Genomic DNA, 68,789 nt, shown 5'->3' on the forward strand with positions numbered 1-68,789 from the left:
AGGCAGGAGGATGGCTTGAGCCCAGGTGTTTGAGACCAGCTTGGGCAACACGGTGAAACCCTGTCTCTACGAAAAAATACAACAAAAAAAAATTATAATAAGCTGGGTGTGGTGGCATGTGCCTGTAGTCCCAGCTACTAGGGAGGCTGAGGTGGGAGGATCACCTGAGCCCAGGAAGTTGAGGCTGCAGTTAGCTGTGGTCATGCCACTGCACTCCAGCCTGGGCAATGGGAGTGACACCCTGTCTCAAAAAAAAAAAAAAAGGCATCTTCATCTCTGTATCACCATCACAAGTCTTCACACAAAAATGGTTTGGGAAGTATTTTGTTGACCTTAACTGTTCAATCATCTAGAGATGCTTATTGCACACAGCCTGTGTGCAGGGAATCGGGGACAAAGCAGACCCAATCCCTGCCCAGGGGAGCTGAGAGTCCAGCAGGGGAAATGGCAATAAACAAGCTATTGCCCAATAATGATACCAGTTGCCCCTGGGACCAGGCTGCTAAGAGAGATGACTGGATCTGGGAGGGCTTCCTGGAAGAGGTGGCTTTGATACTGACATCCAACAACAAGTGGGACTAGCCCGAGAGTGACCTGAGAGTGTGGGAGTGTGGGCAGTTCTGGCAGGCAGAACAGCCCAGGCAAAGGCCAGGAGGCTTCGCGAATTCACAGTGTTCCCGAGAAGAGCAGGATGTCAGGGCCACGGGGAGCTGAGACTCATTTGATGGCGTGGGTAGGGCCGCGTGGGTCAAGGGAAAGAGATAGAGATTACGTCCTCAGCTCAGTGGAGCCACAGCTGACCTGCGGCAGGAAGTGCCAAGCAGCAGCTTGGCCGTAGTGTTTTCTTTTACTTCCTGGGTGGCTTCAGAGACAGGAATGCAACTTTATGTTCTCATCCTTGGCCTGAGACGGAAGCCTCCGCTCTCCGGAAGTAAAGTGAGTTTCTGGGTCTCTGCTACCTCTAGTGTGATGGTTTCCGCAATATTTTGAGAATGAGTAAGAGGAGATTGGGGTGAGGACCAAAGTGGTACCTTCAGCCCCAGAGAAGAGCCTGTGAAAGCTCTAAAAGGTGCCGGGCGCGGTGGCTCAAGCCTGTAATCCCAGCACTTTGGGAGGCCGAGACGGGCGGATCACGAGGTCAGGAGATCGAGACCATCCTGGCTAACACGTTGAAACCCCGTCTCTACTAAAAAATACAAAAAACTAGCCGGGCGAGGTGGCGGGCGCCTGTAGTCCCAGCGACTCAGGAGGCTGAGGCAGGAGAATGGCGTAAACCCGGGAGGCGGAGCTTGCAGTGAGCTGAGGTCCGGCCACTGCACTCCAGCCTGGGTGACAGAGTGAGACTCCGTCTCAAAAAAAAAAAAAAAAAAAAAAAAGAAAGCTCTAAAAGGAAGTTCTGGCGAGGCGCGGTGGCTCATGCCTATAATCCCAGCACTTTGGGAGGCCGAGACGGGCAGATCACCTGAGGTCAGGAGTTCGAGACCAGCCTTGCCAACCTGGTGAAGCCCCATCTCTACTAAAAATACAAAACTCAGCCGGGTGTGGTGGTGGGCGCCTGTAGTCCCAGCTACACAGGAGGCTGAGGCAGGAGAATCACTTGAACCTGGGAGGCGGAGGTTGCAGTCAGCCGAGATTGCGTCACTGCACTCCAGCCTGGGCGACAGAGCGAGACTCCATCTCAAAAAATAAATAAGCAGCCATAAAAAAGGATGAGTTCGTGTCCTTCGTAGGGACATGGATGCAGCTGGAAACCATCATTCTCAGCAAACTATCACAAGAACAGAAAACCAAATACCGCATGTTCTCACTCATAGGTGGGAATTGAACAATGAGATCACTTGGACACAGGAAGGGGAACATCACACACCGGGGCCTATTGTTGGGGGGAGGGAGAGGGATAGCATTAGAAGATATACCTAATGCAAATGACGAGTTGATGGGTGCAGCACACCAACATGACACATGTATACATATGTAACAAACCTGCACATTGTGCACATGTACCCTAGAACTTAAAGTATAATAAAAAATAAATAAATACATACATACATACAAATTTTTTAAAAAGGAAGTTCTGGGGACATAACCCAGAACTTGCCCGAGAAACACGGGGCACATCAGTGATGCAAATACCCACATTTTTCTGCTGAGAAGAAGTCCATAAATACAATCAAAGGATAAAATATAATCACAGTGTAACTGTAAACAAAGTTGAACTCATAGATAAAATATCCTCGTTATGGCCGGGCGCGGTGGCTCAAGCCTGTAATCCCAGCACTTTGGGAGGCCGAGATGGGCGGATCACGAGGTCAGGAGATCGAGACCATCCTGGCTAACACGGTGAAACCCCGTCTCTACTAAAAATACAAAAAACTAGCCGGGCGCGGTGGCGGGCGCCTGTAGTTCCAACTACTCGGGAGGCTGAGGCAGGAGAATGGCGTGAACCCGGGAGGCGGAGCTTGCAGTGAGCTGAGATCCGGCCACTGCACTCCAGCCTGGGCGGCAGAGCGAGACTCCGTCTCAAAAAAAAAAAAATCCTCGTTATATAAGTAACATCTAGAAAGCAGTAAGAAAATGCCAACCACTTAGGCGGATATGAATCCAGAAGTCACAGAAAACGAAGGACAAATAGCTCTTAAACCCAGAAAAAGTTCCTCAGCTTCACTTGCCAAATGAAAATCAAGAGTACAGTGAGGCAGGGCCGGGCATGGTGGCTCATGCCTGTAATCTGAGCACTTTGGGAAGCCAACGTGGGAGGGTCATTTGAGCTCAGGAGTTGGAGATTAGCCTGGGCAATGTAGTGAGATCCGTCTCTATAAAACATACAAAAATTAGCCAGGCATGGTGGTGTGCACCTGTAGTCTCAGCTACTTAGAAGCCTGAAGTGGGAGGATGGCTTGAGCCCAGGAGGCAGAGGTTGCAGGGAGCCAAGACTGTGCCACTGTACTCCAGCCTGGGCAACAGAGCAAGAGCCTGTCTCAAAAAAAAAGAAAAGAAAAGAAAAATAATACAGTGAAGCTACATGATCATTTCAACAAATGAGAGAAAGATATGAAAAATTCAACACCTTTTCAGGATAATAATAAACAAAAAAACCTCTCAGCAACCTATGAATAAATGGAAATTTCCTCAAACTGATAGGCAACATCTACAAAAGGCCATAGGTAATATTCTACTTAATGGTAAAAGACTGAAGGCCGGGCACAGTGGCTCTCACCTGTAATCCCAACATTTTGGGAGGCCAAGGAGGGCGGATCACAAGGTCAAGAGTTTGAGACCAGCCTGACCAACATGGTGAAACCCGTCTCTACTAAAAATACAAAAATTAGCCAAGCATAGTGGTGTGTGCCTGTAGCCCCAGCTACTCAGGAGGCTGAGGCAGGAGAATCGCTTGAACCCAGGAGGTAGAGGTTGCAGTGAGCCGAGACAGCGCCATTGCACTCCAGCCTGGGCAGCAAAGCAAGACTCCATCTCAAAAAACAAAAACAAAAACAAAAATGGTAAGAGACTGAATAACTTCCTCCTGAGATTGAGAACAAGGATGTCCATTCTCACCACTCTATTCAACATTGTTCTGGTGATGCTAGCCACTGTAATAAGAAAAGAAAAAGCAGGCTGAGGCAGGAGAATGGCATGAACCCGGGAGGCGGAGCTTGCAGTGAGCCGAAATTGCACCACTGCACTCTAGCCTGGGCAACTGAGCGAGACTCTGTCAAAAAAAAAAAAAAAAAAAAAGAAAGAAAAGAAAAGAAAAAGCTGGGCATGGTGGCTCATGCCCGTAATCTGAGCACTTTAGGAGGCTGTGGTGGGAGGATCGCTTGACCCCAGGAGTTGGAGACCAGCCTGGGCAATATAATGAGACCTCATCTTTACAAAAAAATTTTAGAATTGCCAGGTGTGGTGGCTCACACCTGTACTCCCAGCACTTTGGGAGGCTGAGGTAGGCAGATCACTTGAGCTCAGGAGTTTGAGACCAGCTTGGCCAATATGATGAAACCCTGTTTCTACTAAAAATACAAACATTAGCCAAGCATGGTGGTACATGCTTGTAATCCCAGATACTCAGGAGGCTGAGGCATGAGAATGGCTTGAACTGGGAAGGTGGAAGTTGCAGTGAGCCAAGATCATGCCACTGTACTCCAGCCTGGGCTGGGCAACAGAGCTATACTCAGGAAAAAAAAAAAAAAAAAAAAAATGGCCGGGCACGGTGGCTCACGCCTGTAATCCCAGCACTTTGGGAGGCTGAGGTGGGAGAATCACAAGGTCAGAAGTTCGAGACCAGCCTCACCAACATGGTGAACCCCATCTCTACTAAAATTACAAAAATTAGCGGGACATGGTGATGCATGCCTGTAATCTCAGTTACTCAGGAGTCTGAGACAGGAGAATCGCTTGAACCCGGGAGGCAAAAGTTGCAGTGAGCCAAGATCGTGCCACTGCACTCCAGCCTAGGCAACAGAGGGAGACTCTGTCTCCAAAAAAAAAAAAAAAAAAAATTAAAAATTGGCAGGGTGTGATGGCTCACACCTGTCATCCCAGCTACTTGGGAGGCTGAGGATTGCTTGAGTCAGGGAGGTCAAGGCTGCAGTAAGCCATCATCACACCATTACACTCCAGTCTGGGCAACAGAGCGAGATCCTGTCTTAAAAAAAAAAATAGGCTGGGCGCAGTGGCTCAAGCCCGTAATCCCAGCACTTTGGGAGGCCTTGACGGGCGGATCACGAGGTCTGGAGATCGAGACCATCCTGGCTAACCCGGTGAAACCTCGTCTCTACTAAAAAATACAAAAACTAGCCGGACGAGGTGGTGGGCGTCTGTAGTCCCAGCTACTCAGGAGGCTGAGGCAGGAGAATGGCGTAAACCCGGGAGGCGGAGCTTGCAGTGAGCTGAGATCCGGCCACTGCACTCCAGCCTGGGTGACAGAGCGAGACTCTGTCTCAAAAAAAAAAAAAAAAAAGATGAGAAAAATAAACAAGTCAGGTGTGACTAGGCATGGTGATACATGCCTGTAGCCCTAGCTACTGGAGAAGCTGAAATGAGAGCCCACGAATTTGAAGGCAACATAGCAAGATTCTGTATAAAGCAAAACAGAACAACGTAAGTAAATAAAATTGTTGCTATTTGCAGATGATATGATTGTATATGTCAAAAACCCAAGGGAATCTATAAGACAACTACGGAAACTAATACATAAATTCAGCAAGTTAGCAGGTTTAAAAAGTCCATTGAATTCAATACAAAAGTCAATTGAATTTTTATATACTAGCAGCAAACAATTGGAACATAAAAAAATTTTGAAAAATTTCCTTTGCAGCAGCGCTGAAAAAGATAAAATACTGCGATGGTCTGAGAGTTTGTGTCTCCCCAAAATTAATACATTGAAATCCTAACCTCGAAGGCGATGGTATTCAGAAGCAGAACCTTTTAAGAGGTGATTAGATCATGAATCATAAACCTCTTGAATGGGATTCATGCCCTTATAAAAGAGGCCCCTAGGCTGGGTGTGGTAGCTCATCCCTGTAATCTCAGCGCCCTGGGAGAACTGCAGGCTGGTCTCCGACAAAGAACTTTTGTTTGAAATCAGCCTGGGCAGCGTGGCGAAACACCACCTCTACCAAAAAAACCACAAAAATTAGCTGGGCATGGTGGTGCACACCTGTAGTCCCAGACACTTGGAAGGTTGAGGCGGGAGGATCACCTGAGCCCAGGAGGTCAAGGTTGCAGTGAACCAAAATCATGCCCCTGCACTTCAGCACAGGCAACAGAGTGAGACTGTTAGAAAGAGAGAAAAAGAGAAAGAGAGGAAAGAAAAGAAAAGAAAAGAGAAGAAAACAAGTAAAAGAAAGAAAGAAAGAAAACAAGTAAAAGAGGCCCCAAGAAAGGAAGAAAGAAAGAAAGAGAGAGAAAGAGAGAAAGAAAGAAAGAAAGAAAGAAAGAAAGAAAGAAAGAAAGAAAGAAAGAAAAGAAAAGAAAAGAAAAGAAAAAGACAAAAACAAGTAAAAAAGGCCCCAAAGAGATGCCTTGACCCTTCTACCATGTGAGGGCACAGTGAGAAGCCACCATCTATGAACTAGAATGTGGGACCTCAGCAGACACTGAATGTGCTTTGATCTTGAACTTCCCAGACTCCAGAACTGTGATAAATAAATTTTTGTTGTTTGTAAATTTCTTTCTTCTTTTCTTTCTTTCTTTTTTTTTTTTTTTTTTTGAGACAGAGTCTCCCCTCCATTGCCCAGGCTGGAGTGCAGTGGCTCAATCTCGGCTCACTGCAACCTCCGCCTCCCAGGTTCCAGCAATTCTCCTGTCTCAGCCTCCTGAGTAGCTGGGACTACAGGTGCACACCACCACACCTGGCTAATTTTTTGTATTTTTAGTAGAGACGGGGTTTCACTTTGTTGGTCAGGCCGGTCTTGAACTCCTGACCTTGGGTGATCCACCCATCTCTCCAGACCTGGCCGAAACTTTTTTTTTTACAGATGGGATCTCACTATGTCGCCCAGGCTAGTCTTGAACTCCTGGCCTGAAATAATCTTCCCGTTTCAGCCTTCCGAGTCACTGGGATGACAAGTGAGAGCCACCATGCCTGGCTCATTTTTCTTATGTATCTTGTTTTTCCCGTTTCCCCCATCCTTTTCCCTTTCAACTCTCCCAGGTCTGGGATTTTTGTTTGTCCCAGTCACAGCTGTGTCCCCTGTGCCATGTGTCCACACAGTAAGTACTCAGTGAATGAATGAATGAAATGAATTCAGAGGAGGACTCTTGGGAGAGATGGGAGCAGGGATCAGGGACAATTGGAGGCAGAAGAGGACGGGGTGGAAGGTCAGGGCCTGGGCCGGGCACAGTGGCTCATTCCTGTAATTCCAGCACTTTGGGAGGTTGAGGCAGGCAGATCACTTGAGGTCAGGGGTTCCAGACCAGACTGGCCAACATAGTGAAACCCAATCTCTACTAAAAATACAAAAACTGGGCCAGGCGCGGTGGCTCACACCTGTAATCCCAGCACTTTGGGAGGCCGTAGGCGGGTGGATCACGAGGTCAGGAGATCGAGACCATCCTGGCTAACATGGTGAAACCCCATCTCTACTAAAAATACAAAAAAGTAGCCAGGTGTGGTGGCGGGCACTTGTAGTCCCAGCCACTCTGGAGGCTAAGGCAGGAGAATGGTGTGGACCTGGGAGGCAGAGCTTGCAGTGAGCGGAGATCGCGCCACTGCACTCCAGCCTAGGTGACAGAGCCGGACTCCGTCTCAAAAAAAAAAAACATAAAAAAACAAAAACTAGCCTGGTGTGGTGATGGGTACCTGTAATCCCAGGGACTCGGGATGCTGAGACATGAAAATTGCTGGAACCGGGGAGGCAGAGGTTGCAGTGAGCCGAGATCACGCCACTATACTCCAGCCTGGGTGACAGTGAGACTCTGTATTTAAAAAAAAAAAAAAAAAGTCTGGGCACTGTGGCTCACGCCTATAATCCCAGCACTTTGGGAGGCCGAGGTGGGCGGATCATCTGAGGTCAGGAGTTCGAGACCAGCCTGGCCAACATAGTGAAACCGTGTCTCTACAAAAATTAGCCGGACATGATGGTGGGTGCCTGTAATCCCAGCTACTCTGGAGGGTGAGGCAGGAGAATCGCTTGAACCCGGGAGGCAGAGGCTGTGGTGAGCCGAGATCACGCCATTGCATTCCAGCCTGGGGAACAGAGTGAGGCTCCATCTCAAAAAAAAAAAAAAAGTAAAGAAAAATAATAAAGCTTTGAAACAAACAGTCAGCACCTCACAACCCGTGCCCTTCCCCACCCTGGCATGCCCTCCCTCTGCTCCAACCCAGGCCTTGAAGGCAGAAGCACCAGGCCCCAAGGCCAGGGCTGGGTCTCGGGGATCTCCCTCTCCTCTTCCTCCTCCCCATCCTCCCTAAATTCCTTTTCCTGCCCCTCTCCTGCTGTTCTAGGATCCAATTTGTGCTCCAGGCTGCGCTCTGCCCTTTCCAGGTTCTCCTTCCACCTGCTTGTAGCCTAACTAAGGCCAGAGTGGTGAGTTCCAGCACAGAGGGAGGGACAGGGCCTCAACAGGGACAGGCTCCCCCGTCCAAACAATCATACGCCATTTAAATCTCACAACAACCCTAAAAGCTGGCGACTATTATTGGCCTCATTGTGTGGAAGGGGAAACTGAGGCCCAGAGCGGCGACGTGGCCAGCGAACCATCGGTGGGATTTGAACCTGGTTGTATATCATTCCACGGTCTCCCGCTTGGCCTCAGCTGGGCCACCGCAGACGGGACGTGGTTCTGCTGCCACCTGGTGGACATTCGCGGCAGCGCTGTTCAGATAGAGTCGCCTCTCACCTGACGTCCTTCCTGCCCAGAAGACCCCAGCCAGAGGAGGGCTGACCTGCTCCTCTGGCCTCCCTGTCCCCCATCATACCCATCAGTTTTCCGAATTTTCACAGTCTAAGTGTCCATCAGGAAGGGACTGGGTAACTAACCACCTGTGTTACAGTTGGGCTAAAGATTTTAGTGCAAAAGTTAATTTGCCCACCTTACAAGAAATACCAATCTTTTTTTTTTTTTTTGAGATAGAGTCTCACTCTATTGCCCAGGCTGGAGTGCAGTGGTGTGATCTTGGCTCACTGCAACCTCCGCCTCCCAGGCTCAAGTGATTCTCATGCCTCAGTCTCTCAAGTAGCTGGGACTACAGGCGCCCGCCACCACACCCAGCTAATTTTTGTATTTTTTTTTTTTTTTTTTTTTGAGACGGAGTCTCACTCTGTCGCCCAGGCTGGAGTGCAGTGGCGCGATCTCGGCTCACTGCAAGCTCCGCCTCCCGGGTTCACGCCATTCTCCTGCCTCAGCCTCCCGAGTAGCTGGGACTACAGGCGCCCACAACCGCGCCCGGCTAATTTTTTGTATTTTTAGTAGAGACGGGGTTTCACCGTGGTCTCGATCTCCTGACCTTGTGATCCGCCCGCCTCGGCCTCCCAAGGTGCTGGGATTACAGGCGTGAGCCACCGCGCCCGGCATTTTTGTATTTTTTAATAGAAGCGGGGTTTCACCATGTTGGCCAGGCTGATCTCAAGCTCCTGACCTCAGGTGACCCACTCACCTGGGCCTCGAAAAGACCTGGGATTACAGGTTAGAGCCACCGCACCCGCCCAAAAGAAATTCTTTAGGCTGAAAACAAGGAACCCCAGACATTTATTCCAATCCATGCGAAAATCTGAAGAACACATATAAAGGTAATGTATGTAATTTTAAAAGATTGCATAAGGCCGGGTGCTTTGGCTCACGCCTGTAATCCCAAAACTTCGGGAGGCTGAGGTAGGCGGATCAATTGAGCTCAGGAGTTTAAGACCAGCCTGGGCAACATAGAGAGACCTTGTCTCTACAAAAAATACAAAACTTGGTCGGGTGTGGTGGCTCATGCCTGTAATCCCAGCAGTTTGGGAGGCTGAGGCAGGTGGATCACGAGGTCAGGAGTTCAAGAAAAGAAATACAAAACTTAGCTGGGTTTCATGGCACACGTCCTAACTACTCGGGAGGTCTGAGGTGGGAGAATCTCTTGAGCCTGGGAGTTTGAGGCTGCAGTGAACAGAGATCTCGCCACTGCACTCCAGCCTGGGCAACAGAGTGAGATCCTGTATTAAAAAAATAAAAATAAAATCTGCCAGCTACAGTGGCTCATGCCTGTAATCCCAGTATGTTGGGAGGCCACGACGGGCAGACCACTTGAGGTCAGGAGTTCAAGACCAGCCATAGCCAACACAGAGAAACCCTGTCTCTACTAAAAATTAAAAATAAAATTAGCCAGGCATGGTGGCGCACACCTGTAATTTCAGCTACTTGGGAGGCTGAGGCAGGAGAATCATTTGATCCTGGCAGGCAGAGGTTGCAGTTAGCCAATATTGCGCCACTGCCCTCCAGCCTGGGTAGCAGAGCGAGACCCTGTCTCAAAATAAATAAAAATAAAATCTAGCATAAATGCAAATTTCTTCTATCTTTGCTTCTTAACACATTTAAAAAGCAGTTGTACAAAACTATATATTGGCCAGGCCTGGTGGCTCATGTCTGTAATCCCAGCACTTTGGGAGGCCGAGGGGGTGGTTCACCTGAGGTCAGGAATTCGAGACCAGCCTGGGCAACATGGTAAAACCTGTCTTTACTAAAAATACAAAAAATTAGCCAGGGGTGGTGGTGCACGCCTGTAGTCCCAGCTACTTGGGAGGCTGAGGCAGGAGAATTGCTTGAACCTGGGAGGTGGAGGTTGCAGTGAGCTCAAATCGCACCACTGCACTCCAGCCTGGGCGACAGTTAGACTCCATCTCAAAACAACAACAACAAAAACTATATATTAATTGTATTGTTGGGTCTATAATATAGAGAAAGGTAATATGTTTGACATTAACAGCACAAAGGAGGTGAAGGGAGCCAAGCCATACTGGAATAAGAAAATCATTGGGCTGGGCGCAGTGGCTCACGCCTGTAATCCCAACACTTTGGGAGGCCACGGCAGGTGGATTACCTGAGGTCAGGACTTCGAGACCAGCCTAACCAACATAGTGAAACCCCCGTCTCTACTAAAAATACAAAAATTAGCCGGGCGTGGTGGTGGGCACCTGTAATCCCAGCTACTCTGGAGGCTGAGGCGGGAGAATCGCTTGAACCCAGGAGGCAGAGGTTGTAGTGAGCCGAGATCTCACCACTGCACTGCAGCCTGAGGAACACAGTAAGACTCTGTCTCAAAAAAAAAAAAAAAAGTAAAGAAAACAAAATCACACCCAGTAGTGACTTGAATCCACAAAACCAGATTCAGAGAACCTGAAATGCAAAATAAGAAAATGAAAATAAAAAATTGCATACTTGCTGTCCTTTTTCTTTCTTTTTTTCTTTTTGTTTTTTTCCAAGTTGGAGTCTCGCCCTGTCTCCCAGGCTGGAGTGCAATGGCGTGATCTCGGCTCACTGCAACCTCCATCTCCCAGGTTCAAGCGATTCTCCTGCCTCATCCTCCTGAGTAGCTATGATTACAGGTGCACACCACCACGCCTGGCTGATTTTTGTATGTTTAGTAGAGACAGGGTTTCGCCATGTTGGCCAGGCTGGTCTTGAACTCCTAACCTCGTGATCCACCCACCTCGGCCTCCGAAAGTGCTGGGATTACAGGCGTGAGCCACCGCACCTACCTGGCTTTTTTTTTTTTTTTTTTTTTTTTGATACAGAGTCTTACTCTGTCGCCCAGGCTGGAGTGCAAAGGCGCGATCTCTGCTCACTGCAACCTCTGGCTCCTGAGTACAAACGATTCTCATGCCTCAGCCTCCTGCCTCTTTCCTCTTAATTTTACTTCACAGCCTTGTCATCAGGGAGTTGTTCGCGGCTGTTTCTTTTTTCATATCTGGTCTCCGTCCTCATCCCCAGGAGGGCTTCTTTCTGTCCGAGCCCCTCAAAGTGGGCGGCTAGATCTTGATCCATTCTCGCGCTCTCCGCGCGCTCTCCCCCAACCCCCGCTCCCCCAGGTTCTTTATGAACTGGAGGCAGGCAGACAGGGTTTGAATCCCACCTACTACGAAACACAAATCGGACCCCAAATAAAAACGGCATTCCAGCGCTTACTCAATATTCGTGCTGCAACATCGCTAGGAGAAAAACATATAATTTGTATTCCAGTTTTACAGATGAGAACCCTCAGGTATCTGGCTGGAGACCTCCGTAACACACTTCCCCGGAGGACGAGGCCAAGAGTGTGAAGCATCGGCATCTCATCGTAAACACCGCAGCCACCCGAGGTCCAGTTCAATGCTTAGGCATCCTGCAGGCGGCGCGCGCCGCCGCCCCTAGTTGCAGCCGGGACTGGCGGAGTGCCTACAACTCCCGGCGTGCCGCGCGCGCTGACGCTCCGTTACGGTCGTGGCGGAACAGGTGGTGCTTGCCTCGTTGCCTTCTGGGAAACGAAGTCTCGCTGTGAAGAGAGGGCGAGCTTTGAGTAGTAGGTGGATCCGTAGCCAATGAAGACGCGGGTCGCATTGAGTGCGGGACAGAGAAGCCAATGGGCGTGCGGCATTGAGAGGGCGGGTCTTCCGGTAATGAAGGCCTGGTGAACGGCTGCGCGAAAGAGGGCACTTCCTTTTGCTGGTGGCTGCGAGAGCGGAGAGGACGCCATGAAGGCTTCTGGCACAGTAAGGCGAGCGCGACGCGGCAGGGGGCCAAGAGATGGGGCACGGGCCCCATCGGGGGTCTGCAGAGGTAGCGTGGGTCGGGTTGGTGGCGCGCGCTCCTGTCGGTCCTGCTTGGCCGCGCGCCGCGTTCTCTTGTTGCAGTCAACATGGCGGCCATCGTGGGCGCCGCGTGGAGAGAGCGATGCGTGGCCTGGGCCAGCTCAGGGATCGCGGGGGCCCAAGGACTCCGGGTCTTTTTCCCGGGGGAAGGAATAAGTCGCGCAGCGTAGAGGCCCGAGCCCCGGCACCTCGTCAAGTCGCCAGGTTTCTGTTTTCTTGTCTGCAATGTGGACGTGGCGGTGGAGCAGTAGTATTTTCTTTTTCCCAGAATGGCTGTGAGAAGCAGATGAAAATTGCTGACAATGAGCCGAAACGGGGAGCGTGAGGCTTAACGCCGTGACACATACTGGATAGAACCAAACGGCGTTATGGCGCAGAGATAGGAGAACCCGGACACCCATGGAGTGGGTGTGTTATGTCCAGATCTCCAGCCTCAGTTTCCTTGCTGTTAAAGGGGCGGGCCCCATTGCCAGGGGCAAATGCCAGAGGCTACCAGGGCAGGAGAGTCTCAGAGCTGGTGGCGGGGCACAGGAAGACGAGAGGATGCCCCGGGCCCCAGATGCTTCCTGAACGTGTGGTGCCGAGGCCGGTGGGTCAGGTTCACAGTAAAAGTAGGAACTGAGTCTGCGATAATTTGTGACTATTTTTCATTGATACTAGTAAAAAGCTGACGAGTCAGTATCAGAGGTGGTTTCTTTGTGCCATATCACAGAGCCTGGACTTGACCAAAGATTCTCACCTCTGCATCTGTAAATCGGGAGCCTTCCCTGGGCCAAACGTTTGGATTGCAGTTGGGAAAACGGAGGCAGCCGCAGCTCGCATGGCGACAGTGCAGGGATCCCAGGACTGGGGAGAGACCTGAGGTCTTGTCCTAGTTCTGCCTGGAATGGGCTGTGAGATCCCATACTGGTCACTCTGCCTGTGGGCCTCAGGGTGAAAAAAGATGTTGGCTGGATGTTATTAGGTGCAGAGTGGCTGTTTGACGGGGACTGCAAAGCAGTTCAGGACTGCAGCATGAAGAAAGGAGACTGTGGGTCTAACTAAGCCTCAGCTTTCCTGGTCTGAAACCCTTAGCCCAGGCAAAGGAGAAGCAGGCAACTTAATTAATTCTCCCTGGAAACCTCTCTCTCCTCAGTTCATTTTATGGATAAAGCTGTGTTGGGGAGTGTGACCCACAGTCACCAGGAATCCACATGGAGGCCCTGGGGGTGGCCCTGCCTCCTGCTGCCCGAATCTGTGGTCATCGGTTGCAGGCAAGGGAGTGAGGTGAATCTCCACAGTTGCCGGGTGTGCTGGCCTTAACCTCAGTCCTGTTTCCTTTCAGCTACGAGAGTACAAGGTGGTGGGTCGCTGCCTGCCCACCCCCAAATGCCACACACCACCCCTCTACCGCATGCGAATCTTTGCGCCTAATCATGTCGTCGCCAAGTCCCGCTTCTGGTACTTCGTGTCTCAGTTAAAGAAGATGAAGAAATCTTCAGGGGAGATTGTCTACTGTGGGCAGGTATGGGGAGGCTGGGGCCATGTAGGTCTGGAGTGGATTTGCGCCTCATGGGGCATAATGCATCTCAAGAATTAATCAGACGTGGACCAGGCACGGTGGCTCACGCCTATAATGCCAGCACATCAGACATCAGAGCCCCGGGTCGTGTTTCTCTCTGGGTCATGGGACTGGAGCAGAGCTTATGTGCCATTTCCCTGACTAGAAAGCCAGGGATGCAGGGAGGGGGTGGGTGGCATGGTGGGATACCTTGGTTGGTGCTGTCTTCTCTGGGCCCTGTTTTATGAAGTGAGGAGAGGCGATGGCTATCCGGTCAGTGGTGGTAGCTAACTTGGCCCAGACAGGTCCCAGGAGACCTGAGTTCAGGGACTGCATCTGGGGTGGGTTGGTCTCCGTGGAGGAAGCCTGGACTTCAGGCTGTTGGCATGGAAAGTTCCCTTACCTGGCAGGCTCCCCAAGGGTTCCTGAAGGTGGATGGGGCTGGGAAACTGAGGCACAACAGTCTGGCCATAGAGTAAGCCTAGAGGCTGGGGTGTGCTTTAGAGGCCGAGGGTTCAGTGAGGATGGGGCTAGGGCGGATCTGGCTCACCTCTCCGTGTGGCCTCTCCCGGGCAGGTATTTGAGAAGTCGCCGCTGCGGGTGAAGAACTTCGGAATCTGGCTGCGCTATGACTCCCGGAGCGGCACCCACAACATGTACCGGGAATACCGGGACCTGACCACTGCGGGCGCTGTCACCCAGTGCTGTAAGCTGTGCTTCCCGCCTCTGGCTTTAGATGCTCCTTGATTCCCTCACACTGAGGCGGGGCAAATGCCAGAGGCTACCAGGGCAGGAGAGACTCAGAGCTGGGGGCGGGGCACAGGAAGACAAGAGGATAACCCGGGCCCCAGATGCCCTTTTCTGAGAGCCCTACCAGGCTCAGTTGTAAATCACATTGCATCCAGAAACTCCCATTTTGGGTCTGCACCTTGTTTGGACTGGGGTCCACTTCACCACTGTCTTCTGGGACCCACTTACAACCGAGTTCAACCCCTGCCCACTGTTGGGAGCTGGCACCTTTCCCTTGGCTCACCCGCCAGGGTTTGTGAGACTCCCACACCTCCCTGATTGCACCTAAACCCAAGAATCACTGTTTCTTATAGCGGTGGTTTAAACAGAGGTGCAAACAGCAAGCGGATCTCGTCGCCTTTGGGGGGCTGTGGCTGTGCCCCTCAAAGTGAATTTGGAGGTTCTACAACTCTAGTGGCCAGTGCCTGCTGGGACCCAGGCCTTGGGCTATCTCGCTTCCTCCCTACCACCTTCCCGTGAGCCCTGAGCCCTCAGGCAGTTGCTGTGACCAACAGGATGTGCCAGGTCATTGGGCAGGCACTGAGCAGGAGGTTTGCTGAATGCCCAGAGCCCAGGCAACACCGTTACACTGCCCCTCCTCCTTTCCACAGACCGAGACATGGGTGCCCGGCACCGCGCCCGGGCCCACTCCATTCAGATCATGAAGGTGGAGGAGATCGCGGCCAGCAAGTGCCGTCGGCCGGCTGTCAAGCAGTTCCATGTAAGTGCCCTGGGGGACTCCCCTGGAGGGAAGTACCTGCTCTGACGCAGGAGCCCAGTGGGGGGCGGCTACACCTCGGTGACCCCACAGGGATGGGGTGTTAAGAGACTTCTAACCTCCTCAACCTGCCTCCCCTCCTCACAGGACTCCAAGATCAAGTTCCCGCTGCCCCACCGGGTCCTGCGCCGTCAGCACAAGCCACGCTTCACCACCAAGAGGCCCAACACCTTCTTTTAGGTGCAGGGCTTTCGCCTGGGTATGCCCCAAATAAACTCAGGAATGCCCTGGTGCTCACCGCATGTTTTCTTTGCACACACTGCAGAGCTCAAAGGGATGCTATGAGAGGCTGGCCCAGTCACCTCCTGGGGTGCAGCTGAGCTGCTGTTTCTCTGTCCTAGGAGGGGTTTTCAGTGCAAACAAACCCTCACATTCTCCTCTCCTGGAGTGGGCCCTCCAGGAGCCCCCACCCCTGAGCGCCCTCTTGCTTGGTCAGTTCTTAGCCCTGCTCATCCCTGGGCTATTAGCTTCAGGGGTACTGTCTGTCCTGGGCCACTAAATCTGTCCCAACTCTCTTGTCAGACACAGGCCTCTGAGGCTTCCCTCCTGAGTCTGGACCAGGGAGAGTTTCCCTAGATAGTGGGATTGGGGGTCGCTCCCTGGGGATTCTCCTAAGTCCCCAAAGTTCTCAGAGTAGACACAAGAGGGCACCCAAGGGGCGCGCTCTGCTGCTTGGAGGCTGTTTTTCTCTTTCGCTGGTTGGGGGCCTCTTAGATGACACCCTAATCTTGCCCAAGGAGGTCAAGGACTCACCACAGGTACTTGTCTCCAGGAAACCGCTTCAGGCCTGGAAAATTCCAGGCATGACACTAATCCCATCCTGGCTGAGTCCGTCTTGTCAGGTGGAGGCTAAGCTGGCGTTGGAGAAGCTTGAGACACAGCCAAGAGCTCAGGCCCCCACCCATCCTTTGTTGTGTGACCTTGGGCAACCCTGTTCTGGGCCAGTCTTGATCTGGGACTTGCCGTCTTGATCTGAACATGAGGTTCCGCACTGATGTGGGAGGTGCTGCTGTGCAGTTGCTGCGGGCAGCCTGTGGGGCCCTCCTTTGTCCCAGGGAGCGCAGGATCAGGAGAAAGCCAGGACTTAGATAGCAGTTACGGCTTTTTGAAAGAGGGTCTTGCTCTGTCATCCTGACTGGAGTGCAGTGGAGAGATCATGGCCCACTGTAGCCTTGACCTCCTGGGCTCAAGTGATCCTCCTGCCTCAGCCTCCAAGTAGCTGGGACTAGAGGGGCACCACCACACTCAGGACAAGGACGGTCTTCCACATGTGGAGTTGCCGTGTGGTTTCCAGGAAACCAGGCCTTTTTCAGCCTCACCTGAGAGGCGCCCAGAGCCTGGGCAGGGCCAGCACACAAGCAACCATCTGGGTAAGACCCAGGCCTGGGGACAGCCCTGCAGACCATAGAACCCCATGGGTCCCCAACAACTGGTTCCTTCCCACGTTAGGGTCTTTGTACTTGCCTGGAATACCACGGATTCCCCCAGGCTGGCCTCACTGGAGTTTGTGAAACTGTTCATGGGTTCCCGGGACTGGGCTGTATTTGATTTCTATCCCCCACTAGTTCTGAGAGGGCAGGGGCCATGTGTGTCACCCAGTGTATCCAGGAGGGACTCAGCTTTCCTATGGGATCCTTTTTTATTTTGTAAAAGTTCTTTACATATGCGGGCAAAAGCTTGGAGAAAATCATGGTTTTCCAGAATTTTGTTTTTGAGATGGACTCTCGCCGTGTTCCCCAGGCTGGAGTGCAGTGGCACGGTCTCGGCTCACTGCAACCTCTGCCTCCCAGGTTCAAGGGATTCTCCGGCCTCAGCCTCCAGAGTAGCTAGAATTACAGGTGCCTACCACCATGCCTGACTTAATTTTTTGTATTTTTAGCACAGATGGGGTTTCACCATGTGGGCCAGGCTAGTCTGGAACTCCTGACCTTGTGATCTACCCGCCACAGCCTCCAAAGTGTTGGGATTACAGGCATGAGCCACCCTGCCTGGCCCAGGATATCTTTTGATGTTCCTCAGAGTATATTGGGTGTGTGGGGGGGTGATAACTGGAAATTTCAAAATTTTGCCTGAATTTCATCTTTTGTGGTTTCTAGTACAAACTCTCCTTTCTCCGTAAGGGAATCTTCATACTTAAGTGCCACCCAGAAAAGAAAATAAATTTCCTGGTCTCCATAGCAGTGGCCAAGTGTGGCTCATGACTGTCAGCACTTTGGAAGGGTGAGGTAGGAGGATCACTTGAGGCCAGGAGTTTGAGAGCAGACTGGTAGACTTGCGAGACCCTGTCTTTACCAAGTAACATTAGCTGGCTGTAGTGCACACCTGTAGTCCCAGCTACTTGGGGGCCTGAGGTATGAGAACCACTTGAGCCTGGAGGTTGAGGCTGCAGTGAACCACCATCGTGCCACTGTACTCCAGCCTGGCAACAGGGCGAGACCAAACAAAACAAAAATACAGCAGTGATGGGCCATTTCCAAGAAAGAACGTGTCTGGCTGGTGCGTGGGCATGATGGCCAGTGCTCCAGCAGTCATTTTGGACCATGAAGAAGCAACACAGGAGCAGCGAGGGAGAAGGACCTTGGGTACCTGACCCTGTGCAATGCTGCCCCCCTCCCTAAGGCTTGACCCTTCTACCCCCTTGATTAGAACATGGGGAGGAAACGAGTCCTGCTTAGGCTGTAATGGAGCTGCTCTGGTAGATGTGACCTTATCTTGAGCTGGGCCTGAAGCAGGGCGTGGCACTGTGAACTCAGGCCATAACTGCCTGGAAGTCCCTGCCCACTCTGAGCCATTTCTTCCTGTATACAGTGAGGGCGGTGATCCCTCTAGGCTGTGGGGCAGGCGAGGTGATACTGAGTGAGTTGGAGGATGAGAGATCAGGAGAGTGGAAGGCACGGAAGGCTCAGGGCCCCACCAAAGCTCACTGCACACCCGCATCTCCACCTCAGTCCCCTTCCTGTGCCTTGGAGCCCCTCCAGGGCTTCAACCACGTGGCAGCAGCCTGGGAACCAGTTGGGAGAGCCGCCCCAACCAGCTGAGACATGGAGGCCAATCCCATTGTTGAGGAGCCATTGACAGGATGAATGCACTTACAGAACACCAACCTGCCATCTACTCAGCCTCTCGTAAATGTGCCCAGAAGCTCCTCTACCACCGAATTCCCCCACCCCCAGTGAATCACTATCCTTCCATTCAGTCACATTCCTCCACCAACCAGCTACCTGTCCATCCATTCGTCCACTCAATCCACCCACCCCATTCATTCATCTATCCATCCATCCACCCATCCACCCACCCACGCATTCATCCATCCATCCATCCATCCACCTACCCACCCACTCATCCATCCATCCATTCACCCACCCACCCCATTCATTCATCCATCTATCCATCCACCCATCCACCCACCCACGCATTCATCCATCCATCCATCCACCCATCCACCGACCCACCCATCCATTCATCTATCCATCCATCCATCCACCCACCTACCTGCCCGTCAACCCACCCACCCATCAACCCACCCGCCCATCCATCCATCCATCCACCCGCCCATCAACCCACCCACCCATCCATCCATCCACCCATTCACTCATTCACCCATCCAACCACCCACTAGTCCATACATACATCTATCCATCCATTCATCCATCCATCCATTTACCCATCCACCCATCTGTCATATCCAATCCTTTACCCAAACTCCACGTGCCCGCCCTCACCCCACACACACCATCCCTTTGTTGCAGCCTCAATCGTCCTTGAGCCCCTACTTTGTGCAGGGGCCTGTGTTAATTCCAGTGTGGGTGCTTGAAGGAATAGACAGCCCCTGGTTCTTTCTCAGGAGGGAAAAGAGAGTCACAATCCCATGCAGAGGCTGGGTGTGGTGGTGGTGCGCCCGTAGGCCCAGCTACTTGGGAGTCCGAGGCAGGAGGATCACGTGAGCCCAGAAGATTGAGGTTGCAGTGAGCCATAACCTCCACTGCACTCCAGCCTGGGCAACAGAGTGAGCCACTGCCTCAGAAAAACAAATACAAAAATAAACAAAAAAGAACTCCTGGCTGTTGAGGAGAGGAGGTACAACACCAACCAGAGCGAAAGCCCTGGGGCTGGGCAGCAATGGGTCATTTCGCATGGGTGTGAGTGGGGCCGATAAGGCAGAGGCTGGCCAGGGAGAGCCTGGATGTCTGCTGGGGTCTGGAGCGGGACAGGTCCTACCCAGGCTCATCCAGTTAACCCAAGGATAAGCAAGGGCAGGAATCCAGGAACTCCTCCCACCTCCTCAGGTGCCGAGGCGCTCCTGGGTCTCATTCCTGGGCTTGTCAAGGTGCCAGGTGTCACCTCGGTAGGGCTGTGATCCGTGGGGGAGCGACATTCAAAGCCTCCCCTCCCTGACCCGCCCTGCACCTCTGCTCCTGAGTCAGAACCAATGGGGACAAGGGCAGTGCCAAAGCAGGACAGACGAGTAGGGACCCCAAGAGACCCCAGCCCCAGTTCCTGCAACCAAGAGAGACTGTATAAGAATCACAGAATCTGGCCTGGCGCGGTGGCTCAAGCCTGTAATCCCAGCACTTTGGGAGGCCGAGATGGGCGGATCATGAGGTCAGGAGATCAAGACCATCCTGGCTAACACGGTGAAACCCCGTCTCTACTAAAAAGTACAAAAAACTAGCCGGGCGAGGTGGCGGGCGCCTGTAGTCCCAGCTACTCAGCAGGCTGAGGCAGGAGAATGGCGGGAACCCGGGAGGCGGAGCTTGCAGTGAGCTGAGATCTGGCCACTGCACCCCAGCCTGGGCGACAGAGCGAGACTCCGTCTCAAAAAAAAAAAAAAAAAAAAAAAGAATCACAGAATCTGAGACTCACAGTTGAGTATCAGGACTTAGAATTATGGAATTTTTTTTTTTTTTTTTTTGAGATGGAGTTTCACTCTTGCTGCCCAGGTTGGAGTGCAATGGCACGATCTCGGCTCACCGCAACCTCTGCCTCTCGGGTTCAAGCAATTCTCCTACTTCAGCCTTCTGAGTAGCTGGGATCACACGTGCCCGCCACCATGCCTGGCTAGTTTTTTGTGTTTTTAGTAGACACGGGGTTTCATCATGTTGGCCAGGATCGGCTTGAACGCCTGACCTCAGGTGATCCACCTGCCTGGGCCTCCCAAAGTGTTGGGATTACAAGCGTGAGTCACCGTGCCCAGTTGAACTATGGAATCTCACAGACAGCAGCAGCAACAAGGAAAAATAGTTTACATTTATTTATTTTTTTAGAGACAGGGTCTCCCTCTGCCGCCCAGGCTAAAGTGCAGTGGCACAATCACCGTTCACTGCAGCCTCAACCTCCCCAGCTCAAGCAATCCTTCTGCTTAAGCTTCCTAAGTAGCTGGGACCACAGGGGCACACCACCAAACTCAGCTAATTTTTAAAAATTTTTGGTTGGGCACAGTGGCTCACACCTGTAATCCTAGCACTTTGGGAGGCAGAGGCGGGTGGATCACGTGAAGTCAGGAGTTGGAGACCAGCCTGGCCAACATGGTGAAACCCCTTCTCTACTAAAAATACAATATATATATATAGAGAGAGAGAGAGTACCGTTGGGGTCTCACTATATTGCCCAGGCTGGTCTCCGACTCCTAGCCTCCAGCCTTCTTCCTCGCTTGGCCTCCCAAAGTGCTGAGATTACAGGCATGAGCCACTGAAACTGGCCTTTTTGCACTTGTTGAGTGCAGAATTGAAGTTCAAGGACAGATTCTGGCTCCCCATGGCGTGGGTTCAAGTCCCACTGTGGCTCCTAGCTCGCAGAAGGATAATTTATATCCAGGGCCACCCAGCAGGTCATGCTGCAGTCACAGCAGCTCACAACTTCTCACCCCAACCCCTGCTACATCTCCCAGGGAACCAAGGGGCGGGGTACAGCTCCCCGACACTGCCGCCATTCTCCCATTCCTGCACATTCTGCTCACATTGTCTGCTGCGGCCTTGGGCCCTTCCCAACTCACATCCTGGGGTCCTGCTGCCCGCTCCTATGATTGGAATCACAGTCAAGGAAGGTGTGACCTGATTCTCCCCACTCTGCTGCTTTTCCTCTCCAGGCTCACAATTCCCTCCCCTAGGTCAGGAAATGGTCCCGCCCACTCTGCACGGGCCCTCACTCCAGTCCTCCTTAGGCATTCCAAACTGTGTTCCAAATGCACCCTCCTCTCCCCACCCGGCAGCCACCCCACTCCTGCCACTTGGATGTGACCCATTTTTCAGAATCTGGAAATCTCATCGGACTCCTCACCTGCTCCAAACTCTCCTAGAGTTCCCCAGCACCCCCAGAATAAAATCCACACCCCTTACGAAGGCCCAGAAGATACGCCGTGATTGTCTGTCTCCGCTCGCCCCGTATCCAGGCTGGAATTCAGTGGTGTGATCACTGCTCACTGCAGCCTCCACCTCCCGGGCTCTGGTGATCCTCCCACCTCAGCCTCCCAAAGTGCTGGGATTTCAGGTGTGAGCCACAGCGCTGGACTGAAATTAGTATTTATCTGCTGTGAGGTTAGGGCCATCACCACCCTGGGGTGGATCCACCTGGATCATGCTCTGTCCCCAGCACCTGGCAGAGGGCCCTGCACACAGTATGCAATCAATGAACGGGCCTCAGCCCAGGCCTCTGGCCGCAGCCTGGACCCCCACGGTGGGAAGAAGAGAAGCTATGCCTTCCCAGAACTTCCCTGGAGAGAAGGGGTCTATTTGCGTGTATTTGCACAATTTGCATATGTTCACATTGGTCGGCAGGGCTTTGCAAGTAGGGGATCCCGCTGGGATCTCTCACTGATTGATTGATTGATTGATTGATTGATTGATTCAGTCACAGTCTTGCTCTGTCGCCAGGCTGGAGTGCAGTGGCACGATCTTGGCTCACTGCAACCTCTGCCTCCCAGGCTCAAGCGATTCTCCCGCCTCAGCCTCCTGGATTACAGGCGCCCTCCACCACGCCCGGCTAATTTTTGTATTTTTAGTAGAGACAGGGTTTCACCATGTTGGCCAGACTGGTCTTAAATGGATCTCAAGAGATCCTTCCGCCTCGGCCCAAAGTGCTGGGATTACAGGCGGGAGCCATGGCGCCCGGCCAGATCTCCCCTTTTCCAACCGGGTTTCCAGGAGGATGCCTGACCAGGGTGGAAGGAGAACTTGGTGACCAACGCACTCTCCTGGCGAGGGCAGGAGGTATGCGTCAGCTGGCAACAGGTGCCCGTGTAGCAGCCTCAGTGTCACAGTCCCGGGAGGAGGGACAGGCCCACCTTGCACAGCGGAGAGGGAGCAAGAGGACTGTCGGGGGTTAGGTGGGAAGGCGTGGAGAAACGCTGGACCCAGCTGGAGCGGCCAGTGCAGGGTAGGCCAGAGGAGGCCACCAGGGGGCAACAGAGGATGGCGAGAAGCACTCGAACACAGCTTTTTTTTTTTTTTTTGGAGACAGGGTCTTGCTGTACTGCCCAGGCTGGAGTGCAGTGCAGTTCTCGACCACAGCTCATTGCAGCCTTGGCCTCCCACACTCAAGCGATCCTCCCTTGGATAAGTGACTCCCACCTCAGCCTCCTGAGTAGCTGGGATTACAGGCACGTGCCACCACGCCTTGCTAATTTTTGTATTTTTCATACAGACAGGGTCTCACTATGTTGCTCAGGGTAGTCTCGAACTCTGGGACTCAAATGATCCTCCCACTTCAGCCTTCCAAAGTGCTGGGATTACAGACATAAGCCATCATGCCCAGCCTCTGATGCTGTTTCATTCAACCCCCAGGATTTCAGATTCCACCAGCTTATGGAGAAGGGAACCAAGTTTGAGATGCATGATCACCCAGAAAGTTGGAGGCTGAGCTGAGACTTGAACCCAGAGACCAGAACCTCCAGAGGCCAAAGTCCTCCTGGGTCCCCCAGAGAAGGGCCCTGAGATGATAGCTCCTTGGTCCTCATGGTAGCATGACCCCCCTCAGTAGACTTTCTCCCACACCCAACCTTGGTTTATGAATGAAGCGGTAAATGAATAAAGGAATAAATGAATGAGGCACTTATCATGTACCAAGCTTTTGTTACCAGGTCCCAGTTATTCCTCTGAGGCAGGGTCTATTTTATCCTTGTTTACAGATGGGGAAACTGAGGCCCAAGGAGGAGCAAAGTCTTCCCCAAGTATGTACCCACTCAGGACTTGAGCTCTGAATGTCTCCCACCCAGCTTAGCCCAAGAGTGGGGTTCAGTGGTGCCCACCCCCTAAGGCTCTAGAGAAAGGGGGTAGGCCCATATGCCAGTTCAGGGTTGGTAAAGCCGGATAAGTTTTCTTTACGGGTCCCCTGAAACCCTGAAAGTGAACCCCAGTCCTGCATGAAAGTGAGCTCCCCATAGCTCAACGTATTCAAGCACAATGCGGCTTTGAGTGCTGAAGCAGGCTGTGCAGCCTTGGATAAGTGACATGCCCTCTCTAAGCCTCAATTTCTCCACCTGTCAACAGCAGTGACAGCTGTGATCAGGGGATCACAGTGCATGGGGATGGCTGAGTGCATGGGGATGGGGAGGCATTTGGGAGCCCTCCCCAATACCACCCGCTGCAGCCACCCAGGTAGCCTGTCCCGGCCTGTCTGTCCCAGTCCAGGGCGGAAAGGGTGCGGGTCCTACCCGCCCCTAGGTCTGGAGGCGGAGTCGCGGTGACCTGGGAGCCCAATAAATCTGCAGTCCACAATCACGAGCTGCTCCCTAAGCCCCAAGGCGACCTCCAGCTGTCAGCGCTGAGCACAGCACCCAGGGAGAGGGACAGACAGCTGGCTGCATGGGACAGCGGAACCCAGAGTGAGAGGAGAGGTGGCCAGACAGACAGCAGGGGCAGACGCGGAGACAGAGCGGGGATAGGGAGGCGGACACGGACATCGACAACCCGTAGATTCTTAACCCAGGGAGCCCCGGCCCCTCTCGCCGCTTCCCACCCCAGACGGAGCAGGGACAGGCTGCCGAGCATCCTCCTACCCGTCCGCCCGGTCCTGCCTCCTCGGCTTCTGCCAGCTTCCCCGGCTTGAACGCACAGGGCGTCCGAGGACGCGCTGGGCCTCCGCACCCGCCCTCATGAAGGCCGTGGAGACCGGGGAACGGCCCACCTTCGGAGCCTGGGACTATGGGGTCTTTGCCCTCATGCTCCTGGTGTCCACTGGCATTGGGCTGTGGGTCGGGCTGGCTCGGGGCGGGCAGCGCAGCGCTGAGGACTTCTTCACCGGGGGCCGGCGCCTGGCGGCCCTGCCCGTGGGCCTGTCGTTGTCCGCCAGCTTCATGTCGGCGGTGCAGGTGCTAGGCGTGCCGTCGGAGGCCTATCGCTACGGCCTCAAGTTCCTCTGGATGTGCCTGGGCCAGCTTCTGAACTCGGTCCTCACCGCGCTGCTCTTCATGCCCGTCTTCTACCGCCTGGGCCTCACCAGCACCTACGAGGTACCGGACAGAGGCCCAGGGGCAGGACCCGCCCCACTGGCAGTGCTGGGACCCGGTGCGGGGGAGGCGCTGGGGCTTTGAGCCGCTGTGCAGGAGGAAGCGAATGGCACCTCGGTGCTTTAACGGAAGGGGCCCCTAGGCAGACACGTGGGGAGGTTTCTAGGAAAAGGCCCCAGGCGCCCGGAGAGGGGCAGGAGGGAGGAAGAGAAAGCCTGGCGTCCTGCTTCTTCGGTGGAAGCGCGCGAGGGGCGGGGCCCGGCTCCACCAGGTGTGTACTTACGTGTGGACACACACCTGCCTCCCACCTGCCCGGGCGTGGAGACCCACGTTTGCGCGATAGAGGGGAGTGCTGACGGCTCCAGGGTTCGAAACCTGGCTTCACTGCTTTCTTCTATCTTGGACAAGGGGCGTGCCTCTGTTTGGGTTTCCCAGCTGTCAAATGGGCGAATTACAGGACCTCCCTTCAGGGGAGAGGGTAAAGGGATTAAAATCGTGGCTCACGCCTGTAATCCCGGCACCTTGGGAGGCCAAGGCCGGCGAATCATTTGAGGTCAGGAGTTCGAGACCAGCCTGGCCAACATGGTGAAACCCCGTCCCTACTAAAAATACAAAAATTAGCCGGATGTGGTGGTGGGCACCTGTAATCCCAGCTACTCGGGAGGCTGAGACAGGAGAACTGCTTGAACCCGGGAGGTTGCAGTGAGCCGATATCGCTCCATGCACTCCAGCCTGGGCGACAGAGCTAGACTCTTCTCTCAAAGGAAAAAAAAAAAAAAAATTGTGGCAGGGCGCGGTGGCTCACGCCTGTAATCCCAGCACTTTGGGAGGCCGAGGTGGGTGGATCACGAGGTCAGGAGTTCAAGACCAGCCTGGCTAACATGGTGAAACCCCGTCTCTACTAAAAAGACAAAAATGAGCCGAGCGTGGTTGCGCGCGCCTGTAATCCTAGCTACTCAGGAGGCTGGGGCAGGAGAATTGCTTGAACCTGGGAGGTGGAGGTTGCAGTGAGCCGAGATCGTGCCACTGCACCCCAGCCTGGGCGACAGAGCGAGACTTCGTCTCAAAAAAAAAAAAAAAAAAAAAAAAATTGTGACAGGTGTATCCTAGGCGGCCAACACCATTGGCCCCGGGCACTGTCTACACTGTGCGCTTGCGGGCCACGTTGGTGTCCGCTGAGCGGTGGCTGTTCCAGGAGCCCGCGCCCGTCAGGCGCAAGTGGGAGGGCGCGTGCACACGCATGGACCAGTCCTCCAGGTCCACGGGGTACGCACAGGCACGGGATGGCACCTGTAAACGCGTGTGTGCGTGTGACGGGGCCCCCACGTGCAAGAATCTGGCGAGCGCGGTTGGCTTCCGGAGGAACGGGCCCACCTAGAGAGCAAGCGAGGGACCCCAGAGGCCTCAGCTCCCGGGTAGGGACTGTCCAGGTGACCTCGAGTCCCTCCTTGCAGTATCTGGAGATGCGCTTCAGCCGCGCGGTGCGGCTCTGCGGGACGTTGCAGTACATTGTAGCCACGGTGAGTGGCCTCGGCCCCGCCCTCCGCGCAGGGTCCCGCGAGCGCCAGCCTTCACTAGCCCCGCCTCAACCATTCAAGACCCCGCGCAGACCCCGCCCCACGCTCCCATTCTGACTCCGCCCCCACCAGTCCCGTCCCATCCACACCTAGCCTGACCCCGCCTCCACTCTGCGAGACCCGGCTTATCTGCCCCGCCCATATGCTGGGACCACCCTTCTCCCTCCTCTCCCCATCCCCAACTCGCCCAGACACCCTCCCCGTTCACCCGCTCCACACTCTGTCTACAGATGCTGTACACTGGCATCGTGATCTACGCACCGGCCCTCATCCTGAACCAAGGTGTGACTCTGGGAGATCAGGGGAGGGTGTCTGGGAGGAGAAAGGGAGGGAGAGGAGGACCCAAGACGCTGGGAACTAAGTTTGTGCCCCGCCCAGGGGCCTAACAGAGGGACCTCTTTTTGCATAGTGACCGGGCTGGACATCTGGGCGTCACTCCTATCTACCGGAATTATCTGCACCTTCTACACAGCTGTGGTGAGTGGCCCTGGGAACCTACTCCACACGGGGGATCGGGCCCACTGTGTCACTTGTGGGGAGACTCTGGGCTTGCCCCTTTCTCCCGAGGAAGCCTCTGTCCCAGCTGGGACCCAGTGTCCTCATCTTTATAGTGAAAAGTGAGCTGAAAAGCTTATTGCTGAGAATGTAGAGGTATAGTAGCTTCAGGCGTGGCTGGATCAAGGCACTCTGACCTCGTCCTCTGGGTCCCTCCCCCAGGCCCCATCAGCTCCAGGCTTCCACCTCTTCTGGCTTCCCGTCCAGCAGGAAGTGAGCTCCTGCTTCATCCTGGGGCTGGCTGAGGTCCAAGGGAGGGTTACCTTTGGCTGGCTCAGGTCTGACCTTGATAGTGATATTGTCATTATAGTGATAATAATAGTAATGGCGGCAGGGCGCAATGGCTCATATCTGTAATCCCAGCACTTTGGGAAGCAGAGGCAGGCCGATCACCTGAGGTCAGGAGTTCAAGACCAGCCTGGCCAACACGGTGTAGTAGCACTTCTACTAAAAATACAAAAATTAGGTGGGCGCAGTGGCACATGCCTGTAATCTTAGCCTCTCAGAAGGCTGGGGCAGGAAAATCGCTTGAACCCGGGAGGCGGAGGTTGCGGTTCGCGGAGATTGCGCCATTGCGCTCCAGCCTGGGCAATAGAGCGAGACTCCGTCTCAAAAAAGTAAAATAATAATAATAGTAATGGCAGCAGTCACTCACTGACGCTCATATATATCATGTCATGTTCCAAATCTTTTTCACTTATTAACTTGTTTAATTCCACTGAGCACAGTGGCTCATACCTGTAATCCCAGCACTTTGAGATGCCAAAGTGGGAGGATCACTTGAGGCCAAGGGTTCGAGACCAGCTTAGGCAACATAGTGAGACCCCCCCCCATCTCTACAAAAAAAATTTTTTTTAATTAATCGGGCATGTGGTGGTACCTGCTGTAGTTCCAGCTACTCTGCAGGCTGAGGCAGGAGGATCACTTGAGCCTAAGAGTTTCAGGTTGCAGTGAGCTGCCATCACACCACTGCACTCCAGCCTGGGCAATAGAGAGAAACCCTTTCTTTAAAAATAAAATAACTTACTTAATTCTTACAACAACACAGTAAGAAGGTATTATTATTAATCCCACTTTAGAGATGAGGAAACTGAGGCATAGAAAGGCATCAGTTCCAGGCACCACTGAAGGCCAGGTAGGGTTAGCCACGGCCAGGTCCCCCATCTAACTGCCCCTCTCCCTCTCTCTGTCCCATGCTGCAGGGCGGCATGAAGGCTGTGGTCTGGACTGATGTGTTCCAGGTCGTGGTGATGCTAAGTGGTTTCTGGGTTGTCCTGGCCCGAGGTGTCATGCTTGTGGGTGGGCCCCGCCAGGTGCTCACCCTGGCCCAGAACCACTCCCGGATCAACATGATGGAGTGAGTGAAAATGCAGAGGATACTGCAGCAGGATGGGGCTGGGACCAGCGTGGTGGCTCACGCTTGTAATCCCAGCACTTTGGGAGGCCGAGGCAGTCAAAGCACTTGAGCTCAGGAGTTCGAGACCAGCCTGGGCAACATGGTGAAACCCCATCTCTACAAAAATACAAAAATTAGCTGTGTGTGGTGGTGTGCACCTGTGGTCCCAGGTAGTCGGGAGGCTGAGGCTGGAGGGTTGCTTGAGCCCAGTAGGCCGAGGCTGCCGCGAGCTGAGATCACACTACCGCACTCCAGCCTGGATGACGGAGCTAGACTCTGTCTCGGAAAAAAAAAAAAAGCAGGGGGGCGGCTGGGCGCGGTGGCTCACGCCTGTAATCCCAGCACTTTGGGAGGCCAAAGTTGGGGGATCACCTGAGGTCAGGAGTTTGAGACCAGCATGACCGACATGGAGAAACCCCGTCTCTACTAAAAAATACAAAATTAAGCTGGGCGCGGTGGCTCACATCTGTAATCCCAGCACTTTGGAAGGCCAAGGTGGGCAGATCACGAGGTCAAGAGATCAAGACCATCCTGGCCAACCTGGTGAAACTCCATTTCTACTAAAAATACAAAAATTAGCCGGGCATGCTGGTGGGCGCCTGTAATCCCAGCTACTCAGGAGGCTGAGGCAGGAGAATTGCTTGAACCTGGGAGACGGAGGTTGCAGTGAGCCGAGATGGTGCCACTGCACTCCAGCCTGGTGACAGAGAGAGACTCGGTCTCAAAAAAAAAAAAAACCAAAAAAATTAGCAGGGCATGGTGGTGCATGCCTGTAATTCCAGCTGCTCGGGAGGCTGAGGCAGGAGAATCACTTGAACCCAGGAGGTGGAGGTTGCGGTGAGCTGAGATCACGCCATTGCACTCCAGCCTGGGTGACAAGAGTGAAACTCCATCTTAAAAAAAAAGAGAGAGAGAATGCAGCTGGCCTCCATTTGTGCCCTGGGATGGTAGAAATCAGTCAATGCCTCCTGCTCCAGGAGGTCCTTGCTGCTCTCTGCTCCTCCCCTCAGATCAGACTGGGAGCTAAAGCAGCTCTGAACTCTCAGCTGGGCAAAGAAAGAATGGTTTTTGAGTGCATAGATAGATGACTCAGTAAACAAATACATGAGGCCAGGCGCGGTGGCTCAAGCCTGTAATCCCAGCACTTTGGGAGGCCGAGACGGGCGAATCACGAGGTCAGGAGATCGAGACCATCCTGGCTAACACGGCAAAACCCCGTCTCTACTAAAAAATACAAAAAATTAGCTAGGCGAGGTGGCGGGCGCCTGTAGTCCCAGCTAGTTGCGAGGCTGAGGCAGGAGAATGGCGTAAACCCCGGAGGGGGAGCTTGCAGTGAGCTGAGATCTGGCCACTGCACTCCAGCCTGGGCGACAGAGCGAGACTCTGTCTCAAAAAAAAAAACAACCAAAAAACAAATACATGAATTTTCAATCTGGCAAATTCCTATGCATATGTCAAACCCACTCCATTTATTTTTTTATTTATTTTTAATTTAATTAATTAAATTTTTTGTTGTTTTGAGATGGAGTCTTGTTCCGTCACCCAGGCTGGAGTGCAGTGGCGCGATCTCAGCTCACTGCAACCTCCACCTCCTGGGTTGAAGTGATTCTCCTGCCTCAGCCTCCCAAGTAGCTGGGATTACAGGCACCCGCCATTATTCTCAGGTGATCCATCCGCCTTGGCCTCCCAAAGTGCTGGGATTACAGGCATGAGCCACCGCGCCCGGCCAACAAAACCCACTACAAATATCCCCTATAAGGTCCAGAAGTGCTGTCTGGGGCCCTTGGGAGGGTGAAGTCAGCGTGACATCTCCACGTGACTAACTTGCCCTGTCCCCACCCAGCTTTAACCCTGACCCGAGGAGCCGCTATACATTCTGGACTTTCGTGGTGGGTGGCACGTTGGTGTGGCTCTCCATGTATGGCGTGAACCAGGCGCAGGTACAGCGCTACGTGGCTTGTCGCACAGAGAAGCAGGCCAAGCTGTGAGTGTTTGGGGGGAGCAAGGTGGGGGTGTCTGGGACACGCTGTCCCCTCCACCAGCCTGAGGCTGTCCCCTAAGCCTTAGGCCACCTCTTCCCCCAGGGCCCTGCTCATCAACCAGGTGGGCCTGTTCCTGATCGTGTCCAGCGCTGCCTGCTGTGGCATCGTCATGTTCGTATTCTACACTGACTGCGACCCTCTCCTACTGGGGCGCATCTCTGCCCCAGATCAGGTGAGTCCCACCCAGGCTCCTGGTTGGCTCTGCACTCCCTCACTACCTTGGTGGGACTGAGGTCAAAGAGCATTTCTAGCAGAATGAATGGCCTGTGCAAAGGCCAAGAAGCAGGAAAGCGCTCAGAGGAGGCCAGGCGCAGCGGTTCACGCCTATAATCCCAACACTTTGGATCACCTGAGGTCAGGAGTTTGAGACCAGTCTGGCCAACATGGTAAAACCCCATCTCTATTAAAAATACATAAATTAGCTGGGCGTGGTGGCACACACCTGTAGTCCCAGCTACTCAGGAGGCTGAGGCAGAAGAATCGCTTGAACTCAGGAGGCGGAGGTTGCAATGAGGGGAGATCGCACCACTGCACTCCAGCTTGGGTGACAGAGTGAGACTCTGTCTCAAAAAATAAAAATAAAAAATAAGGCCGGGCGCGGTGGCTCAAGCCTGTAATCCCAGCACTTTGGGAGGCCAAGACAGGCGGATCACGAGGTCAGGAGATCGAGACCATCCTGGCTAACACGGTGAAACCCCGTCTCTACTAAAAAATACAAAAAACTAGCCGGGTGAGGTGGCGGGCGTCTGTAGTCCCAGCTACTTGGGAGGCTGAGGCAAGAGAATGGCGTGAACCCGGGAGGCGGAGCTTGCAGTGAGCTGAGATCTGGCCACTGCACTCCAGCCTGGGCGACAGAGCGAGACTCCGTCTCCAAAAAAAAAAAAAAAAAATTAAAAATAAAAAAAATTAAAAATTAAAAAATAAAAAATAAAAGAGCTCAGAGGAGGATCTGTGAGGAGTGGGGAAGGTGAGTCTGGGAGGCAATGGACCGCCCTCAGTGGGTGTGAGCAGGAGAGGGCCACATTCAGATCCAGAGTTCCAGAGAGTTCCAAAGATCCCCTGCGAGATGCTCAGGAGGAGATGAAACCATGATGCAGGCTGGGAGTGGTGGCTTTGGAGGCCTTTGGAGGCCGAGATGGGCAGATCACTTGAGGTTAGGAGTTCGAAACCAACCTGGCCAACATGGTGAAACCCCCTCTCCACTAATACAAAAATTAACCAGACCTGGTTAATTTTTGCCTGTAATCCCAGCTACTCGGGAGGCTGAGGCAAGAGAATAGCTTGAACCCACGAGGTGGAGGTTGCAATGAGCAGAGATCGCACCATTGCACTCCAGCCTGGGTGACAGAGACTCCATCTCAAACAATAACAACAACAACAACAAAACAAAACAAAACAAAAACAAAACAAGGCCCGGTGCAGTGGCTCACACCTGTAATCTCAGCACTTTGGGAGGCTGAGGTGGGGGGATCACCTGAGGTCGGGAATCGGAGACCAGCCTGACCAACATGGAAACACCCTGTCCCTACTGAAAAATACAAAATTAGCTGGGCATGGTGGCGCATGCCTGTAATCCCGGCTACTCAGAAGGCTGCGGCAGGAGAATCGCTTGAACCCGGGAGGCGGAGGTTGTGGTGAGCCGAGATGGCGCCATTGCACTCCAGCCTGGGCAACAAGAAAGAAACTCTGTCTCAAACAAAAAACAAAACAAAACAAAACAAACCCACAAAAACAAAAACTGTGATCCAGCAGGAACGAATCATGTTGGTTATAATAATAATGGCCAGCTCTGGTCTCCCATGTCCCAAGAGTCTACTCTGTGCCCCTTGCTGTTCCTTTCACCAGCAGTTAGTTTCCCATCTAATCTTTCTTCTGAGAAAGGCAGGGCGGTCACGGCTCCCACTTTACAGATGAGGAAACTGAGGCTCGGGGGGGAAGTAACTGCCTGAGGTCAATGGGCAAGTCGGTGGGGGAAGTGCCAGGACCCATGCCTAGGTCACACCCCAAGTAGAGTTTTGACCATGGGGTTCAGAGTTAGCAGAGGGTACCGGGGACCACCCCATCTGCACTCCTCCCTGGAGATCAGATCCGGGACTGCTGGACTGTGTAACTTCAGGGAGGGACTGTGCCTCTCGGCCTCACAGTCTTCATCAGTAAAACGGGGATGACACAGGTCCCTGCTTCACAGGGATCCCAGGGCTCAGCACACAGTGGGGCTCAGGGACAATTCTCAGGTTCGTGCAGTTGATAATAAACACACATTACAGCCTGAGGAACATAGGAAGACCCCATCTTTAAACAATTTTTTTTTTTTTTTTTTTTGAGACGGAGTCTCGCTCAGTCGCCCAGGCTGGGGTGCAGTGGCCGGATCTCAGCTCACTGCAAGCTCCGCCTCCCGGGTTCACGCCGTTCTCCTGCCTCAGCCTCCCGTGTAGCTGGGACTACAGGCGCCCGCCACCGCGCCCGGCTAAGTTTTGTATTTTTAGTAGAGACAGGGTTTCACCGTGTTAGTCAGGATGGTCTCGATCTCCTGACCTCGTGATCCGCCCATCTCGGCCTCCCAAAGTGCTGGGATTACAGGTGTGAGCCACCGCGCCCGGCCTTTTTTTTTTTTTTTTTTTTCTTTTGAGAGTCTGGCTCTGTTGTGCAGGCTGGAGTGCAGTGTCACAATCTCCGCTTACCTCTGCCTCTCGGATTCAGGCAATTCTCCTGCCTCAGTCTCCCAAGTAGCTGGGACTATAGGTGTGAACCACCACACCAGCTCCACCACACCCACCTTAATTCTGTGTTTTGGGTAGAGATGAGGTTTCACCGTGTTGGCCAGGCTGGTCTTGAACTCCTGAGCTCAAGTGATCCACCCGCCTCAGCCTCCCAAAGTGTTGGGATTATAGGCGTGAGCCACTGTGCCCGGCCAGACCCCTATCTTTACACAAAAATTAAAAAAAAATTATCCAGGCATGGTGGCGCACACCTGTGGTCTCAGCTACTGGGTGGCTGAGGCAGGAGGATCGCTGGAGCCCAGGAGTTCTAGGCTGCAGTGAGCCACAATCGTGACACTGCACTCCAGCCTGGGCGACAGAGCAAGATCTTATCTCAAAACAAAACAAAACAAAACAAAAACCACAAACAAAAACTAAATGCATATTAAATGCTGACTGTGAACCCCGTCTGTCCTGGGTGCTGGGGACGTGCAGCATCAGGACAGATAGAAGCCCCTGCCCTCGGGGTGCTGCTGTCTGGGAGACTGACCCCCAGTTCTCCCCAGTACATGCCTCTGCTGGTGCTGGACATCTTCGAAGATCTGCCTGGAGTCCCTGGGCTCTTCCTGGCCTGTGCTTATAGTGGCACCCTCAGGTGAGCACCCCCGCTTGTTCATGGAGTGTTATTTCAGCACCTGGGAGCCTCCTCATCCCAACCTGCCATCCCCCTGGGGCATGGAATGTTCTGGACCTGTCCATCATTCCCAGTTCCTGCTTGATCCCTAGAAGACAGCTCAGGGAGGTGCTGGCAGAGAGCATGCCCTGGGCACAGGGACCCCAACTGCAGGGGTTTACCTTCTTATCACCTGTCATGGCCACGCCTGACTCTCCTCTCTTCTTCTTCCTTCTTTCCTTCCTTCCTCCCCCAGACAAATATTTATTGAACATCTACCATGTGGCAAGCACTGTTGTTCTTTTTTTTTTTCCAGATGGAGTCTTGCTCTGTTACCTAGGGTGGAGTGCAGTGGTGCGATCTTGGCTCACTGCAAATTCCGCCTTCTGGGTTCAAGCGATTCTCCTGTCTCAGCCTCCCAAGTAGCTGGGATCACAGGGGCACGCCACCATGGCCGGCTAATTTTTGTATTTTTAGTAGAGATAGGGTTTTGCCATTTTGGCCAGGCTGGTCTCGAACTCCTGGCCTCAGGTGATCCACATGCCTTGGCCTCCCAAAGTGCTGGAATTGCAAGCGTGAGCCACTATGCCCAGCCCAGGTACTGTTGTTCTAAACCCTGGGGCACAACCATGACCAAGCAGTCCCCTACTCCTGCCTTCCAAGGCCACACACTCAGGTGGTTTCCACTCTTCTGGGACTTCTGGTCACACGCTTTCACTGTCCCTTTTGCAAATCTCCCACATGTGACTATAGTCCCTCTGGAACCAGAACCTGCCTGTCTGTCCCACCTGCCCTTGGTCACAGGTGTCCTTGCTCCTGTGGGGATGTCTCAGGTCTTCGGGGAGGGGAGGGGTGGATATCTCCTTCACTTTTGCAGGACTGGGTTACCCCCACCTCTGCCCTCAGGCTGGGTGAGGTCTGGCGGGCCAGATGGTGTGGATGGTCTCTCCATATGGCCTGAGGACCCCCCACCGCCTTCCTCACACAGCACAGCATCCACCAGCATCAATGCCATGGCTGCAGTCACTGTGGAAGACCTCATCAAACCTCGGCTACAGAACCTGGCACCCAGGAAACTCGTGATTATCTCCAAGGGGCTCTGTGAGTTTCAGGGAGACCTGGGTGGGAGGCCAGGGCAGTCCCTCCCCATTGACCATGCCACCCCCGTTCACTACAGCACTCATCTACGGATCGGCCTGTCTCACTGTGGCGGCTCTGTCCTCGCTGCTTGGAGGAGGTGTCCTCCAGGTGAGACCCCACCTGCCCCCTGCCCTGGTCTCCCTGAGAGGCGGAGGCATCTTTCCCATTGAACTGAGGCTCAAAGAGGTCACATGTGGCCGCGGCAGAACTCCTTTTTTTTTTTTTTTTTTTTTAGGCGGAGTCTCGCTCTGTCGCCCCGGCTGGAGTGCAGTGGCGCCATCTCGGCTCACTGCAAGCTCCGCCTCCTGGGTTCACGCCATTCTCCTGCCTCAGCCTCCTGAGTAGCTGGGACTACAGGCGCCCACCACCACGCTGGCATTTTTTTGTATTTTTAGTAGAGACGGGGTTTCACCGTGTTAGCCAGGATGGTCTCGATCTCCTGACCTCAAGTGATCCATCCGCCTCTACCTCCCAAAGTGCTGGGATTACAGGTGTGAGCCACCATGACTGGTCTGGCTAATTTTTTTTTTTTTTTTTTTTTTTTTTTTTGAGATGGAGTTTCACTCTTGTTGCCCAGGCTGGAGTGCAATGGCACAATCTCGGCTCATTACAACCTCCACCTCCCGGATTCAAGCAGTTCTCCTGCTTCAGCCTCCCTAGTAGCTGGGATTACAGGCATGCACTACCACGCCCGGCTATTTTGTATTTTTAGTAGAGATGTGGCTTCTCCACGTTGGTCAGGCTGGTCTTGAACTCCCTACCCGAGTTGATCTGCCCGCCTCGGCCTCCTGAAGTGCTGGGATTACAAGCGTGAGCCACTGCGCCCAGTCTGGCTTGGCTAATTTTAAAACTTTTTTTAGAGACAGGGTGTCGCTTCGTGCCTAGGCTGGTCTTGAACTCCTGGCCTCAAGCAATCACCCATCTCACCCTTCCAAGGCGCTGAGATTAAGAACTAGGTTCTATTTGATGCCAGAGGCCATCAGGGGACTTTTTTGCAGCTGGCTGGCTTGGGGCAGAGGAATTGGGAAGTGGGGGGTGGCGACCTTACGGAGGTTGCAGTGAGCCCAGATCGTGCCACTGCACTCCAACCTGGGCAGCAAAGTGAGACTCTGTCTAAAAAACAAAAAGAAGAAAAAAGGGCCTCCCTGGCTTGAGGGTGGGACTGCCACCCACAGGAGAAAATCAGTATCTTTGCCTCCAACCCAGGGGAGAGAGGCAGGAACGGGGGGTGGGGGGTCCTCTTCCCTTTAGGGAAACTGAGACACAGAGGAGTCCTTGAGCCCCACAGTGGCGTTCCTGAGGTCTCGCTTTCCCAGCGGGTAAACTGAGGCCCGGAGGGGTGGGAGGGCTCCGCCTTCAGCCCCACTTCCACCTACTCTCCCAGGGCTCCTTCACAGTCATGGGAGTCATCAGCGGCCCCCTCCTTGGAGCGTTCGTCTTGGGAATGTTCCTGCCAGCCTGCAACACCCCGGTGAGTGGGGGCGGGGGCGAGGGGCGGGGCGGGGGCGGGGCCAGACAGGCCCCTCCCCTTCCCTGACGCCGGCTCTGCCCCCAGGGAGTCCTCTCCGGACTGGGCGCCGGCTTGGCGCTGTCGTTGTGGGTGGCCTTGGGCGCCACACTGTACCCACCCAGCGAGCAGACCATGAGGGTCCTGCCGTCGTCGGCTGCCCGCTGCTTGGCTCTCTCAGTCAACGCCTCTGGCCTGCTGGACATGGCTCTCCTCCCTGCTAACGACTCCAGCAGGGCCCCCAGGTGAGCCGACTTGGGGTGGGAGGGACCCGATCCCGGGATGGTGTGATCTTGAAGGGAAACTTGCTTGCCCTGAACTCTGCCTAAGAAGCCTGATTAGTAAAATGCATTCCTGGTGGAGGGAATGGTAGGTGCAAAGGCCCTGAGGCCGCAATCAGGCTAGTCCCAGTCCAACTGCACTGAGGTTAGGGTGCATTTAATGGGAGGAGAGATGGGTGGGAGATATGGTGCAGCCAGAGGAAGCTAGTACTTTTTTTGTTTTGTTTTTCTGAGACAGAGTCTCGCTCTGTTGTCCAGGCTGGAGTGCAGTGGTGCAGTCTCAGCTCACTGCAGCTTCAAACTCTTAGGTTAAAGCAATCCTCCCAGCTTGAGGGCAGCCCAGAATTTGGTTTGATTCCAATTTTTATTGAGATAAATTAGCCATATAAAAGTGGCATTTAGGCCAGGTGGGCGCAGTGGCTCACACCTGTAATCCCAGCACTTTGGGAGGCCGAGGCAGGTGGATCACCTGAGGTCAGGAGTTCAAGACCAGCTTGATCAACATGGGAAAACCCTGTCTCTACTAAAAATACAAAACTTAGCCAAGCATGGTGGCAGGCGCCTGTAATCCCAGCTACTCAGGAGGCTGAGGCAGGAGAATTGCTTGAACCCAGGAGGTGGAGGTTGCAGTGAGCTGAGATCGTACCACTGCATTCCAGCCTGGGCAACAAAAATGAAACTCCATCTCAAATAAATAAATAAATAAAAATGGCATTTAGTATATTTGTGCAACCATCACCACTATCTAACTCAAGAACGTTTTCTTTTTTTTTTTTTTCTAATTTTGTATTTTTAGTAGAGACGGGAGTTCACCATGTTGGCCGGGCTGGTCTCGAACTCCTGACCTCAGGTGATCCCCCCACCTCAGCCTCCCAAAGTGCTGGGATTACGGGTGTGAGCCACCGTGCCTGGCCCCAAAAACATTTTCTTTTCTTTTCTTTCTTTCTTTTTTTTTTTCTGAGACAGGGTCTTGCTCTGTTGCCCAGGCTGCAGTCCAGTAGCGCGATCATAGCTCACTGCTGCCTCAACCTCCTGGGCTCAAGGAATCTTCCTACCTCAGCCCCCCCTAGTTGCTGGGACCGCAGGCACACACCGTCATGTCCTACTAGTTTTTATTTTTATTTTTTGTAGAGACAGGATCTGACTATGTTGCCCAGGCTGGTCTGGAATTCCTGGGCTCAAGTGATCTGCCCGCCTAAGCCTGGCAAAGTGCTGGGATTACAGGTGTGAGCACCCAGCCAACCAAGAACATTTTCTGTTTTGTTTCTTTCTTTTTTTTTTTTTTTTTTTTTTGGTTTTTGGGTGGGTTTTTTTGCTTTTTGGTTTTTTGGAGACAGGGTCTCACTCTAACACCCAGGCTGGAGTGCAATGGCACAATCACAGCTCACTGCACCTTTGACCTCCAGACTCCAATGATCCTCCAGCCTCAGCCTCCCAAGTAGCTGGGACTACAGGCATGCACCACCATGCCAGGCTAAATTTTTTGTATTTTTTATAGAGATGAGTTTTTGCCATGTTGCCCAGTCTCAAACTACTGGGCTCAAGTTATCTGCCTGCCTCTGCCTCCCAAAGTGCTGGGATTACAGGTGTGAGGTACTGTGCCCGGCCACAAGAACATTTTTTTATCATTCCAGAAACAAGCCCTGTCCCCATCAGCAGTCACTTCCCACTTCCCCCGTTTCCCCAGCTCCTGGCAAGCACGAATCCACTTTCTGTTTCTATGAATTTGCCTGTTCTGGGCATTTCATGTAAATGGAATCATAAAATATGCAACCTTTTGTGTCTTAGCATAATACATATATATTTTTTGAGACAGTTTCACTTTGTCGCCCAGGCTGGAGTGCAATGGCATGATCTCAGCTCACTGCAACCTCCTCCCAGGTTCAAGCAATTCTCCTGTCTTGGCCTCTTGAGTAGCTGGGGTCACAGGTGTATGCCACCACGCTTGGGTAATTTTTGTATTTTTAGTAGAGATGGAGTTTCACCATATTGATCAGGCTGGTCTTGAACTCCTGACCTCAGGAGATCTACACAGCTTGACCTTCCAAAGTGCTGGGATTACAGCAGAGTACAGTGGAGCCACTGCACTCCAGTCGGGGTAAGAGAGTTGAGACTCCACCAAAAACAAACAAACAAGCAAACAAAAAAACCCAAAAACGTGAACAAGTTTTGGTATGGACATATGTTTTAATTTCTCTCGGTATATACCTATGAGTGGAATTGCTGGGTCATATTGTAATTCTTTATTTAACTTTTTTTTTTTTTTTTTTGAGATGGAGTCTTGCTCTGTCACCCAGGCTGGAGTGCAGTGGTGTGATCTCGGCTCACCGCAATCTCCGCCTCCTGGGTTCAAGCAATTCTCCTGCTTCAGCCTCCCAAGTAGCTGGGATTACAGGTGTGCACCACCACACCTGGCTAATTTTTATATTTTTAGTAGAGAAGGAGTTTCACCATGTTGGTCAGGGTGGTCTCAAACCCCTGACCTCAGATGATCCACCTGCCTCGGCCTCCCAGAGTGTTAGGATTACAGGCCTGAGCCACCACGCCCGGCCTATGTTTAACTTTTTGAGGAACTACCAGACTGTTTTCCACAGTGGCCACATCATTTTACATTCCCACCAGCAACATATGAGGATTCTAACTTCTCCACGTCCTCGCCAATACTCATTATTCTCCATCCTAGTGGGTGTGAAGTGATACCTCACTGTGGTTTTGATTTGCATTTCCCTGATGAATAATGATGTTGAGCATCTTTTCATGTGCTTATTGGCCATTTGTGTATCTTCTTTGGAGAAATGTCTATTCAAACCCTTTGCCCATCCAGCCTGGGTAACATAGAAAGACCCCATCTCTATAAAAATGAAAATGAAAACAGCTGGGCATGGTGGTGCACACTTGTAGTCCCAGCTACTTGGGAGCTTGAGGCAAAGAGGATCGCTTGAGCCTGGGAGGCCAAGGCTGCAGTGAGGCATGATCCCACCACTGCACTCCATCCTGGGCAACAGAGCAAGACCCTGTCCCAAATTAAACAAAAACAAAAGCAAAAACACCCTTTGCCCATTTTTAAATTGGGTGATTTGTCTTTTTATTGTTGAGTTATAATTTACATATTTTTGTATCTTTATATATTCTGGGTACAAGCCCCTGATCAGATGTATAATTTGCATGTGATATTTTCTCCCATTCTGTAGGTTGTCTTCATTCTCTCGATGGCATCCTTTGATGCACGGAAGTTTTTAATTCTTTTTTTGGGGGGTGGGGATGGAGTCTCACTCTGTCACCCAGGCTGGAGTGCAGTGGTGCGATTTCAGCTCACTGCAAACTCCACCTCCCAGGTTCAAGGGATTCTCCCACCTCAGCCTCCTGAGTAGCTGTGACTACAGGTGCACACCACCATGCCAGGCTAATTTTTGTGTTTTTAGTAGAGATGGGGTTTCACCAAGTTAGCCAGCCTGGTTTCAAACTCCTGACCTCAGCCTGCCTCAGCCTCACAAAGTGCTAGGATTACAGGCATGAGCCACCACCATGCCTCATTAATTTTTGATGAAGTCCATTTGATTTATTTTTTCTCTGGTGGCTTTTGCTTTTGGTGTCATATCTAAGAAACAATTACTGTCATGAAGATTCCCACCTGTGTTTTCTTCTGAGAGTTTAATTTGGTTTGATTTTGAAGGTGACAGGGAGCCCTAGAGAGTGATGGGCAGCAGCAGGTGATCTGAGCTACATTTTAGTAATGCACTCTCTGACTGCGTGTGGAGGATGTCCAGGGTGGGCATAGGATACCTGGAGGGAAGGAGCGTTGCCTACTGCACAGGTCTGGACAGACAGTAGTGGAGGTCTGTGCTAGGTCATGGCAGTTGGGGGAAGGAAGTAAGGAGTGAGGTGGGAACAGCTTTTGAGCACAGGCAGGGGATAAAAGAGGAGGTTCAAGTCTGTCTGTCCCAACCTGCAGCTCAGGAATGGACGCCAGCCGACCCGCCTTAGCTGACAGCTTCTATGCCATTTCCTATCTCTATTATGGTGCCCTGGGCACGCTGACCACTGTGCTGTGCGGAGCCCTCATCAGCTGCCTGACAGGTAGGTAAACAGAGCCTGTGGCCTTAGAGGTCACCCCATTCATCTCTCTGTGTCAAGGCTCCACCCAGCAGGGAGGGGAGAAAGGATGCTCCCATTGGCCGAGCTACCACTGCCTGTTGTACACATTTGCACATAATTATTATTATCATCATCATCATCATCATTTTTAAGATAGAGTCTCACTCTGTCACCCAGGCTGGAGTGCAGTGGTGTGATCTCAGTTCACCGCAACCACCACCTCCCAGATTCAAGCGATTCTCATGTCTCAGCCTCCCGAGTAGCTGGGATTACAAGGGTGCGCCACCATGCCTGGCTAATTTTGCATTTTTAGTAGAGATGGAGTTTCACCATGTGTCTTGAACTCGTGGGCTCAAGTGATCCACCCACCTTGGCCTTCCAAAGTTCTGGGATTACAGGTGTGAGCCACTGCACCTGGGCTGTACCTATTTTTTTAAAAGGAAAAAAAAAGTTTGTGAGGAAAAAAGAAGGGTATATGTGTATATATAGATACGCACACACACACACTCTTTTATGTATATGTATACATAAAAGAAATTATGAATTTATATAAAAATTATGAATATATATATACATAAAATAAAGTGTGTGTGTATATATATATGTGTGTGTATATATATAGTTCCTTTTAAAGAGACTGGGTCGGCTGGGTGTGGTGGCTCACGCCTGTAATCCCAGCACTTTGGGAGGCTGAGGCGGGTGGATCACCTGAGGTCAGGAGTTCGAGACCAGCCCGGCCAACATGGTGAAACCCAGTCTCTACTAAAAATACAAAAAAAAAAAAAAAAAATTAGCTGGGTGTGGTGGCAGGAGCCTGTAACCCCAGTTACTTGGGAGGCTGAGGTAAGGGAATCGCTTGATCTGGGGAGGTGGAGGTTGCAGTGAGCCAAGATCACATCACTGCACTCCAGCCTGGGTGAGAGAATGAGACTCCATCTAAGAAAGAAAGAAAGAGAGAAAGAGAGAAAGAAAAGAAAGAAAGAGAGAGAGAGAGAGAGAGAGAGAGAGAGAGAAAGGAAAGAAGGAAGGAAGGAAGGAAGAAAGAAAAAGAAAGAAAGAAAGAAAGAAAGAAAGAAAGAAAGAAAGAAAGAAAGAAAGAAAGAAAAAAAAAAAAAAGAAAAGAAAAGAAAGAAAGAAAAGAGACGGGTCTCACTCTGTTACCCAGGCTGGAGTGCAGTGGCACGATCATGGCTCACTGCAACCTTGAACTCCTGAGCTGAAACAATCCTCCCACCTCATCCTCCCAAGTAGCTGAGACTACAGGTGTGCGCCAACGTAACCAGCTCACATTTACACCCTTTAAAGCTATGTCGCTTTCTTGACAACCCTGCACCTCTCAGAGCTTGCCCTATTTTGCAGAGACAGAAACTGAGGCATCGCCTGCAACTCCTCTCCCCCGTAAGATTAAGTCCTCAGTAGAGGATATGGGATGGGGCGGGTGGCGCTATCCCTGGTGCTGAAATATCTTTTAAAGCTGCCGGTGACTCTGCACTTGTCAGGGAATTCTAAATTCCACGGAAAAGTAGAAGGAGACAAAGAGGGGAAAATCAGTAGTGATAACAGTACCTGCTCACACTTCTTGAGTCTCAGACTTCACATTCATCAGGCCTTTATCGAGTCCTCCTCTGTGCTGGGCACTATTTTAGGCACTGGGGATGCAGCAGTGAATGGAACCGTGTGCTGAACCCTCCCAGCCATCCATTAATGTCTTTGTTTTGTTTTGTTTTGTTTTTTGAAATGGAGTTTCACTCTGGTCGCCCAGGCTGGAGTGCAATGGTGCGATGTTGGCTCACTGCAACCTCTGACTCCCAGGTTCAAGCAATTCTCCTACCTCAGTCTCCTGAGTGGCTGGGATTACAGGCACCCACCCCTACGCCTGACTAATTTTAGTATTTTTAGTAGAAATGGGGTTTCACCATGTTGGCCAGGCTAGTCTCGAACTCCTGACATCAAGTGATCCCCTGCCTCGGCCTTCCAAAGTGCTGGGATTACAGGCGTGAGCCACCATACCCAACCTCCATTGATGTTTTTGTTTTGTTTTGTTTTGTTTTAGAAACAGGGTCTTGCTCTGTCACCAAGCTGGAGTGCAGTGGCACAATGACGGCTCACTGCAGCCTTGACCTCTTGGGCTCAAACGATCCTCCTGCCTGAGCCTCCCAAGTAGCTGAGACTAGAGGCACGCGCCACCATGCCTGGCTAATTTTGTAATATTTTGTAGAGATGGGGTCTCACTATGTTGCCTAGGCTGGTCTCCAACTACTGGGCAACTCCAAGCAATTCTATCGCCTTAGACTCCCAAAGTATGATTATAAGCATGAGCCACCATGCCTGGCCTCACTGATATTTTATTACAACCTCACTGAATAGATGAGGAAACTGAGGCTCAGAGACTTGCCAGGGTCCCTCAGTGAGACTGGAGCCTGTTAGACTTCATAGTCCAGGGATCTTCTTTCTCTTTCCCAGGGCCTGGTCTCCAACCCCCATGACCCCTTCATTAAATACCTGGATTTCTCCATTTCTTCCCGCCTCTCAGGCCCCACCAAACGCAGCACGCTGGCCCCGGGATTGTTGTGGTGGGACCTCGCACGGCAGACAGCATCAGTGGCCCCCAAGGAAGAAGTGGCCATCCTGGATGACAACTTGGTCAAGGTCAGTCTTAGGCTGAGTTCCCAGATCTAGAGGCAGCCACGTGGCTTTGGGACATGACCATAGCTCAGGGGAGGGACATGGTACATCAGCACCTTTCTCCATCTCTTGTTATATCCAGTCAAAAGACTCTGTTGGGAGCTGATTCATCCTCAACAGTTTTTATTATCTCCCTTCACAAGGACTGAACGGAGTTTAATACTATTCCTTTTTGTTTGTTTGCTTGTTTTTTGAGACAGAGTCTCACTCTGTTGCCCAGGCGGGAGTGCAGTGGTGCAATCTTGGCTCACTGCAACCTCCACATCCCGAGTTCAAGCGATTCTCCTACCTCAGCCTCCTGAGTAGCTGGTACTACAAGCACATGCTACCGCGCCCAGCTAATTTTTGTGTTTTTAGTAGAGACGGGGTTTCACCATGTTGCCCAGTCTGGTCTCGAACTCCTGACCTCAAATGATCCACCCACCTTGGACTCCCAAAGTGCTGGGATGACAGGCGTGAGCCACCAAGCCCAGCCTCATCTTCAAGTTTTTATTATCTCCCTTCATAAGGACTGAACAAAGTTGAATACTATTCCTTTTTGTCGTTATCTGTTCTTACAGTGACTTCCAATCTTTGGCAGGTGAAACTGGTGTGCCGTTAGGGTATTGATGTAAAGTCTCTTCTTAAAATAAAATTACTTAATTCAAAAGTGAGTCAACTTGGGGGAAAACTCTTACATAAGAAACACAACAGATGGTAGACCGATTTTGGCTAAAACCGCGTGGTTGCTTTGTGAATTCCCAGAGTTTGGAAAATGCTGTCCCTGGGGGACCTGATCCCATGCCTACCCCTGTTTTGGAATCCCTGTTACATTCTCTCATTTACTGAGAACCTGCTGTGTACCCAGTCCTGCTCTGGGCTATGGTCAGAGGCCCCCACCCCACCCTCATCTAGCAGGGGCAGGTGAAAACTAAAAAGAGAAACATGTAGGGTCTGTCTCAGCATGTGATAAGCATTCAAAAGATAATACAACCAGATGCTGTCAGGCTGGGCACGGTAGCTCACGCCTGTAATCCAAGCACTTCGGGAGGTTGAGGTGGGAAGATTGCTTGAGGCCAGGAGTTCCAGACCAGCCTGTCGAACATGGCTAAACCCGGTTTCTACTAAAAACACAAAAATTAGCCGGGCATGGTGGCGTGTGCCTGTAATCCCAGCTACTTGGGAGGCTGAGGCAGGAGAACTGAGCACTTGAACCCGGGAGGTAGAGCTTGTAGTGAGCTGAGATCATGCCACTGTATTCCAGCCTGGGTGACAGAGCAAGACTTTGTCAAAAAAGAAGGAAGGAAGAGAGGGAGGGAGGGAGGAAGGAAGGAAGGAAGGAGAAGGAAGGAAAGGAAAGAAAGAAGGAAGGAAGGAAAAAGAAGGAAGGAAAGGAAAGAAAGAGCCTGGTGTGGCGCCTCACCTCTGTAATCCCAGCACTTTGGGAGGCCGAGGCAGGTGGATCACCTGAGGTCAGGAGTTTGAGACCAGCCTGGCCAACATGGTGAAACCCCATCTCTACTAAAAATACAGAAAAATTAGCCGGGTGTGGTGGTAGGTGCCTGTGATTCCAGCTGCTCGGAAGGCTGAGGCAGGAGAATTGATTGAACCCGGGAGGCAGAGGTTGCAGTGAGCAGAGATCGTGCCATTGCACTCCAGCCTGGGCAACAAGAGCCAGATACTGTCAGAAAGAAAGAAAAGACAGACGCGAGAGAGAGAGAGAGAGAGAGAGAGAGAGAGAGAGAGAGAGAGAGAGAACGTAAGAGAGCAAGCAAGCAAACAAAAAAGAAAAACATGTAGGGTCTCAGCATGATAAACATTCAAAGGATAATAAAACCGGATGCTGTGATGGGGAGCAACTTTAGCCAGGGAAGTCGGGGGTGGCCTCTTGGGAGAGATGACATTGATTAACCCTGAGTTAGGAGAAGGAACCAGCCACAGACAGGAACAGCTTTGACTGAGAAGGGGATTGGGAGGGGAGGGGTTTAGCTGAAGGGGTTTAAAACTCCCTCCAGCTGCCCTAGAGAAGTATTTATCTTTTCTTTATTCCTCTTTTCTTTTCTCTTCTTTCCTTTCTTTTTTTTTCTTTCTCTCTCTTTTTCTTTTAGTTTTTGTTCTTTATTATTTTATTTTTCTTTTTTTGTTGTCTTTGTTTTATTTGTGTTTTTTTTCTTTTTCTTTTTTTGAGAGAGGATCTCACTCTATTGCCCAGGCTGGAGCGCAGTGGAATGGCCATGGCTCACTGCAGCCCCAACCTCCATGGCCTGAAAAATTCTCCTGTCTTTCAGCCTCCTGAGTAGCTGGGATTACGGGCGTGCACCACCAAGCCTGGTTAATTTTTTTTATTTTTGGTAGAGATGGGGTTTTGCCATGTTGGCCAGGCCGGTCTTAAACTCCTGGGTTCAAGTGATCTGCCCGCCTCGGCCTCCCAAAATGCTAGGATTACAGGGGTGAGCCACCGTGCCTGGCCAGAAATGTTTATTTTTTTGAAGGTGAATGAGCAGAGAAGCAGAGAGAGGAGGGAGGAACTATAGCAGGCATCTGAGAAAGCGTTGATGGCCTGGGCTGTAGGTGACATGTGAGTGGGAAAGAGAAGCACATGGAAATTTTGGAGGCAGAGGGGGCAGGACTGGCCTGTGCACTGAACAAGGGGATAGTGTGCAATTCTGTGCATGCCCCGTCCCGCCAGGTCCACAAGTGGCCCCATCTGGGAGGTGAGCTGATACGTAACAGGATGGGGACAGGGTCTCTGATGGGGTCTCTTTACCCCATTTTTCCCCAGGGTCCTGAAGAACTCCCTGCTGGAACCAAGAAGGCTCCTGGCTTCCTGCCCACCAACGAGGACCGTCTGTTTTTCCTGGGGCAGAAGGAGCTGGAGGGGGCTGGCTCCTGGACCCCCTGTGGTAGACATGATGGTGGTCGAGACCAGCGGGAGACAAACCTCTGAGGACAGAGCCAGCTGCTGACTGATACCCTGGGATGGAACCTCAGGATGGGTCAATCCCAGACCATGGGCCCACGGCCTCGGGCTGCGATTGGCTGGATTGCCTTGTATGCAAATGAGTTCAGGACTACAAGACCCTACCCCATGGGGAGGCCCTGCCTCCAGGAGGTCATTTTTTAAATCCAGCCCCTTTCTTCAACTGTTCCTAGTATTAGATGCTGCAGCCCCGACGGCTCCCCCAAAATAAGGCTGGGTTTTTCTCTCTTTCTCTTTTTATTTTTTTTGAGATGGAGTTCTGCTCTGTCACCTAGGCTGGAGTACAGTGGTGTGATCTCGGCTCACTGCAACCTCTGCCTCCCAGGCTCAAGTGATTTTCCTGCCTCAGCCTCTTGAGTAGCTGGGATTACAGGCGCCCACCACCATGCCCAGCTAACTTTTTGTATTTTTAGTAGAGATGGGGTTTCACCATATCGCCCAGGCTGGTCTCGAACTCCTGACCTCAAGTGATCCACTCACCTTGGCCTCTCAAAGTGCTGGGATTACAGGCATCAGCCACCATGCCCGGCCTACCGTTTTTCTCAGTCTATAATAGAAAGATGTTGGCCGGGCGCGGTGGCTCAAGCCTGTAATCCCAGCACTTTCGGAGGCCGAGACGGGCAGATCACGAGGTCAGGAGATGGAGACCATCCTGGTTAACACGGTGAAACCCCGTCTCTACTAAAAAATACAAAAAACTAGCCAGGCGAGGTGGCGGGCGCCTGTAGTCCCAGCTACTCGGGAGGCTGAGGCAGGAGAATGGCGTAAACCCAGGAGGCGGAGCTTGCAGTGAGCTGAGATCTGGCCACTGCACTCCAGCCTGGGCGACAGAGTGAGACTCCGTCTCAAAAGAAAGAAAGATGTTGTTGGAATCCCCTCTGGACAACAGGACAACACAGGAAACTCCCAGATCTGACATCAGAATCTGAGAAAGACCCCAGCTCTTACCTGAAACGTGTTTAACCTTATTATTATTTTTGAAACAGAGTTTAGCTCTTGTCGCCCAGGCTGGAGTGCAATGATATGATCTTGGCTCACTGCAATCTCTGCCTCCCGGGTTCAAGCGATTCTCCTGCCTCAGCCTCCCAAATAGCTGGGATTATAGGTGCCTGCCACCACACCCACCTAATTTTTGTAGTTTTAGTAGAGACGGGGTTTCATCATATTGGTCAGGCTGGTCTCGAACTCCTGACCTCAGGTGATCCACCCGCCTTGGCCTCCCAAAGTGCTGGGATTACAGATGTGAGCCACCAGGCCCAGCCAGAGCCACTGTGCCTGGCCTGTGTTTAACCTTAGCAAGCATTTTGCAAGTCTTCAGGCCCAACTTCCTGTGCCCCATTTCACAGGCAGAGAAACTGAGGCTCGGAGAGGAGGGCAATGACTTGGCCAAGGATACAATAGTAATCCAGGCATTCACCAAGAGTTGAACACCAACTCTCTCTCCTTTCTTTGTTCTTTCTTTTCTTTTCTTTTTTTGAGACAGAGTCTCGCTCTGTCACCCAGGCTGGATGCAGTGGCGCAATTTGCTCACTGCAACCTCCGCCTCACGGGTTCAAGTGATTCTCCTGCCTCAGCAACCTGAGTACCTGGGATTACAGTGAGCGCCGCCACGCCCGGGTAATTTTTGTAATTTTGTGTTTTTGTAGAGACAGGGTTTTGCCATGTCAGCCAGGCTGGTCTCAAACTCCTGATCTCAGGTGATCCTCCTGCCTTGGCCTCCCAAAGGGCTGGGATTACAGGGGTGAGCCACTGTGCCCCGCCTCTTTCTTCTTTATTTTCTTCCTGGGATTGGAGAGGGGATAATTCAGACCCCACATGGCCTCCAACCTTGGCCCACACACCTGCCATGGCTCCCATCACCCTGAGCCTGCTGGCGTCCCCTCCTCACCTGACAATGGAGGCTCTCGAATTAGGTTGTGTCCCCTCAAAAGTCATGTCCACCCAGAACCTCAGACCATGAGCTTACTTGGAAATAGGGTCTTTGCAGGTGTAACTGGTTAAATTAAAAGAGGTCTTACTGGAGGAGGATGGATGAATCCAGTGACTGGTTCCTCATATGAAGTAGAGAAGAGATGCAGAGAAACAACTGAGGAAGATTCCACGTGGAGACAGAGGTAGAGGTTGGATCAATGCGTCTACGAGTCAGAGAACCCAAGGATTACCAGCAACAACCAGAAATCAGGAGACAGGGCATGGGATGCATTATTTCTTAGAGCCTTTAGAGGGAACATGGCTCTACTGACACCTTGATATCAGACTTCTGGCTGCCAGAACTGTCAGAGAATAAATTTCTGTTGTTTGATGCCACCAGGCCTATAGCGATTTGTTACAGCAGCCACAGGAGCTCATACACACCTTTTTTTTTTTTTTTTTTTTTTTTTGAGACACAGTCTTACTCTGCTGCCCAGACTGGAGTGCAGTGGCACGATCTCAGCTCACTACAACCTCTGCCTCCCAGGTTCTCCTTCCTCAGCTTCCCGAGGAGCTGGGATTATAGGCATGCGCCACCATGCCCAGCTGACTTTTGTATTTTTAGTAGAGATGGGGTTTCACCATGTTGGTCAGACTGGTCTCGAACTCCTGACCTCAAGTGATCTGCCTGCCTCGGCTTCCCAAAGTGCTGGGATTACAGGCGTGAGCCACCACGCCTGGCCTCATACTCACCTTCTGATCCCGCTTCTGTCTACCCGTTGGAGACCTGGTCTTCTGTGCCTGTTGTTGGGATTGGACACCTTTAGATTTGAACTTAAAACTGGCCATTACAACTTTACAATCAATGACTGGACGGGGGTGGTATCTCACACCTGTAATCCCAGCACTTTGGGAGGCTGAGGCAGGAGGATCGCTCAAGACCAGGAGTTTGAGACCAGCCTGGGCAATATAGCGAGACCCCATCTCTATAGAATAATTTCAAAATTAGCCAGGTGAGGTGGCGCATGCCCATAGTCCCAGCTACTTGCTAGGCTGAGGTGAGAGGATTGCTTGAGCCCAAGACGTCGAGGGTGCAGTGAGCTGTGATCGCACCACTGCACTCCAGCCTGGGGGACAGCAAGATCCTGTCAGTACTTTTGAAAACTATTTGTGGGGATATATACAGATGCTCCTCGAGGTGGTTATGTCCAAGTAAACCCGTCATAAGGTGAAAATATCGCACACCATAAAAGTATTTAACACACCTAACCTAGTGAACACGGTAGCTCAGCCTAACCTACCTTAAACATGCCAGGAACACTTACCTTAAGCCCAGCGCGGTGGCTCACACCTGTAATCCCAGCACTTTGGGAGGCCGAGGCTCTCAGATTGCTTGAGCCCAGGAGTTTGACACCAGCCTTGGCAATGTGGTGAGACATTGGCTCTACAAAAAACACAAAAATACAAAAAAACAAAAAAAATAGCTGGGCGTGGAGGTATGTGTTGGTGGTCCCAGCTACTTGGGAGGCTGAGGTGGGAGGATTGCTTGGGCCTATGAGGGCAGAGGTTGCAGTGAGCCGAGACCTCACCACTGCACTCCAGCCTAGGTGACAGAGCGAGACCCCATCTCTAAAAAACAAACAAAAAGGCCGGGCGCGGTGGCTCACGCCTGTAATTGCAGCACTTTGGGAGACCGAGGCGGGCGGATCACAAGGTCAGGAGATCGAGACCATGGTGAAACCCCGTCTCTACTAAAAATACAAAAAATGAGCCGGACGCGGTGGCGGGCGCCTATAGTTCCAGCTACTCGGGAGGCTGAGGCAGGAGAATGGCGTGAACCCGGGAGGCGGAGCTTGCAGTGAGCCAGGATAGTGCCACTGCACTCCAGCTTGGGCGACAGAGCGAGATTCCGTCTCAAAACAAAACAAAACAAAACAAAACAAAACACTTGCCTTAGCCTACAGTTGGAAGTATCATCTCACACAAAGCCTATTTTATAATAAACTGCTGCATACCTCATGTAATTTATTGAATACTATACCGAAGTAAGGTTTCTACTGAACACAGATCACTTTTGCAGCATCATAAACGTGAAAAATCGTAAGTCAAACGATCAAAAGTCAGTGGTCATCTCTACTTTTGTAAGCAGACAGGGAGGGCCTCCAGGTCTACAGGAATTTTTTTTTTTTTTTTTTTTTTTTTTTGAGACGGAGTCTTGCTCTGTCGCCCAGGCTAGAGTGCAATGGCATGATCTCGGCTCACTGCAAGCTCCGCCTCCCGGGCTCAAGTGATTCTCCTGCCTCAGCCTCCCAAGTAGCTGGGACTACAGGTATGTACCACCACTGCACACACTACCATGCCTGGTTGATTTTGTATTTTTAGTGGAGACGAGGTTTCACCATGTTGGCCAGGCTGGTCTCAAACTCCTGACCTCCAGTCATCTGCCCACCTTGGCCTCCCCAAATATTGGGATTACAGGCATGAGCCATTGCGCCTGGCCAGGGATTAAGGAATTCTTTTTTTAATGTTTCTTTTTTCTTTTTCTTTCTTTTTTTTTTTTTTTTTTTGAGACGGAGTCTCGCTCTGTAGCCCAGACTGGAGTGCAGTGGCCGGATCTCAGCTCACTGCAAGCTCCGCCTCCCGGGTTCACGCCATTCTCCGGCCTCAGCCTCCCGAGTAGCTGGGACTACAGGCGCCCACCACCTCGCCCGGCTATTTTTTTGTATTTCTTAGTAGAGACGGGGTTTCACCGTGTTAGCCAGGATGGTCTCGATCTCCTGACCTCGTGATCCGCCCATCTCGGCCTCCCAAAGTGCTGGGATTACAGGCTTGAGCCACCGCGCCCGGCCCTTTTTATTTTTTATTTTTTTGAGATGGAGTCTTGCTCTGTCACTCAGGCTAAAGTGCAGTGGCATAATCTCAGCTCACTGCAGCCTCCGCCTCCCAGACTCAAGTGATTTTCCTGCCTCAGCCTCCCTAGTAGCTGGGAATACAGGCATGCACCACCCAGCTAGTTTTTGTATTTTTAGTAGAGACAGGGTTTTGCCATGTTGGCTAGGCTGGTCTCGAACTGCTGACCTCAAGTGATCCACCAGCCTCAGCCTCCCAAAGTGCTGGGATTACAGGCATGAGCCACCGCACCCAACCTGGACTACAGGAATTTAACCAGCTTGAACATATGAGCCTGTTTTACAGCCCCCTGCCCCATAGTTTTTTTCCAAACACCATGTAGAATGAGGTCAGCTGGCTGGCTGGAACCAGTTTATGACAGACCTCAGCAACTTATAGATGAAGTGGTAAACTCTAATTCTTACCATGCTATAGTTTCCATTCCAGTCCAGGGGAGGTGGCTCACACCTGAAATCCCAGTGCTTTGGGAGGCTGAGGAGGCAGGATCACCTGAGGTCAGGAGTTCGAGACCAACGTGGCCAATATGGTGAAACCCCATCTCTCCTGAAGATACAAAAATTAGCCGGGCGTGGTGACGCATGTCTATAATTCCAGCTACTCCGGAGGCTGAGGCAGGAGAATCACTTGAACCCGGGAGGCAGCGGTTGCAGTGAGCCAAGATCGCGCCACTGCGCTCCAGCCTGGGCGACAGAGTGAGACTCTGTTTCAATAAATAAGTAAATAAGTAAGTAAATAAATAAATAAATAAATAAATAAGTAAATAAGTAAAATAAAGTTTCCACACTGGGAGGAACTACAGCTCAATGCCTTCACAATGTGACCTATGTGCTGGCGTGACGGCTCCTTGCGTCTGCGCCACTGCGACACTTTCTATGCATGCAATGATGTACCCTCTCCGCTCTCCATTGCCCCAGAAAACCCTCCTGTCACTTTCCCTCTTGGGGACACTGCATTGGAAAAAAAGCAAAGCCCACTCCTGATTCTTTGCTTACTTGGGACAAGTAATGAAACCCCTATTGATCAAAACCTGCATTCTTTTGGAGAGCTGTTTGTTACTAGGCAAATGAGCCCCCTTTTTCTTGGGTAACATTTTCATTTTTCTTGGGGTAAGTATCTAGAAGTAAAATGGCTGGATCTGAGAGTAGATATATGTTTGACTTTGTAAGAAACTGCAAGCCGGGCACAGTGGCTCATGCTTATAATCCCAGCACTTAGGGAGGCTGAGGCAGGAGGATCGCTTGAGCCCAGGAGTTTGAGGCCAGCCTGGGCAGCATGGAGAAACCTTGTCTCTAGAAAAAAAAATAGCTAGGCATGATGGCATGCATCTGTAGTCCCACCTACTTGGGAGGCTGAGGTGGGAGGATCCCTTGGCCCCAGAGATCAAGGCTGCAGTGAGCCATGATTGTACCACTGCACTCCAACCTGGGCAACAGAGCAAGACCCTGTCTCAAAAAAAAAAAAAAAAAAAGCTGGAGTGCAGTGGTGCAATCACAGCTCACTGCAGCCTCCACCTCCTGGGTTCAAGCGATTCTCGTACCTCAGCCTCCTGAGTAGCTGGGATTACAGGCACACACTACCATGCCTGGCTAATTTTTGTATTTTTGTAGAGATAGGGTTTCACCATGTTGATCAGGCTGATCTGGAACTCCTGACTTCAAGTTATCTGCCTGCCTCAGCCTCCCAAACTGCTGAGATTACAGTCATGAGCCACTGCACCTGATCACAAAAAAAGGGGAAATTTACAGTTTCATTTTGGGTTAATTTTTGTATATGATGTAAGGGTCTGATATGGTTCAGCTTTGTGTTCCCATCCAAATCTCATCTTGAATTGTACTCCCATAATTCTCACGTATTGTGAGAGGGATCCAGTGGGAGATAATTGAATCACGGGGGCAATTTCTCCCATACTGTTCTTGCTCTTAGTGAATAAGTTTCACGAGATCTGATAGTTTTTGTTTTGTTTTTGAGACAGAGTCTCGCTTTTTTGCCCAGGCTGGAGTGCAGTGACATGATCTCAGCTCACTGTAACTTCCGCCTCTTGGGTTCAAGCGATTCTCCTGCCTCAGCCTCCCAAGTAGCTGGGACTACAGGTGCCTGCCACCACGCCCATCTGATTTTTTGTATTTTAGTAGAGACAGGGTTTCACTGTATTGCCCAGGCTGGTCTCGGACTCCTGAGCTGAGGCAATCTGCCCACCTCGGCCTCCCAAAGTGCTAGGATTACAGGCATGAGCCACCACACCGGGCCGAGATCTGATGGTTTTATCAGGAGTTTCCCCTTTTATCTTCCTCATTTTCTCTTGCCACCACCATGTAAGAAATGCTTTTCACCTCCTGCCATGATTCTGAGGCCTCTCCAGCCATGGGGAACTGCCAGTCCAATTAAACCTCTTTTTCTCTCAGTCTTGGACATGTCTTTGTCAGCAGTGTGAACATAGACTATACAGTAAATTGGTACTGGGAGTGGGGCATTCCTGAAAAGATACCTGAAAATGTGGAAGTGACTTTGGAACTGGGTAACAGGCAGAGGTTGGAACAGTTCGGAAGTCTCAGAAAAAGACAGGAAATTGTGGGAGAGTTTGGAACTTCCTAGAGACTTGTTGAATAGCTTTGCCCAAAACGCTGGTAGTGATACGGGCAATAAGGTCCAGACTGAGGTGGTCTCAGATGGAGATGAGGAACATGTTGGGAACTGGAGCAAAGGTGACTGTTGTTATGTTTTGTTTTGTTTTGTTTTGTTTTGTTTTTGAGACGGAGTCTCGCTCTGTCGCCCAGGCTGGAGTGCAGTGGCCGGATCTCAGCTCACTGCAAGCTCCGCCTCCCGGGTTTTCCATTCTCCTGCCTCAGCCTCCCGAGTAGCTGGGACTACAGGCGCCCGCCACCTCGCCCGGCTAGTTTTTTTATTTTTAGTAGAGATGGGGTTTCACCGTGTTAGCCAGGATGGTCTCGATCTCCTGACCTCATGATCCACCCATCTCGGCCTCCTAAAGTGCTGGGATTACAGGCTTGAGCCACCGCGCCCGGCCGACTGTTGTTATGTTTTAACAAAGAGACTGGCAGCATTTTGCCCCTGACCTAGAGATTTGTGGAACTTTGAACTCGAGAGAGATGATTTGGGGTATCTGGTGGAAGAAGTTTCTTAGCAGCAAAGCATCCAAGAGGTGACTTAGGTGCTGTTAAAAGCATTCAGTTTTAAAAGGGGAACATCACACACTGGGGCCTATTTTGAGGAGAGGGGAGTGGGGAGGGATGGCATTGGGAGTTATACCTGATGTAAATGACGAGTTGATGAGTGCAGCACACCAACATGGCACAAGTATACATATGTAACAAACCTGCACGTTGTGCACATGTACCCTAGAACTTAAAGTATAATAATAATAAAAAATAGAATACTACTTTGTGGGGAAAAAAAAAAAAGCATTAAGTTTTAAAAGGGAAACAGAGTATAAAAGTTTGAAAAATTTGCAGCCTGACAATGTGATAGAAAAGAAAATTCCATTTTCTAAGGAGAAATTCAAGCCGGCTGCAGAAATTTGCATAAGTAATGAGGAACCGAATGTTATTCCCCAAGACAATGGGGAAAATGTCTCCAGGGCATGTCAGAGGTCTTCACAGCAGCCCCTCCCATCACAGGGCTGGAGGCCTAGGAGGAAAAAGTGGTTTTGTGGCCTGGGCCCAGGGTCCCCAAACTATGTGCAGTCCAGGGACTTGGTGTCCTGCATCCCAGCAGCTCCAGCCATGGCTGAAAAAGGCCAATGCAGAGCTCAGACCATGGCTTCAGATGGTGCAAGCCCCAAGACTTTGCAGCTTCCACATGGCGTTGAGACTGTGGGTGCACAGAAGTCAAGAATCAAGGTTTGGGAACCTCCACATAGATTTCAGAAGATGTATAGAGATGCCTGGATGCCCAGGCAGAAGTTTGCTGTAAGGGTGGTACTCTCATGGAGAACCTCTGCTAGGGCAGGGCAAAAGGGAAATGTGGGGTCAGAGCCCCTATGCAGAGTCCCTACTGGGGTACTACCTAGTGGAGCTGTGAGAACAGGGCCACTGTCCTCCAGACACCAGAATGGTAGATCCACCGACAGCTTGCACAATATGCCTGGAAAAGCCACAGACACTCAACATCAACCCATGAAAGCAGCCGGGAGGGAGGCTGTACCCTGCAAAGTTGCAGGGATGGAGCTGCCCAAGATCATGGGAACCCACCTCTTGCATCAGCATGACCTGGATGTGAGACATGAAGTCAAAGGAGATAATTTTGGAGCTTTAGGAGTTGACTGCCCCACCGGATTTCAGACTTGCATGGGGCCTGTCGCCCCTTTGTTTTGGCCAATTTCTTCCATTTGGAATGGTTGTATTCACCCAATGTCTGTACTCCCATTTTATCTAGGAAATAACTAGCTTGCTTTTGGTTTTACAGGCTCATAGGCAGAAGGGACTTTCTTGTCTCAGATGAGACTTTGGACTGTGGACTTTTGAGTTAATGCTGAAACGAGTTAAGACATTGGGGGACTGTTGGGAAGACACGATTGGTTTTGAAATGTGAGGATATGAGATTTGGCAGGGGCCAGGGACAGAATGATATGATTTGGCTGTGTGTCCCCACCCAAATCTCATCTTGAATTGTACTCCCATAATTCTCACGTGTTGTGGGAGGGACCTGGTGGGAGATAATTGAATCATGGGGGTGGTTTCCCCCTTACTGTTCTCGTGGTAGTAAGTCTCACGAGATCTGATGGTTTTATCAAGGGTTTCCGCTTTGTGTCTTCCTCATTTTCTCTTGCCACTGTCATGTAAAGAAGTGCTTTTGCCTCCTGCCATGATTCTAAGGCCTCCCCAGCCATGTGGAACTGTAAGTCCAATTAAACCTCTTTTTCACCCCGTCTCTACTAAAAAATACAAAAAACTAGCCGGGCGAGGCGGCGGCGTCTGTAGTCCCAGCTACTCGGGAGGCTGAGGCAGGAGAATGGCGTGAACCCGGGAGGCGGAGCTTGCAGTGAGCTGAGATCCGGCCACTGCAACTCCAGCCCGGGAGACAGAGCGAGACTCCGTCTCAAAAAAAAAAAACAAAAAAAAAACCTCTTTTTCTTCCCAGCCTCAGGTATGTCTTTACTAGCAGCATGAAAATGGACTAATACAGGGTCCATCATCATCATTTTGCTGTGGATATCCAGTTTTCAGCACAATTTGTTGAAAAACACCTGTCCTTTCCCATTTAATAGTCTTGGCATCCTTGTCAAAAATCACCTCACCATGTATTAAGGGTTTATTTCTGGGCTCTCCATGTCTTTTATTGATCTGTATGTCTGTCTATACAATTTTGACCTCAAGGTTGCTTGAGATGAATTTAAGAATGGATTTTTCTCTTTCTGAAAATAACATCGAGATTTTGATAGGATTGCATTCAATCAACAGATCACTGTGGGTACTATAGCCATGTTAGCACTATTACGTCTTCCAATCCATGAACATGGGATGTCTTTCTTGTATTTTTGTCTTTAATTTATTTCAGCAATGTTTTACAGTTTTCAGTGTACAAGTCTTTCACCTCCTTGGCTAAGTTTTACTTAAGTTTTTTATTCTTTTGGACACTACCATAAGTGGAATTTTTTCTTATAGTGAGCTGCAATCTTGCAGTGAGCCTCAGTTATGCCACTTCTGTTTTTTTTTTTTTTTTTTTTTTTTTTTTCCTTTTCTAAAGCAAATAGCCAGACAGAGTTCACCATTTTTACTTTTAAAAACCCAACCTTGGCCGGGTGCAGTGGCTCATGCCTGTAATTCCAGCACTCTGGGAGGCTGAGTAGGTGAATCACTTGAGGCCAAGAGTTCAAGACCAGCCTGGCCAACATGGTGAAACCCCATCTCTACTAAAAATATAAAACTTAGCTGGGCACCTATAATCTCAGCTACTTGGGAGGCTGAGGTGGGAGGATCACTTGAACCCAGGAGGTGGAGGCTACAGTGAGCTGAGATCGTACTACTGCATTTCAGCCTGGGTGATAGAGTGAGACTCCATCTCAAAAAAACAAAAACAAAAACAAAAACAAAAAACCCACCTAAACTTAACACTACATATTTTTATTTTTACTTTTTAAAGACAAATTCTCACTTTCTCACTGTCTCTCAGACTAGAGTGTAGTGGCCCAAACTCACTGCAGCCATGAACCTCTGGGTTTAAGTGATCCTCCCACCTCAGCCTTCCAAGTAAGTGGGACTACAAGCATGCACCATCACACCTGGCTGATTTTTAAAATTTTTTGTAGAGATGGGGCCCCACTATGTTACCCAGGCTGGTCTCGAACTCTTGGGCTCAAGTGATCTTCCTGTGTCATTCTCCCAAAGTGCTGGGATTATAGGCGAGAGCCGCCTCACCCGACCTCATATGCCTTTTTCACATCCTGGGGTGAGGCATGTCTCTGCATGCCTAGAACTTAGTGGTAATCCTCCATGTTGTAACAGATGGTGGGACCAGGTCCAAGAATGCAGGCAGCCAGTGGTGGGAAGCAGGGGAGGCTGAAGGTGACCCCAGTATCCTCTGGGCTCCTGCAGGTTTGTGCTGGTGGCGATAGTGGTGGAGGTTCTTTGTGCTTTCGTTTTTCTCCTTTCTCCAACAACAAACTGGAATTGGTTTCTTTTTACGTTGTTGTTGTAGAGACAGGGTCTCTGTCACAGAGGCTGGGATGCAGTGGTATGATCATAGCTCACTGCAGCCTCAACCTCCAGGGCTCAAGTAATCCTCCAACCTCAGTGTCCTGAGTAGCTATGACTACAGAAAGCACCAGCATGCCTGGCTAATCCTAAAATTTTTTGTATTGGGGTCTTGCTATGTTACCCAGGCTGGTCTTGAACTCCTGGGCTCAAGTGGTCCTCCTGTCTCAGCTTCCCAAAGTGTTGGAATTACAGATGTGAGCCACTGTGCCTGCCCTGTTTGCCTAATTTCCTTTTCAGATTGTTCATTGTTAGTGGTATAAAAATACAATCGATTTTTTTTTTTTTTTTTTTTTCCTGGAGATGGAGTCTCTCTCTGTGGCCCAGGCTAGAGTGCAGTGGTATGATCTCGGCTCCCTGCAACCTCCACCTCCCGGTTTCAAGCTATTCTCCTGCCTCAGCCTCCTGAGTAGCTGGGACTACAGGTGCGCACCACCATGCCCAGCTAATTTTTGTATTTTTAGTAAAGACGGGGTTTCCCCATGTTGGCCAGGATGGTCTCGATCTCTTGACCTCATGATCCACCCACCTCAGCCTCCCAAAGTGCTAGGATTACAGGCATGAGCCACCGCGCCTAGCCAATAAAATTGATTTTTTGGTTTCGTATTCTGCAAATTTGCTCTATTTGCTTATTTTAACAGGTTTCTGTGGACGTGTGTGTAACTTCTGGGATACTCTATGTATAAGATCATGTCATCTGCAAACAGGGATCATTTTATTTCTTTTTTTTTTTTTTTTTTTTTTGAGACAGAGTCTCGCTGTGTCTCCCAGACTGGAGTGCAGTGGCGCGATCTCGGCTCACTGCAAGCTCCACCTCCCCGGTTCACGCCATTCTCCTGCCTCAGCCTCCCGAGTAGCTGGGACTACAGACGCCCGCCACCACGCCCGGTTAATTTTTTGTGTTTTTAGTAGAGACGGGGTTTCACCGTGTTAGCCAGGATGGTCTCGATCTCCTGACCTCGTGATCCACCCGCCTCGGCCTCCCAAAGTGCTGGGATTACAGGCATGAGCCACCACGTCCGGCCCATTTTATTTCTTCTTTTCCAATTTGGATGCAGAAATTTTCAATTTTTGTTTCATACCTAATCACGTTGGCTAAAACTTCATATATATATGATATATATATTCTTCATATAGAAAACTTCATATATATGTATATATTCTTCATATATAAAACTTTACTTTTTTAAGACAAATTATATATATATTAAGAGGGAGTATAGGTCTGTCACCTAGGCTGGAGTGCATGGTGTGATCTTGGCTCACTACAACCTCCACCTCCCACGTTCAAGCAATCCTCCTGCCTCGGCCTTCCCGAGTAGCTGGGATTACAGGCATGTGCCACCATGCGTGGCTAATTTTTGTATTTTCAGTAGAGATGGAGTTTCACCATGTTGGCCAGGCTGGTCTCGAACTCCTGACCTCAAGTGATTCACTCACCTTGGCCTCCCAAATTACTGAGATTACAGGCATAAGCCATCACACCTGGCCTGTAGGATGTTTAGCAACATCTCTGGCTTCATCCCACTAGGTGCCAGTAGCACCAGCATCCCCTCTAGTGACAATCAAAATTGTTTCTAGACATGGCCAATGTTCCCTGGGGCCTGGGATGGAGTAGGAGAGCAGAATCATCCTTGCTTGAGGATCATTATTCTGTGCTAAAAAAGAATCAAGGATATGTAGAGTTCCCTTTTCCATAATATATATTTATTTTTTTTTAATTTTTTCGAGACAGAGTCTTGCTCTGTTGCCCAGGCTGGAGTGCAGTGGCACAATCTTGGCTCACTGCAACCTCCGCCTCCTGGGTTCAAGCAATTCTCCTGCCTTACCCTCCCGAGTAGCTGGGATTACAGGTGCATGCCACCACACCCAGCTAATTTTTGTACTTTTAGTAAAGATGGATTTTCAACATGTTGCCAGGCTGGTCTCCAACTCCTGACCTTGTGATCTGCCTGTCTCAGCTTCCCAAAGTGCTGGGATTACAGGTGTCAGCCACCATACTGGGCCTATATTTAATTTTTTTTTTTTTCCTCCCCGAGATGGAGTTTCACTCTTACTGCCCCGGTTGGAGTGCAATGGTGCGATCTCAGCTCACTGCAACCTCCACCTCCTGGGTTCAAGCGATTCTCCTGCCTCAACCTCCCAAGTAGTTGAAATTACAGGTGTCCGCCATCACACCCGGCTAATTTTTTGTATTTTTAGTAGAGATGGAGTTTCGTCATGTTGCCCGGGCTGGTCTCAAACTGCTGACCTCAGGTGATCCACCCGCCTCGCCCTCCCAAAGTGCTGAGGTTGTAGGCATGAGTCACCGTGCCTGGCCTATATTTAATATTTAAAGTGATTCATTTTTATAGCCAGAAAATAACGTTTTGAAATTATTGGCCAGGTACACTGGCTCATGCCTGTAATACAAAAATATAAAAACTAGCCAGCTGTGGGGGCTTGTACCCATAGTCCCAGCTACTTGGGAGGACCACTTGAGCCCAGGAGGGGGAGGTTGTAGTGAGACAAGATCATGCTACTACACTCCAGCCTGGACAGCAGAGTGAGAACTTTTCTCAAAAAGAAAGAAAAAAAGAAATTATTTACATTTATTGAGCATACAATATGCGCCAAGAAGTTTACCCATATTAAAAGTATTGATGGCCGGGCGTGGTGGCTCACGCCTATAATCCCAGCACTTTGGGAGGCCAAGGCGGGCAGATCATGAGGTCAGGAGATCGAGACCATCTTGGCTAACACGGTGAAACCCCGTCTCTACTAAAAATACAAAAAATTAGCTGGGCGTGGTGGTGGGTGCCTGTAGTCCCAGCTATTCAGGAGGCTGAGGCAGGAGAATGGCCTGAACCCAGGAGGCGGAGCTTGCAGTGAGGCGAGAGGGCGCCACTGCACTCCAGCCTGGGCAGCAGAGTGAGACTCCATCTCAAAAAAAAAAAAAAAAAAAAAGTATTGATGTTTGCCAGGCGTGGTGGCTCCCAGCACATTGGGAGGCCGAGGCAGGTGGATCACCTGAGGTCAGGAGTTCAAGATCAGCCTGACCAACATGGAGAAACCCCATCTCTACTTAAAAAAAAAAAAAAAATTAGCTGGGTATGGTGGCACATGCCTGCAGGCCCAGCTACTCAGGAGGCCAAGGCAGGAGAATCGCTTGAACCCGGGAGGCGGAGGCTGCGGTGGGCCAAGATTGTGCCATCGCACTTCAGCCTGGGCAACAAGAGTGAAACTGCATCTCAAAAAAAAAAAAAAAAGTTTTTGTTTTGTTTTGCTTTTGAGAGGGAGTCTCGCTCTGTCACCCAGGCTGGAGTACAGTGGAGCAATCTCGGCTCACTGCAAACTCCACCTCCCAGGTTCACGCCATTTTCCTGCCTCAGCCTCCCGAGTAGCTGGGATTACAGGCACCTGCCACCATGCCCAGCTAATTTTTTGTATTTTTAGTATAGATGAGGTTTCACCGTGTTCAGGATGGTCTCGATCTCGTGACCTCGTGATCCACCCGCCTCGGTCTCCCAAAGTGCTGGGATTATAGGTGTGAGCCACCGCCCCAGGCAAAAAAAAAAAAGTATTGATGTTTATTGCTGGATTTGGTGGCTCATGCCTATAATCCCAGGGCTTTCAAAGCCTGAGGCAGGAGGATCGCTTGAGGCCAGGTATTTGAAACCAACTGGAAAAATATAGTGAGACCTCCATCTCTAAAAATAAAAAAATTAATCAGGCAGGGTGGTGTGTACCTATAGTTCTAGCTACTCAGGAAGCAGAGGAAGAAGGATTGCTTGAGCCCAAGAGTTCTAGGCTGCAAGGAGCTATGACCATGCCACTGCACTCTAGCCTGGATAACAGAGTGAAACTTGTCTCTTTTTTTTTTTTTTTTTTTTTTTGAGATGGAGTCTTGCTCTGCCGCCCAGGCTGGAGTGCAGTGGCCGGATCTCAGCTCACTGCAAGCTCCGCCTCCCGGGTTCACGCCATTCTCCTGCCTCAGCCTCCTGAGTAGTTGGGACTACAGGCGCCCGCCACCGCGCCTGGCTAGTTTTTTTTTTGTATTTTTTAGTAGAGACGGGGTTTCACCGTGTTAGCCAGGATGGTCTCGATCTCCTGACCTCGTGATCTGCCCGTCTCGGCCTCCCAAAGTGCTGGGATTACAGGCTTGAGCCACTGCGCCTGGCCGAAACTTGTCTCTTAAAAAAAAAATGTGTTGGGCTGGGCATGGTAGCTCACGCCTGTAATCCCAGCACTTTGGGAGGCCGAGGCAGGTGGATCACGAGGTCAGGAGTTCAAGACCAGCATGACCAACATGGTGAAACCCCGTCTCTACTAAATAATACAAAAATTAGCCAGATGTGGTGGCACACACCTGTAATCCCAGCTACTCAGGAGGTTGAGGCAGGAGAATCACTTGAACCTGGAGGCGGAGATTGCAGTGAGCCAAGATTGCACCACTGCACTCCAGCCTGGGTGACAGACTGAGACTCTGTCTCAAAAAAAACTCCAAAACCCTCCTTGCACCCCAGTCTGCCCTAGATAGAGATCATGCCACTGCACTCCAGCCTGGGTGATAGAGCGAGACTCTGTCTCAATAAATAAATAAATAAATAAATAAATAAATAAATCCCCATGGTTAATCTATATTGGTCTTGCTTTTAGCATCTTCCTCAGCTCTATTCATTTTGTTTATTTATTCTTTTTCATTTTCTGTAGATGGTCATATCATCCAGTCTCAATTCTTTTTCTTATCTTATTGCATTGGCCAGCACCTCCCACGTAAGTATTAAATATTAGCCATGATTTGAGGCATTCCTGCCTCATCCTAAAATATGTTGTGCATCCTGTTTTACCATCTTTTTTGTTTTGTGTGTGTGGTGGGGGACAGAGTCTTGCTATGTCACCCAGGCTAGGGTGCAATGGCACGATCTCAGCTCACTGCAACCTTTGCCTCCCAGGTTCAAGTGATTCTCCTGCCTCAGCCTCCTGAGGAGCTGAGATTACAGGCACACGCCACCACACCTGGGTAATTTTTGTGTTTTTGGTAGAGGCAGGGTTTTACGATGTTGGCCAGGCTGGTCTCGAACTCCTGACCTCAGGTGATCTGCCCACCTCTGCCTCCCAAAGTGCTGGGATTACATGCATGAGCCACTGCACCCAGCTCTGTTTTACCATCTAACAGGATGCAGGAGGTGATCCTTTCTAATCACCATCGATGGTGATTAGAACTTTTAAGAAAAATTCTAAGAACTTAAAAAAAAAAAAAAAAAAAAAAAGGAAAGTGGTTTCTGAATGTTATCCATAGTTTTTCCATGGTGAAATGATCACGTGGAATTTTTCTCCTTTTATTTTTTCATTAAATAAATGAAGCGTTCTAAAGCTGAACTTTCCTTGTCTCTTTGGAATAAGACCCTGCATACTCCTAGTATAGTGTCTTTTAAAGCACAGCTGAACTCAATTTGCTAATGTTTTATTTAGCATTTTTGCATGCACCAAGAGCCCTGACCTCTTCCCGGCAGCTCAGTACCCTGCTGCTGAGCCGATTCCACAGGAATCCTGGAACCTCTGCATAAGGTCAACTGGGTGACTTCAACCGAGCAGCTCCAGAGGCCTCCTCCCAGAATCTTCTCTTCCTCCGGGCAACCCTGCTGCCTACCCCAGCACCCTTGGCAGTGCCCTTGCCTCCTTTTCCTCCTCGCCCTCTGAGCCCTATCCTGCAGCCATGTTGAATGTTCTCCTAAATGACTGTGAGGTGGGGCCCCTCCCCTTTAGGTCCACAGGCTTGTCTCTGTCTCCCCTGCTGATCTTGGTATCTGTAGCTTAAGCTAATACTGAGGCCCCGAATTCCTGTTCTTTCTGGTACAGCGGGAGAGTTGTCAAGAAGCCAGGCAGAGTAGAGGACAAGACCAGGCAGGAAGCAGGTAAGTTTCCACTGGAACGACTCCACTTGCCTCCTACCCAGGCCCAGGGCTATGTCAGCTTCAGGTGTGGCTGGCTCCAGGCCCACCTGGGGCACAGCACGGCAAGGATGGAGGGTCTCCCCTACATTCTATCCTCCCCAGAGCCAGGTCTCAGACTGGGGCTGGGATTGAGGATCATCCCAAAACTGGTGGCTCTCAGGAGGTAGCTGACCTCATGCCACCTACCCCACCAGGATGGAATCTTTTTTTTTTTTTTATTGAGACAGACTCTTGCTCTGTCACCCAGGCTGGAGTGCAGTAGCGTAATCTTGGCTCACTGCAACCACTGTTTCCCGGGTTCAAGTGATTCTCCTGCCTCAGCCTCCCGAGTAGCTGGCATTACAGGCTTCCGCCACCACGCCCAGCTAATTTTCATATTTTTAGTAGAGACAGGGTTTCGCCATGTTGGCCAGTCTGGTCTTGAGCTCCTGACCTCAAGTGATCTGCCCACCTCGGCCTTCCAAAGTGCTGGGATTACAGGCATGAGCCACTGCACCCGGCCTAAGGATGGAATCATAATGAAATTGCTGTGTGGCCTGCAGCCAGTTGCTGCCCCTCTCTGGGTCATCTACATTGCTTTCTCCAAGTCCTGACCTGGCAATGGATTGTTCAAGGAGCTGATCAAATCCACAGTTGCCCCAGCAATGCAGAGCCCTCAAACATGAAAAAAAAAAATGTAGAGAGGAAGACTTTTTTTTCTTTCCTTAGAAAAATGAGCTGGGTGCAGTGCTTCACCACTTTGGGAGGCAGGACAATCATCTGAGCCCAGGAGTTTGAGACCAGCCTGGGCAACATGGTGAAACTGCATCTCTACAAAAAAGACAAATATTAGTCTGGTGTGGTGATGCATGCCTGTGGTCCCAGCTACACAGGAGGCTGAGGTGGGAGGATCACCTGAGCCTGGAAGTCGAGGCTGCAGTGAGTCGTGATCACACCACTGCACTTCAGCCTGGGTGATGGGACTGAGACCCTGCCTCAAAAATCTAAAAAAAGAAAAAAAAAATTAGATTACAAAATTCACATTACTGTGAAAATTGCTTTTGTCCTTCCAAAACAAATCATAAAAATGTTTCCTGGTGAATACATATAAATCTTATTAAAACTTCTTTTGAATACATATAAATATTATTAAATCTTCTTTTAATTTATTTTTTAAATTTGGTTTTTCTTTTTTTTTTTAATCACAAAATAATTTCAAAAGCCAATTTATCCTGAAGGCCTTGTTATGAAAATCTGCAGCCCCCCGTGGCTCTCATGTTTGACGAAATCAGGAAAAACATCAACACAATCGTTGCAGAAATGTGACCAATGCAGTTGCTTTGCGGCTGAATATTGGTTTTATTTCAAAACTTATTGTAAGAGAAACAAACAAAACACACACCCCACTCAACACTACACTTCTGACACCAGATGTGCGGGTTGTTTTTATTTTTTCCACATAGCAAGCAATTTTCCAGTGGACACCAGCTGGGATTCCTCTGATGCAATTTGGTTCTGATGCTATCTACTCAGACGCAGCATCAGATCCCACAGGTTAAGGGCTCAATCCCACAAAACGGCCCCGCCTTGAGACACAATGGTCTCTGTAGAGTGGGGTACCCCACCCTTGCAACCTGCAGATGTGTTTGTCAACTCGGAAGCTCTTCAAACCCCATCTTTTGGGGATTTTTATGGAGGCTTCATTGTGAAGGCATGATTGATTATTAACTCAGTCTCCAGCTCCCCTCCGGTCTCCAGAGAAAGGGGGTGGGGCTGAAAGCTCCAGGCTTCTAATCACGGCTTGGTCTTTTTGGTCCCCACCCAGGAACCCACAAAGAGTCATCTTTTTAGAACCAAAGACGCTCTTGTCACCCAGGAAATTCTAGGGGATTTAGGAGCTCTGTGTCAGACATTCCCATCACTCTGTGTCAGGAACTGGGGTCAAAAGACTAAATATTATTTATTTATTTTTTATTATTATTCTGAGATGGAGTCTCGCCCTGTTGCCCAGGCTGGGGTACAGTGGTGCGATCTCAGCTCATTGCAGCCTCTGCCTCCTGGGTTCAAGCGATTCTCCTGCCTCAGCCTCCCAAGTAGCTGGGATTACAGAGGTGTGCCACAGGCCTGGCTAACTTTTGTATTTTTAGTAGAGATGGGGTTTTGCTATGTTGGCCAGCCTGGTCTCAAACTCCTGGCCTCAGGTGATCTACCCACTTCTGCCTCCCAAAGTGCTGGGATTACAGGCATGAGCCACCATGCCCAGACTATTTATTTTTATTTTAAAACATTTTTAGAAAGAGAATCTTGCCCTGTTGCCCAGGGTGGAGTGCAGTGGGGAGATCTTGATTCACTGCAGCCTCAAATTCTCAGGCTCAATCCATCCTCCCACCTCAGCCTCCCAAGTAGCTGGGACTACAGGCGCACACCACCATACCCAGCTAATTTTTTATCTTTTGTAGAGACAGCAACTCACTAAGTTGCCCAGGCTGGTCTTGAACTCTTGTGCTGAAGCAATCCTCCTGCTTCAGCTTCCCAAAGTGCTGGGATTATAGGCATGACCCACCATGCCCAGCCCCATGCCCTGTTTTTCACTGGTGCATATTTTCTACCAGAAGTGAGAGTTTTAGGTATGAATGAAGACTAGTCTGTGTGAAAACTTGTAATTGTGCTTTTGAAAAAAGATCTCCAGGTCTTCACAAAACTTTGTATTCCCTGAGGATGCCCCACTGCAAACGCCTGTGAAGCTGGAGTGCCAGACACTGAAGCCTGAGGCTGGGGGGACACAGAGGCTACCAGCTTGCTTGGACCTCTGCAATCTGTCAAACAAATTGGCGTGGGGACCACTGGAGGACCCGAATCTCCCTCTTCTCTGGGCAGTGGGGCTTATGCATGCTGGCCTTGGACCTGCTGAAGACTCTTCCAGCCCCAATGCTGTTCTCTGAATTCATGGGGAGCAGAGGTGTTGGGACTGAGTCCTGCTGGAGACTCCAGAAACACTGACGTTTCTTGTTTGGTCCTGGGGGTAGGTAACAACGGCAGTTTCTTTTTTCTTTCTTTTCTTTCTTTCTTTTTTTTTTTTTTTTTGGTGGAGTCTTGCTCTGTCACTTGGGCTGGAGTGCAGTGGTGAGATCTCAGCTCACTGCAACCTCCACCCCCTGGGTTCAAGCGATTCTCCTGCCTCAGCCTCCTGAGTAACTGGGACTGCAGGCATGCACCAACATGCCCAGCTAATTTTGTATTTTTAGTAGAGACAGTATTTCTCCATGTTGGTCAGGTTAATCTCGAACTCCCGACCTAAGGTGATCCACCTGCCTCGGCCTCCCAAAGTGCTGGGATTACAGGTGTAAGCCACCACACCTGGCCAACAATTTATTTTTAGTCACTTGTGCACTATCCTCGGTGGCTCCTGCCTAGATTATTCTAAGAATTTCACCATTTGGACAGCTATTAGCCAGCTTTGGTTGGTCATGTGGGTCACCACTGCATTCAACTCAGTCCTAGCCTGATCTTCAGTTTCCAATAATATCATAATGTCATTGAGATAGTGTATTAATACACTTAAGATCTGCATCACGTCCAAATCCCACTTGTGACACCAAAAGTAAGAAGAAAACATAAATTAATTTTTTTCTGCTCACACATCACTCAACACAACATTTCTTTCTTTTCCTTCTTTTCGTTTTTCTTTATTCAGATGGAGTCTCATTCTGTCACCCAGGCTGAAGTGCAATGGCATGATCTCCGCTCACTGCAACCCTCTGCCTTGCGGGTTCAAACGATTCTCCTGCCTTGGCCTCCCGTGTAGCTGGGACTACAGGCATGCACCACCACGCCCAGCTGACTTGTTATTTTTAGTAGAGATGGAGTTTCACCATGTTGCCCAGGCTGGTCTCGAACTCCTGACCTCAGGTGATCTGCCAGCCTCAGACTCCCAAAGTACTGGGATTACAGGCATGAGCCACTGTGCCCAGCCTTAACACAACATTTCTGACACTAGATGTATGGGAACTTTTCCAAACATCAAGTAATTCTCCAGCAGACACCAACTGGGTGGGTTTTTTTTGTTTGGGTGGTTTTTTGTCTTTTTATTTTTTAGCTGGGTGTTTTTAAATTCAATTTAGTTCTGAAGCTATCTACCTGAAGATAGTATCAGATTCCACAGGTTAAGGGGTCAGTCCCACAAGACGGTCCCTACTGCAGATGCCATCTGCAAACAGTAGGTTTTCACCTGTACTTCTAATGCACTGGCTATAAATCAAGACTCCCTTAGGCTGGGCACAGAGTCCCTTCCTGTAATCCCAGCACTTTGGGAAGCCAAGTTGGGAGGATCACTCGAGCTCAGGAGTTTGAGAACAGCCTGGGCAACATGGTGAAACCCTGTCTTTACAACAAATCCAAAAAATTAGCTGGGCATAGTGGTGTGCGCCTGTGGTCCCAGTTACTTAGGGGGCTGGAATGGGAGAATTGCTTGAGCCCAGGAGGTGGAGGTTGCTGTGAGCTGAGATTGCATCCTTGTACTCCAGCCTGGGCAACAGAGCAAGACTCCATCTTAAAAAAAAAATTGGTAGCCAGCCGCAGTGGCTCATGCCTGTAATCCCAGCACTTTGGGAGGCCAAGGTGGGCGGATCACCTGAGGTCAGGAATTCAAAACCCATCTCTACTAAAAATACAAAAATTAGCCAAGCGTGGTGGCATATGCCTGTAATCCCAGCTACTTGGGAGGCTGAGACAGAAGAATCACCTGAACCCGGGAGGCAGAGGTTGCAGTGAGCCGAAATCACGCCATTGCACTCCAGCCTGGGCAACAAGAGCAAAACGTCATCTAAAAAAAAAAAAAAACTTTAAAAAGTATTATTTTTTAAAAAGGGGGGCATGGCCAGGTGCAGTGGCTCACACCTGTAATCCCAGCACTTTGGGAGGCCAAG

The 68,789-nt window shown here is 50.8% G+C and overlaps 2 protein-coding genes and 1 non-coding gene across 4 annotated transcripts; all 3 read left to right on the forward strand.

Annotated features, from left to right (window-relative positions):
* Positions 1 to 12,012: 12,012 nt before the first annotated feature.
* On the forward strand, positions 12,013 to 15,604 carry LOC105489308 (ribosomal protein L18a). 2 transcript variants are annotated; one of them, XM_011754081.2, is made up of 5 exons: positions 12,013 to 12,161; positions 13,585 to 13,764; positions 14,377 to 14,506; positions 15,201 to 15,310; positions 15,455 to 15,604. In XM_011754081.2, the coding sequence occupies exons 1-5, from the start codon at positions 12,144 to 12,146 to the stop codon at positions 15,545 to 15,547; spliced, it is 531 nt and encodes a 176-aa protein (XP_011752383.1). In that variant the 5' UTR covers positions 12,013 to 12,143; the 3' UTR covers positions 15,548 to 15,604. The 2 variants fall into 2 exon arrangements, with proteins under 2 accessions (XP_011752383.1, XP_070942030.1); XM_071085929.1 differs by having other exon boundaries at positions 12,150 to 12,228.
* LOC112427612 (small nucleolar RNA SNORA68) lies at positions 14,868 to 15,000 on the forward strand. Its single transcript, XR_003019306.1, has one exon. It is a non-coding gene; the product is annotated as a small nucleolar RNA SNORA68 (small nucleolar RNA).
* An 8,506-nt stretch (positions 15,605 to 24,110) lies between the features above and the next one.
* On the forward strand, positions 24,111 to 46,924 carry LOC105486712 (solute carrier family 5 member 5). Its single transcript, XM_071086895.1, has 15 exons — positions 24,111 to 24,812; positions 26,264 to 26,329; positions 26,617 to 26,668; positions 26,796 to 26,863; positions 28,144 to 28,298; positions 30,181 to 30,321; positions 30,422 to 30,551; positions 33,645 to 33,733; positions 34,740 to 34,852; positions 34,929 to 34,999; positions 36,276 to 36,362; positions 36,447 to 36,643; positions 40,632 to 40,756; positions 43,308 to 43,423; positions 46,221 to 46,924. The coding sequence occupies exons 1-15, from the start codon at positions 24,456 to 24,458 to the stop codon at positions 46,383 to 46,385; spliced, it is 1,932 nt and encodes a 643-aa protein (XP_070942996.1). The 5' UTR covers positions 24,111 to 24,455; the 3' UTR covers positions 46,386 to 46,924.
* Positions 46,925 to 68,789: the final 21,865 nt, after the last annotated feature.

The sequence above is a fragment of the Macaca nemestrina genome, chromosome 20 (assembly GCF_043159975.1).
Source record: "Macaca nemestrina isolate mMacNem1 chromosome 20, mMacNem.hap1, whole genome shotgun sequence".
NCBI classification, from domain to species: domain Eukaryota; kingdom Metazoa; phylum Chordata; class Mammalia; order Primates; family Cercopithecidae; genus Macaca; species Macaca nemestrina.

Coding starts and splice junctions, on each gene's coding strand:
- LOC105486712 (XM_071086895.1), top strand. CDS start 24,456: ATGAAGGCCGTGGAGACCGGGGAACGGCCCACCTTCGGAGCCTGGGAC. Junction 34,853..34,928: donor GATTATCTCCAAGGGGCTCT/GTGAGTTTCAGG, acceptor CGTTCACTACAG/CACTCATCTACGGATCGGCC. Junction 40,757..43,307: donor CCTCATCAGCTGCCTGACAG/GTAGGTAAACAG, acceptor CCCGCCTCTCAG/GCCCCACCAAACGCAGCACG.
- LOC105489308 (XM_071085929.1), top strand. CDS start 12,196: ATGGGGCACGGGCCCCATCGGGGGTCTGCAGAG. Junction 12,229..13,584: donor CCCATCGGGGGTCTGCAGAG/GTAGCGTGGGTC, acceptor GTTTCCTTTCAG/CTACGAGAGTACAAGGTGGT. Junction 14,507..15,200: donor GGGCGCTGTCACCCAGTGCT/GTAAGCTGTGCT, acceptor TCCTTTCCACAG/ACCGAGACATGGGTGCCCGG.